A 72,089-nucleotide genomic window follows, 5' to 3' on the forward strand; every position below is an offset into this window, starting at 1 on the left:
AAAAAAGACAAAAGTCAAGATACCTGTTATTATTGTAAAGAAAAAGGACATTGGTCTCCAGATTGCCCAAAAAAGAAACAAGAGGAATCAGAAGAAAAGAGGGATTCTTCAGAAGAAGAGAGGGGTTCTTCAGAGGAAGAGAGGGATTCTTCAGAGGAAGAAAGCAGACAGGTGAAGAAAAAGAAACAGGAGAAGAAAAGAAGAAGGGAAGAAAGTGAGGAGGAAGAAGAGGAAAAGAGTGTGACAGTGAAGAAATTCAAAAAACAGAGAGACTAAACAAGGAGACAGAAGAAGTCAATGAACTTTTAATTAAAGTGTTGTGTTGAGATTTGTGAATTGGATTGTAAAAATGGATAAAAGAATAAATGAATGATATAAGGTAAGTGTCTTTGAGTTTTGATTTTAAAATAAGAAGCTACACTCACGCACTCATAGACAAATACGTACTATAGGGGTAAAATGGGTGGGGTTTTTTTTTTTTTTTTTTTTTGAGTTATTGGCAAATTGAAATTGTATTTCTTTTCGAGAAATGTGGGTGGCCCTGAAAAGGGCCTTTTTTCTTCATGGTGAAAGGGTGAGTTTAACCAATCAACTTTAACTGCCTTATGCCTTTGCCACGGCCAAGGCCTACTTCTGAACTGCGTAATGCTGATGATGATTGGGTTGAAATCACTAAGGGTGGTACGGTAGGCTTAGTCACAGGGTTGACGTGTTTAGCTCGGGAAGGTCGTATTCTCTTCGGTCGTGATAATGAAGTCTGATACATTTGTTTCAGACTTCTTAACTCCGCTAAAATGTCCAACAGTACCGTGACCGTTTGATTTTCACCCTCTTGTTTCTTTGCTGCTACTACTTCTTCTTGCTGTTGCTGCTGTTGTTTTTTTCTTACCTCTTCTTCTTGTTGCTGTTGCTGTAGGAGAAAAGCCTGTTCCGCTTCCTTTTGTCGTTGTATAAATTTCTCCAATTCTTCTTTTTGTCTCTGTCTAAAATTTTCCACTTGCGGTAATGAAGAAGGTAACGCAGGTTCCGGAACAAATTCTTGCGAGGAGAGAAAATCCACAAAATCCCAATTCACTTCTTCTGAAAGTAAGTCCGAGTTCCCTTGGGCAGTCTCTCCTGCTGGTGCACCCCAATGGATCGTTTTCTGAGTTTCCGTCATGGTGAATGACTGTCGCATAGATTGACTGCACACAAGCGCTAGCGAATCTATATAGACTAAGTGACGTCACATACTGCACTCTTACGATTGGATGCGGGCTGACTGAATTCTGTAACGCGTGTTTGGATTGGTGAATGAACTCAATCCGTTTCAATCCTTCCTGTCCCTATAAATAAGCGCAGTTCACTGCATTGATTCACCTATTCTCGGAGCCTCAACATGTGGACAGACGTTGAATCTTCAACCCTTGTGTCAACAATGATGTTCAGGACGGACATGCTCATGTATGTCCGAGCCAAGTGGACCGTTGTCCACAGGACCAACAGCAGCCTGTGGATAAGAAGAGTCTATATAGAGAGACAAGGTTGCCTCAAGAGGACTCTGATGTATGGCCCTGCTGTAAGACGAAGTTTGAGGACAAGAAGATGTCGCAAATGCCCTTTATGTTAAGGGCATATTAACATAAACCCAAAGGCCCTTTTCAGGGCCAGCCATATTTCTCGAAAAGAGATAGTCTTTTGAATTGCCTACCCCTTTTTTAAAATTTTTTTTAAAAAAAATCCCATGTTAAATTCCCCTTGTCCCTAAACAAGCCCAAACTCTATTCCCATGTTAAATTCCCCTTGTACGTAAAGTGCCCCACGATTTATCGCCATGTTAAATTCCCATTGTACGTAAAGTGCCCCACGATTTTTCTCCATGTTAAATTTCCATTGTACGTATAGTGCCCCAAGGGTGTTTTTAATGCTAATTCCCATTGTACGTATAGTGCCCCCCTTCACTACTATTATTATATACATATTAAATGGTGTTAAGTCACATTGGTGGAGATGGCAGTTTTACCATTTAAAACCTTTAATCAGTCTTTGAATAATGGTCTCATAAATATTTGTTTTTATTTTTGTGTAAGTGATAATATTCACCATACCACCAACACCCAAACACTTTTCTGCATTGTACCAAACTGAAGTTACGGGCTCCGAAACGTGCGATTTTCGCGATATTTTTTTTTTTTTGTACAAGTGCTTGCACATGTGAAAACCGGTGAAAAGAGTTATGGTGCATCCCTTCTTGAATTACAGAATAGGGGTGGATGCAAAATAAGTTTTTACTTACCATTAACTCGATTCAAGTTTAGGAATCCTGTTCCATGCAAGAATTAGACACATTGTCTTCTTCACTGCACATACATTATACACATGCGACTTTATTTTCAAAATAGGTAAACTATGCAGCACAAACGTCAACGCCGAAATATGGATGGCTCAAAAGGTTATACTTAACACATGAGCTCGGACTTGTCTCAAAGTAAAAATTCGCGAAAATCGCATGTTTCGGAGCCCGTAATTTCAGTTTGATACATCGCAGAAAAGTCAATAATGGCTTGATTAACAGAAAAATATCTCAGGAGTAAAACAAGTTATATAGTAGGGACGCGTGCCTTTAAAAACGGAAATAGCATAAGGAAAGCGAGGGTCATGGGTGGAACGAAGTATTTGGAAGTTCCGTACCTTCTCTCTTATATATTATGATAAAGAGGGTCCTATGTCAGAACGGGTCATGGGTGTAGTCTAAGGTATTTTTGTAAATCTGTGTATCTTTTTCCTTTAGATTATTGTTTTTTTTTCTTTTCTCAACACCAGGCTCGTGTCGAGCAACTGAGGCCATTTCTTCGCGACTATATAGCAGACGAATGCCAAAATGTAAACTATGCATTTTAATCAAAGAATATTTGAGAAAGTACAAAAGGACTATAATTTATACTTTATGTTGAATAAAAAAATATAAAAAGAAACAGTCGTTTCACAATGATGTGTCTGCAATGCTTATTTATATTGCGAACAGTACAAAAACCAAAAGAAGTACAAGTGTAAAAAATGACAGATCAATATCACGTGACCGTTTATAGCTAATCGTATTGTAGAAAACCCGTTTCATTTATAAAAATTGGAATTATATATATGTGTGTGTGTGTGTGTGTGTGTGGACCTGAGCAATACTATAGGTCCCTTTAATGGGATATGTGATAATTGATGTATATAATGTATGAATGTGTATACTGACCTGGATAACGCAATATTTCTAGTTCACGGGATGGCATGATTACATTTAAATTAGGCAATTCAGTTAGTCCCTGGGCGAATTTAATTGTGGAACAATTAGGAAATGATCACTTAAGTTTATACGTATCAATGGAAGACAGTTAATCAAATAACGTCAAGCCGATCCACAACTGTCTATCCAAAGAGGAAGTGGACGAATAAAATATTACAGTGATCCTTTAGTCAGTTCTGATTCTAATGAAATGGACATACTCAGTACAGTTCAAAAATATATAGTAATCCAAAAAACCTATGCTACCTATATATGATAGAAATAAGCAAAACAAATATGTACAATCTCTGACTGGTTTGACTTTTTTGTCTTCAAACTCATATATGTGCATTATAATATATTCACTTTGACTGGAAAAGTGTTCATCATTATACTGGATGCCATAGCAAATCAGTTTATATAAGAATTTATGTATACATTTTGTGAAGGCAACTTGAAACAGGCAATAAACATCCCATCATTTTCAAATTGGGATTTCCATATTGTTAATTCATATTCAAATAATCACATAATTTAAATAAACAAAGAACTGTTGGAACTCATAGGGCTAAGTTGTCTTGGGAGATTATTGACCAGGAGCCCTCAATGACTACAATCCTTGGTCAGGATATGTAGTATTAACTAAACCCACTGTCCAAAAGCCATTATTTTCTTATCAGACTTGCCATGACTTTAACTTTCGAGCTTCAAGTTCCTGAATCAAGGGGGATTTTTATTACTTTATTTTGAAGTCATTCACAGATTCCCAATATTATTCTGCAAAATCCAGAGACTTTTCCCTTTGCTCCTTTCACCTAATAGACCTCTCCCACATCTTAGGAGCAAGCCATCTACAAACTTTAGTTATGAAACGTGCCCAATAACTAAAGTTATACAGCAAAACAAATTTCCATCAGCCTTGGTAATAAGACCTCTGGTCATTTGGCAACTCAAAACTCAATAAGGTCCTTTCTTACATGACATAAACGTCATTCACAAACTTTTTTGAAAGTGCATGGTGGAGAAGAGAACTGAAATGTTTGTACTGAACCATTTTCTTCTTTGATTCACAATTCCCAAAGTGTGAGCATAAAATCAACAAGATCTTATCGTACCTCAAATGCAAGCTATTCAAAACGTTTTGGTATGCGTTTTTGAATATTAGCATGATGAAACAATTTTTTTCATTTCAGCTGCAACGATCTTGACACTGGAACTCAAAATCAATAGTTTATTCATCACCTCATTGCATGACAACCACAACGTTTTGTTCTGAAATAAGATGCAAAAATAGTTATTGTGCAGGAACAATCTTTCAGTCACAGTGACCCAAGTATTTTAACTTTAAACCCTAATTCGATTCATTGTGGTCACCATCAAGTTTTACCTTTACTTCATCCTAATCCAGTGTGTGCAAGATGTCTGCAAAAGTTTGACAGAGGTATGAGATGTGGAATTTTGTTGTTGTGTGGAATGGGAAAGGTAATAGACAGTATCTTCTGCCCAAAATCTGGTGCATACAGCCCTGGCTTAAAGACAACTTAAATTATCAATCAACTAACTGTCAGAAGAATACATTCTGCTAAATATGGTTCAAACCCTGCATTCATTCATGTTCAAAATCAACAAGAAATGATGACAATATCATGGAAGCCTGCAATATCATTAATGTAACATTAAACAATAATGCAGGGTAAGATGTCAAGTTAACAGTGGAAAGTTTCCATTTACCAGTGTCAACCCTGCATTGTTAAGTCTGCTTACTACACTCTATCAGTGTTTGTTTTGTTGCTGTTATTGAATAAAACTATAAAAACCAAAGCAAAAATACAATACTCTTCCATATGGACATATATAAACTTTTACATATTACTAGAATGTACCATATCTGAGTGTACTGAAATATAATCTTGTACAGATTACTACTGATTATCACACTTGCATACTTACAGATGCAAATTTCCAGATTACTAGAATGTACCACAATTTTGCCTATTGTTGTAAACTTGTACAGATTACTAGAATGTACCATACTCTTGCATATTGACAGATGCCAACTTTCACAGAACACTATAATGTACTTTACGTTTGCCTACTGACAAGCAACTTTTAACTAATTGCATGATTGTACCATTACTGAGAAATGCACACTTTTGCTGATTACAAGAATGCACAATACTCTTGCATACTGACAGATGCAACCTTGTACAGATTACTGGAATGAATCACACTCATGCATAGTGACAGATGCAAACCTTTGCAGAATAATATAATGTACCCTGCTTTTACCTACTGACATATATACATTTTTACAGGTTACTATACTGTAGCATAATATTGCCTACTGACAAATACATACTTTTGCAGATTACTAGAATGAACACTAATATTGAAAACTGGTAGATGTAAACATTTACAGAATACTTAAATCTACCATACCTGTGCCTATCAATATGTAAACTTTTACAGATTACTAGAATGTACTATATATTGCTTATTGATATGTATTAATTCAGATACTAGAATGTACTTTAATATTGCGTACTGATAGATGGAAACTATTACAGATTACTAGACTGTATTATACTCTTCCATAATGTGAGATGCAAACAGCTTACTAGAATGTACCATACTCTAGCATGCTGACAGATGCATACTTTTACAGATTACAAGAAAGAACCAAACTTTCGCACTGACAGATACAAATTTTACGGATTAATAGAAATTACCACATTCTTGCATATTCACAGATGTAAACTTTTCCAGATTACTACAAATGTTCTCTCATCCCTAACATCATCATCCACTGGAACTCTATACCTGCTAACATTGTTAACTTGTTATTATTTCATCACTAGCTAGGTTATCTACTGGAACTCTATACCTGATGACTGTGTAAACTTGGTATTATTGCATCCCCAACAACACCGTCCACTAGAATTCTATACCTGTTGATGGTGCCAAATTGCTATATTTCATCCCTAACTAGGTTATCCACTGGAACTCAATACCAGCTGACATTGTCAACTTTCTATTATTTCATCTAGAATTCTATACCCGATGACAGTGTCAATTTTCTATTATTTCATCCCTAACAACATTATCACTGGAACTCCATACCTTCTGTCACTGTTAACTTGTTAGCTGTTAGTAAAATGTGGCAGTTAGTCTCATATATCATACGTTGCCAGAATTCCAATCAAAATGTAGTTACTTATTGTTCCAGACAACTCCAGTGGCCTAGTAGCTAGAGCATCTGCCTCGGAAGCGGAAGGTCGTGTGTTCGATCCCCAACCGAGTCATACCAAGGACTTAGGGGGCGCTCACCAGTTAATATATACTTTTGAGAGAGTGACGTATGGAAGGTAAAGTTGTTCGCATTTAAAACATGCACAATGGAGAGAATGTTGGCATACCTCTATGCTACATTAATGTAATGTGGATGATATTTCTTTGGATATTGTACTTTTGGAAATTGTACATTGAATTATACCTAAGATATACAAGGTCTTTTTTAAATAACCAGTATAACCAGTGAGGAAAGCTGGGGAAATGCTTCTTCTTTACAATTCTAACCCTATGCAAAATACAAAACTGTAGAGCGCCACTTTTTTTATTTAATTTTCCTTTAATTATTATGATGTTCTGAATAACATGGTACATTCATACTGATGTTAAGCATGAAAATAAGCTAAATATGCTGATTTTGCTCTTGCTTACATAATTTGCCATGAGGCATTTTTGTGCGAGTAGTGACCTTAATTATGGGGAAATTATAAGTCTTAAAATATAGGAATAGAGTCAACTTTAATTTAAAACTGTGCAATAAGTAAACTAAATATATAGTGAAAATGTTTTTTTCTTCTTTCATTTATTTGCAATGAAATAAAAAAATCATGAGAAAGCAAATTCGCTTCTTCCATATTAAACAATAGGCAAATATTTTACACTTTGTCCTTTATGAACCTCATCTGTTTCATCCCTTTTTCAAACTCTAAAATTCATTGTTGATATCTTAGAAATAATTCTAGCTAGTTTCATGTTCCTGTCATTCAGCATTGGTTACTATGTTTACAAAATGTAATGTGCATTCTTAAAATAGCTCACTTTTTATCATAAGGGGGGCTGGACTTGTTAGAGCCTCTGACACTCATGAATACTGTTCTGTGGGCGGGGGGAATGCAGGAGAATTATTCAAAAGGACTGTTTAGATGCTTGTGACTTAAATGTTTCAGCCATAAAATGAAAATTAAATCATACAATAATAATACCTATGTTCTCTTTATGGGGGCGCTCAACAGTTAATATGTACTTTTGAGAGTGATGTATGTAAGGTGAAGTTGTTCGCATTTAAAACATGCACAATGGAGAGAATGTTGGCATACCTCTATGCTACATTAATGTAATGTGGACGATATTTCTTTGGATATTGTACTTTTAGAAATTGTACACGACTTAAGCACACTGCTAACTAAAATGACTGCTCCCTTGTTCAAACAAATCAGTCTGAATTAGTCTAAAGCACACTATCCATAGCAGCTATTTAAATAGGGAAAATTAATTTTGCAACACTAGACAATACCAGCTTCTTAAAGTGCAATGAATGAATTACCAAATATAGAAAATATAAAAAAAGTTATTGGCTCTATTTTATACAATTTACCTCTGAAGTTCAGGAAGTGGAAATCACCAAGTAGAACTAGCACTTTTTTGAAAGGTGCACATCTGAAGTAAGGCCAAGCTGTATACTCTTTAACTCATAGTACACCCATCAATCATACATGAAAATAAAGGGAATTAAAGGTTCTTTGAATTATACCTAAGATATACAAAGTCTTTTTAAAACAGCCAGTATAACCAGTGAGGAAAGCCAGGGAAATTCTTTTTCTTTAAAATTTTAACCCTATGCAAAATATGAAACTGTAGAGTGCCACCTTACAAAAATGGTGCAAACAGCTGCCTCACTTTGTGCTCAGCATTAAGAGGTTAGAGGACTGGTCGGCCTGGTGTCAGGATAATGTGACTGGGTGGGATATCATGCTACATGTCTGCGGCATGATGCCTCAGTACTAGACATCACTATAAACTCCCCCACTACAGACATCGTAGCAAAATGACTGAAAAATTGTTAAAGCTACATTAAAAATCCAAATCACACACACACACACACTTATTTTTTCACCATATATAAAATAACTCTGTTTATGTTTGTATCTCTGACCACACCATTTTGATTGAACAATCCTTTATTCATCTTATTGGCTACAGATGGATTTGTTTTTCACATTTAATAAAGTTCTGCATGTCATGAATGTTAAATGAAGCAGATGGTGCACATATCAGTAAAAAATCAAAGTGTTTAGGACCATGCATTGTGTACAAACCCACTAACATTATAATCAAAAGTCTATGGAGCACACCTGAGGAAAAAACAACAGTGCATTGAAATAAATTTTCAATTTGCAATGACAAATATACTATATATCTACAACATAATATACAGATGATAATGTTACATGAAATAAACTTTTCTTTCCACAGTAATTTATACATACAGTAATCTTACAGGATATAAGCTTTTTGCTATATGATAAGATATACATATGGTAATGTTACATGAATTAAACTTGTCTTTCCACAGTAATATATACATACAGTAATCTTACTGGATATAAGCTTTTCGCTACATGATAAGATATACATATGGTAATGTTACATGAAATAAACTTGTCTTTCCACAGTAATATATACATACAGTAATCTTACTGGATATAAGCTTTTTGCTACATGATAAGATATACATATGGTAATGTTACATGAAATAAACTTGTCTTTCCACAGTAATTTATACATACAGTAATCTTACAGGATATAAGCTTTTCACTACATGAAAAAGATATACATATGGTAATGTTACATGAAATAAACTTGTCTTTCCACAGTAATTTATACATACAATAAAATCTTACAGGATATAAGCTTTTCGCTACATGATAAGATATACATATGGTAATGTTACATGAAATAAACTTGTCTTTCCACAGTAATATATACATACGGTAATGTTACTGGTTATAAGCTTGTCGATACACAATAAGATACTGCACATATGGTAATGTTACATGAATTAAACTTGCATTTACACAATAAGATATATATACAGTAATGTTACAGGAAAAAACTTAACTCAGTGTCATCTAAGATATCTCATTGGTAGATCAAATGCATGGCATATCAATACTGTCCTGTGTTCTAGGGGAGGTAACTCAATGCACCATTATTATCATTTTCTGTGCAATCAATGATGGTTCACTCTTAAGATATATTGTATATAGTACAATATTAACAGAATATCCTCGTTAACCAACATAAAACACCAATCAAACAAAATACATTGCATCATCAAAAGTTGGATAAATAAACATAATAGACTGACACAGTTCTTTTATCATATAAATGAATATTTGAATATTTCACACAAGTTCTTTCCATGTCCATATTTCATGTTATACAGATAAAATAAACACTGGAGCAAAGAAGTCTGAATTCATTGTTCCTGTTAGCTTATATTTCGCTAAGCTGTACAGAAGTTTATGTCGTTTAATAAAGTTTAAAAATGAAGCATACATGTGATAAAAATGGCATGTCAGATTGTAACATATCAGGAGATTTGCAAACTTTGGTCAGGAGTTTTGACCTCATAGATAGGGGATTTCCACTGACCATATATTTAGCTTGCAAATGAGGCAACAAATACTATCATTCAACATTTCTTTTTTAAAAAATTAGAATATGTGTTTTATGTTTTTCACATTAGATTATTGTCCTCTACACACTCTGTACATGCAGCACAAACATTTGAAACATTTTCCTATAAAATCAATGCCTGGATTGTATTGCTGGCAGTTGTCATCATTGTCTATAAGATCAATGCCTGGATTATATTGCTGGCAGTTGTCATCACTGTCATCACTGTCTATAAGATCAATGCCTGGATTGTATTGCTGGCAGTTGTCATCACTGTCTATAAGATCAATGCCTGGATTGTATTGCTAGCAGTTGTCATCATTGTCTATAAGATCAATGCCTGGATTGTATTGCTGGCAGTTGTCATCATTGTCTATAAGATCAATGCCTGGATTGTATTGCTGGCAGTTGTCATCATTGTGTATAAGATCAATGCCTGGATTGTATTGCTGGCAGTTGTTATCATTGTCTATAAGATCAATGCCTGGATTGTATTGCTGGCAGTTGTCATCATTGTCTATAAGATCAATGCCTGGATTGTATTGCTGGCAGTTGTCATCATTGTCTATAAGATCAATGCCTGGATTGTATTGCTGGCAGTTGTCATCATTGTGTATAAGATCAATGCCTGGATTGTATTGCTGGCAGTTGTTATCATTGTCTATAAGATCATTGCCTGGATTGTATTGCTGGCAGTTGTCATCACTGTCATCACTGTCTATAAGATCAATGCCTGGATTGTATTGCTGGCAGTTGTCATCACTGTCTATAAGATCAATGCCTGGATTGTATTGCTGGCAGTTGTCATCACTGTCTATAAGATCAATGCCTGGATTGTATTGCTAGCAGTTGTCATCATTGTCTATAAGATCAATGCCTGGATTGTATTGCTGGCAGTTGTCATCATTGTGTATAAGATCAATGCCTGGATTGTATTGCTGCAGTTGTTATCATTGTCTATAAGATCAATGCCTGGATTGTATTGCTGGCAGTTGTCATCATTGTCTATAAGATCAATGCCTGGATTGTATTGCTGGCAGTTGTCATCACTGTCTATAAGATCAATGCCTGGATTGTATTGCTGGCAGTTGTCATCACTGTCTATAAGATCAATGCCTGGATTGTATTGCTAGCAGTTGTCATCATTGTCTATAAGATCAATGCCTGGATTGTATTGCTGGCAGTTGTCATCATTGTCTATAAGATCAATGCCTGGATTGTATTGCTGGCAGTTGTCATCATTGTCTATAAGATCAATGCCTGGATTGTATTGCTGGCAGTTGTCATCACTGTCTATAAGATCAATGCCTGGATTGTATTGCTGGCAGTTGTTATCATTGTCTATAAGATCAATGCCTGGATTGTATTGCTGCCAGTTGTCATCATTGTCTAGCTTAACACTTTAAAGAGTATATATTGTCACTGTATCCAGGTTCCCTTTAGAATAGGACTGAATTTTTCTCAGAATGCAAAAATGTCCTTTCAGTGTCTGTATTGTAATGTGGCAATGCCAATACAACTCTACCGAATGTACAAAGAAGTTTAAATCATTTAATGTTTGCCATTAATTTCAGAATGCTCACTTGGCCAAAACTCTTAATACTGAAACTGTTTGGGACAAATTCTGGAAATTGCTGTTTAGGATTCAGAATATAATCCTACATTGTATATTCCAGCACAGTTATCTCTCCCCCTCTCTCTCTCTCTCATTAATGCCATGAACCTCTCAGTCAGCTTCACCACTGCAATATAAAATGCAAAATAATAGAATTATGAAATTCATTTGCCATGGATATGCTAATGGTAAAATTAAATATTATAATTTAAAGCATCTCTAGGTATATCTAAGAAAATTTAGTTTTTATGATATAGTTAAGAAAGATTATATGTTGATGCGTTCATAATGTTAGAAAAACTTATTTTCAATTTTCACAATATACAAATGATGACTGAACTCACCTATTGGAGTTGAGACCATTTCCTTCACAATGGGTTTAGGTACCCATCACGGCTGTTAATTTCCAATCATCAGTACAAAGTGATAATACTGTTTCATAGTTTACCTATCAATAGATGATAATTATCTATGATAGTGATCATATGAAATAAGACACAAAACCAAATCTAATTAGCTAGTATCTATTGCACCCACCTAGCACCTAATATGTCCCCTGTCTGTGCAGTCTTGCTCCGCTCTGATGAGAAAGGTGGACAATATAATAAAATAAATTTAGTTATTATAATACACACACAAATGCACATACCTGACACATAAATGTACACATATCATACATATACAACCTGAATTGAATACCAGTACACAGGACACTATGGCTAAAATATGGATGTGTCTAGACTACCAAAATATAACATTCCTGCCTGACTCCCATATACCCAAGATGACACATTCTGGATTACCAAATGTTCACATCAACAAAAGATGGTCTTTAATCAAAATTCACACCTTATTTAGGCTATGACATGGTATTTGGGGCTAAAAAATGAATTTCTTTACAACTAATTAGTCCATTTCATGATGGGGGAGGTGGGCTAACATCACCCGGAGTTCTAACACTATTTAGCTATATGTCTAATAAAGTCTCGCACTATGTACTATGCTGCCCACGTATACTTTACCTGTCACTGTTTTGATCGTGAGCAGCATAATTTAGTGAGACATCAATGCAGGATGGGAAGAGGGTGTTTGATAATAGCAACAGATAATTATTACATCCTTACTATTAGTTTTATCCTCCAACCATAATATCAGTAATACCATACTTGTTGCTTTGCATAGCTGAAATGTGTCAGTTTGGTGACAATATGAGGCTAGCACAACTGACAAACAAAAATAAAGAATACTCACCATCATTGCATATTAAGAGACTACTGAGGGATGGAATCTGCTCTGACAACTTTCTAAGCAACAAATATTGGTCTCAAAAAAAATTACATTTGCTTTGATAAGGCAATAAGCAAAAGCAAAATAAGGAATATGTCGTGTGCGAGCACTAAAATGTGGCTTTCATCAAATTCTCCAAAGACAAACAAGTTAGATAGGTAACTTAGGAAGAAATAGCTCAAACTTCATGGGCTTTATTATTCATGGAAGCCTGGACTCAGTATGGGACTCGTAAGGTTTCAATTGTTACTGCAATCCACCTAGAAATATTGGATGCTGAAATATTAGTTAACCATTAATGGGGGGAAGTTATCATTCCTACCTTTTCTTCTCCTTTTAGAGGCTGCCGAACAAAATTTAAAGCCCTGATTGGATACTAAAGTCTATTTTGATCGTCCAAAGCAAATATATGGCTGCGATTGGGGATACTGTTCAGAAGTGAGCAACTGGTTAATGCAATACAATCTAGCTGGCAAATAAGACACTGATTCCCACTTAAACTGATAGTCTCAAAAGATATTGCATATGTCTCTTTGTATGTCTCACAGACACTAAGGCAAACAGGAACACTGTCTTGAGATTAAGGGTCTTGAAGAAAACATCACCCAAAGATTGATAGAGGGGTTTATAAAGCGATCACACGATAAAAGAAAGACTCCACTTAAACATTAGTAAGCAGGACACTGGTGTTTGCAACTCAAACAGCTGATCTTGTCTGCTAAATGAGAGTCTGTCTCACTGGTCAGGTCTTTGCGAATTGACTGTTGGTAAGGGCTGTTCAATAGCCTTTAACAGTAGACACCTGTTTCTCTTTGAAAAGGAATCACAGAAAATCAAACACTGTGCTCATAGAGGTAGAACTAAGACTGCTCTGATCATAACAGATTATCTGTTTGGCATCATGACCCTTAGACATCGATCTTTTCCTGGATAAAATGATGCACTTGGCAACTTTGATCAACACCCTTTTTCATTTGCTGAGAGATCATTTGTGATACATATAGGTGGAACTTATGTGGGTTAATGTGTACGAGTGAGACTGCATTGCAACAAGTGGTTCCTCTTCTTCAGCAGTTAGAAATAAATTGTTAAAACATGATCATTCTGGCCACAGAGGAATAATAAAATTGAACTAAGCAGTGGAGTGCCTTACTTTGTGAATGACCTGTTGGTTTATCATGAATGATGGAAAGGCATAAAAGAACGGATGACCTCACTTCAGTCAGGAAATATTCACTGTCCATGCCCTCTGGTCTGGAATTTGGGAAACGTAAAAAGGGAGCTTGTTGTTAAGCTTGGTGTCAAACAAGCCCCTCAAAGTAGTCTCTCAAAGCTGGAACATGGATTTTGCTGTGGATTGGCTGTTTCACGATGGTGTGAGATATATCTCCTCTTTTCTTGACAGACTGACCATCAACATATTTTGATTTTACAAACTCGGAGGGTAGTCCTATCTGAAATTGCCTATAAAAGGAATCTCAAAATCTCAAAGTTGCATGAGTGGCTCCTTGTCTCCTGAGGAACACCACTAATGGTGTCAGGAGACCATCAAGCAGCATCCTTTAGTTTAGTGCATAAACCACTAAAGAGTTAAGAACACTGCTCTCATTTATAAATTGTTGATGTGGAGTGTGTCATGAACCCTAAGTAACAAGTCCCTCCAGCTGTAGATGAGTGTTCAACCCATACTGTTGTTTTTGGGGGTCTAATGCTGCATTTCTTTACAGGGCATACATGACTCAGTGTAACTATTGGAGGAAAAACTCAGGAAAACCATGGTAAAAACCAATGACTCATGGGAATCTGCTGGCAAGCTATCTCACACACCCACACTAGCTGAATCCAAATTCAGATTCACACAGAGATAAGTGAGAATCTGAATCTGATGTATCTGTGGACAGGCCCGAGTGGGGTCAGGCAGGAGGAGCATGAGGACTCCTTATAAAATCCTGATGTATCTGTGGACAGGCAGGAGTGGGGTCAGGTAGGAGTACCATGAGGACTCCTCATTGCCTATCCCAACACCTGCCTGTCCACATATGTATCAGATAAATCAGGTTTTTATAAGGAGTCTTCATGCTCCTCTTGCCTGACCCCACTCCTGCCTGTACACAGATGCATCAAATAAATTAGGTTTTTATAAGGAGTCCTCATGCCTGACCACACTCCTGCCTGTCCACAGATGCATCAGGTTTTAATAAGGAGTCCTCATGCTCCTCATGCCTGACCCCACAAGGCTAGCCAACTTTTATAATTTTGTATTCAATGGGACTAAATGTAGCACAAGGTAATGCACCAAATAAGTCCACGGTAATATCACAATTCCACTTCACTTGGTTGTTTTTACAATGTTTACATACACAAAGGAAGCAATGCTTGGATAAGCAGATAAAAATTCAAGATAATAAAGTGAAAAGGCTAAACGAAAAGCTGTGGACTGCTAGATTGGCAATAAAACAGTAGGGCAAATTGTTAATAAAGTTAGTAAAATGAAGGAAAGTTATCCAAAACTAATATTAAAAATAAGCCTATGGCTGATATCCAAAGATGTGATGTAAAATCAAACAGGAAGTGTGAGGACTGCTAGGCCAAGTATAAATATAGCACAATTCTCAACACAGATAATGTGAATTAGAATGATTCGTAATAAATAATAATGGCAATCAATGTGCAGCCAGAGACTGAGATTGATGCAAGGATGGGGAAACTTTAACAAAATACCTACCTTAGCTAGAAAAATACAAACCAAATTAGAATCACTAATGCCCATTGAAGGCAAAAACAGAAAAATAAAATGCAAAGCCGTACACAACATGCATGGAACAAATGCTAATAACTCTCAAGGGAGTTTAAAGTATCAGATGAATAAACTCAATCAGGGGTATAAACCAAATCATTAGGAACAATATGCATTATAGTAAACAGTTAATTCACTTGATGAAAGAGATAAAGTAAACTCACTTGTCAACCCATGAAGTGACATCAAATCTGTCAACCCATGAAGTCATAGCAAATCTGTTAACACATGAAGTGATATCAAATCTGTCAAGCCATGAAGTGACATCAAATCTGTCAGCCTATGAAGTGACAGCAAATCTTCCACCCATGAAGTGGCAGCAGATATGTCAACCCATGAAGTTACATCAAATCTGCTAACCCATGAAGTGACAGCAAAGCTGTCAACCCAGGAAGTGACAGCAAAGCTGTCAACCCATTAAATCACAGCAAAGCTGTCAATGAATGAAGTGACAGCAAAGCTGTCAACCCATGAAGTAACATCAACTGTCAACCCATGAAGAGTCAGCAAATATTCAATCCATGAAGTGACAGCAAATATGTCAGCCCATGAAGTGACAGCAAATCTTTAACCCATGAAGTGACAGCAAATCTGTCAACCCATGAAGCAACATCAAATCTGTCAACCCACAAAGTAACAGCAAAGCTGTCAACCCATGAAATGACAGCAAATCTGTTAACTGATTAAGTGACAGTAAATCTGCAACCCATGAAGTGACAGCAAAGCTGTCAAACCAATATGTGACAGCAAAGCTATCAACCCATGAAATGACAGCAAATCTGTCAACCCATGAAGTGACTGCAAATCTGTCAACCTATGAAGCAACAGCAAATCTGTCAACCCATGAAGCGACATCAAATCTGTCAACCAATGAAGTGACAGCAAAGCTGTCAACCCAAGAAGTGACAGCAAAGCTGTCAGCCCATTCAATGACAGCAAATATGTCAACCAATGAAGTGACAGCAAATCTGCAACCCATGAAGTGACATCAAAGCTGTCAACCCATGAAATAACAGCAAATCTGTCAACCCATGAAGTGACAGCAAATTTTCAAACCATGAAGTGACATCAAAGCTGTCAAACCCTGAAGTGACATCAACTGTCAACCCATGAACTGACAGCCAATATTTAACAACATAAGCATGACATACATTACAGTATTTATGACCAAGAAAATGACGAAGGGCAAAGTGTGCATGGGCAGCGTGTCTGTAGTGTCTCAGTGATGACCCTGGACTCTGGAATTTCTGGTTCACCCTAATGGAATGATTAATTCTCAAGTCTTCTGATATATAAGATTGTTAAGCTAAGTCATTTTTCAAGAATAATGAAACAAAGTGAACTGTGTTAAAAGTCATACTAATATATATATATATATATATATATATATATATATATATATATATATATATATATATATATATGCATATGCCAAATATTGACTAAAGATCTGTAATACACTTGCCCTAATTTGACAAAGTTATTTAAACAGATCCCATCACCTTATCATGAATTATGCTGTATGACATGTATGCATGAGGTCAGTCTTTACTGCTCTTTAACATGGATGCCGAGGTCGGTCTTTACTGCTGTATAACATGTATGCATGAGGTATTTTTTTGTTGTTGTTTTATAACATTAATGCATGGGGCCAGTCTTTACTGTTGTATAACATGTAGGCATGTGGTTGTACCTTTTTACAGTTGTATTAACAGTTGCATGAAAGCAAAATGACAACAGCTCACACCATCTTCTCTGGACACACTCACAGAACTAAACATGCACATAACATATCTACCTACTTTCAATGTGCACCTAACTGCAAACTTAATGTAATCGGATCAAATGTCACACAGAGTGCTTACCTGTAGCACTTTAGTCTATGCTATTTTTCACATCTATGATTTTAGGCAAACAGCATAGACTTTGAACACCCTTTACAAAGTGTGTCAGTAGATCTTGATCTACACTGTGGTGAATGAACATCATAGACCATGATCACCCAGTGTAAAGTGTGATGTCAAATCAAGGTCTACACTGCTACATGCAATACATGAACAACATAGACCATAATCACCCAGTGTAAAGTGCGATATCAAATCAAGGTCTACACTGCTACATGCAATACATGAACAACATAGACCATAATCACCCAGTGTAAAGTGCGATATCAAATCAAGGTCTACACTACAACATGCAATACATGAACAACATAGACCATGATCACCCAGTGTAAAGTGTGATATCAAATCAAGGTCTACACTACAACATGCAATACACGAACAACAAAGACCATGATCATCCAGTGTAAAGTGTAATGTTTAATCAAGGTCTACACTGCAACATGCAATACATGAACAACATATACATGATCTGCCAGAATGAAATGTGACCACAGATCAAGGTCGACACTGCAACATGCAATACATGAACAACATATACCATGATGACCCAGTGTAAAGTGTGATGTCAAATCAAGGTCTACACTGCAACATGGAATACATGAACAACATAGACCTTGATCACCCAGTGTAAAGTGTGATATCAAATCAAGGTCTACACTGCAACATGCAATACATGAACAACACAGACCATGATCTGCCAGAATGAAATGTGAACACAGATCAAGGTCTACACTGTGGAAGTGAACAGCATAGGCCTTGATCTGTTAGTAGAAATTGTGACTACAGAGCAAGGTCAACAATGCAGTAAGTGAACATCCTAAACCTTGATAAACCTTTGTAAAATGTGATATCAGATACAAGTCTATACTGTGGCATGCAAAGCTCATAGGTTTCCAAAGCTGTATTTGACAGTAGATACTGCAGTAAGGGAACAACAAATACATTGATCTGCCATTGCAGCATCTGACAGCAAATCTAGGCATAAACTGCACTAAGTAAAGAAAACAGACCTTGATATGTTTATTGAACATGGCTTGTTTGCAGTTGGGTGCACATTACACAATGAATTTTACTACCTGTACTAGGATGAACTGGGATGGAAGCTCTCCTGGCTTCAAGTGTGAACATTCAGACTGGGTATTTCACCCTACTCATGACTAGGATGGACACTGTCCTACTTTCAAGTGTGAACATTAAGATTTCGAATTCATTCTACTCTCGACATAATAGGTGCTGTCCTTCTTTCAAGTGTGAGTAATCAGACAGAAGGCTTAATCCACTCTTGACTAGGATAGGTGCCCTCCTGATATCAAGTGTGGAAATTTCTACTGGGCATTTTACACTTCTCTCTACTAGGCTGTTCTGATTTCAAGTGTGAACATTCAGGCATGGCATTTCTCACTACTCTTTACTATAATGAATGCTGTCCTGGTTTCAAGTGTGACAATTCAGAAATGGCAATTCACTCTAGTCATGACTGGAATGGATTCAATCCAGGTTTCATGTGTGAGTTATCAGACTGGTGATTTCTTTATACTCTTGATGAGGATGAATTCTGTTCTTGGGTTCAACTGTGAGTATTCTGCCTTGGCATTTCATGCTACTAATCTTGTCCAGGATAGGCTCTCTTCTGGTTTCAACTGTGAGTATTCAGGCTTGGCATTTCATACTACTCTGGACCAAATGGGTTCTGTTCTGGTTTCAAGTTTGAGGATTCAGACTTGGCATTTCATGCTACTCTTGACCAAGATGGATTCTGTTCTGGTTTCAAGTGTTTCTGGTTTCCTAGTCTCAATTGCAAACATTCAGACTTGACATTTCATGCTACTCTTAACTAGGATTTGTACTGTCCTAGTCTCGATTTCAAACATTCAGACTTGGCATTTCATGCTACCCTTAACTAAGATTTGTGCTGTCCTAGTCTCGATTTCAAACATTCAGACTTGGCATTTCATGCTACTCTTAACTAGGATTTGTGCTGTTCTATTCTCAATTTCAAACATTCAGACTTGGCATTTCATTATCCTCTTGACTGGAATGGGTGTTCTCCTGGTTTCAAGTGTGAATGTTCATACTTGGCATGTCACAATATTCTTGACTAGGATGGTTTCTGTCCTGGTTCCAAGTGTGAGTAAACTATTCAGACTGTGCATTTCACTCTACTCTTGACAGGCTGGGTGCTGTCATGTTTCCAGTGTGATTGTTCAGACTGGTCGTTTCATTATCCTCTTGATTGGGATGGATACTCTCCTGGCTTCAAGTGTGAAGAACATTCATAATTGGTACATCACATTAATCTTGTCTGAGATAGTTTCTGTCCTGGTTTCAAGTGCGAGTATTTCCGACTGGTCATTTCATTATCCTACTGGCTAGGATGGATTCTCATGGTTTGAAATGGTTTATTAAGACTATGTGTTTCACTTTAATTTTGTCTAAAATGGAAGCCGTCATGATTTTGAGTGCAAACATTTAGAGATGGCATTTAACTCTACTTTTCACTAGGATGGGTCCTCTCCTGATTTCAAGTGTGAGTATTCAGACAGGGAATTTCATTCTTTGTTTGGCTAGATCAGATGCTGACATCGTTTCAAGAACACACGAGTCTTGGCATGTCCCTTTGCTCTTGACTAGGATGGATGTTCTCTTGATATCACATGAGTATTCATCCTGGGTATTTCACTCTACTCTCGACTAGGATGGATGCTGTCACGATATCAAGTGAGTATTCATCCTGGGTATTTCACTAATCCTGACTAGGATAGATACTGTCATGATATCAAGTGTGAGTATTTATACTGGGCTTTTCACTCTACTCCTGACTAGGATGGATGCTGTCATGATATCAAGTGTGAGTATTTATACTGGGCTTTTCACTCTACTCCTGACTAGGATGGATGTTGTCACGATATCAAGTGTGAGTATTCATCCTGGGTATTTCACTACTCCTGACTAGGATGGATGCTGTCACGATATCAAGTGTGAGTATTTATACTGGGCTTTTCACTCCACTATTCACTAGGATGGATGCTGTCATGATATCAAGTGTGAGTATTTATACTGGGCTTTTCACTGTACTATTCACTAGAATGGATGCTTTCATGGTTTCAAGAGCATTTATTTAGACATGGCATTTCACTCTAATCTTGACTTGAATGGATGCTGTTCAGGTTTCAAGTGCAAACATTCAGAATAGGCATTTTGCTCTACTTTAGTCTGGGATGGGTGCTTTCCTGGTTTCAAGTGTGAACCTTCAGACTGGTCTTGTCACTCTACTCTTGGCAGGTATGGATTCTATCCTGGCTTCAAGTATGAGAATTCAGGCTCATTCTACACTTGACTGGAATGGATGCTGTCTTAGTTAAAAGTGCAAACATTTAGACTTGGCATTCCTCCATAATACTGACTAGCCTAAGGATGGATGATGTCCTGGTTTCAAATGTGAACATTAAGACTGGACATGTCACTCTACTTTGGACTATGAATGCTGTTTTCCATGATCTTTTTGATATCACTGTATGTCTTATGGATTTCATCTATCCCTATTCCAACACCAGCGCATGTCATTATCTCTATCAAGACATCATAGTTTCCTACACTAATTATCCCTTTGTTTTCAAGAGCAGAAAACAAGTCTTCCATGCTTTCAACATTTTCCAAAGGTTTTGGGTCAAGATATGTTCTCGCCATTCGCTTTATGCTCTTTATTGAGTCTCTGGTTATGAGTCCATCTAAATTAACACTCAGCTGATTGTGTTTTGCCTTTGCCTTGATCTGAAAGCAAAATTTAATACATAATGTTGTAATACCATGCATAATTGGAGTGAAGGAAAGAAAAATGAAAATACTTTTATAAAACATTATTGCAATTGTTATTGGCTTTTGTCTAATCTTGACTCCTAAGTTTACTTTTCATTATTATATTGCACAAGCACTTTCTTTTTGCATAGGGAAAATATAGGGACATACATTTACATAATTGTGAGTATTATGCTTCAATTTATTGCAGATATTCACCAATGATTTTCAAAATTCCAAGCTTTCTGTCAGTATCAAATCATACGGTTCAGCAAAGATCAGTTTTCTAATGTTTCTTGTTGGAGACTATAGGCCTGTTCAATAAAGGTTGTTTTGTCCATTGGCTTATGAACGCCCTTAGTTTAGCCAAGATACAATGTTCTTTTGGTGTGAAATCAGTATAGTAATGTTGTCAAACCAAGCTCTGAATGAACCTTTACAGGACTAATTGTGTATGTATCACTGTAAATGTGGACACTATGATTTGAAGGTATTTTTAACAATAAGAAAAAGCAAAATAAACACTGGAATAAATGATTTTTATATAAACTAATTACTTTCTTCCTTTTAAAATACAACTAATGTAATGACGTAACTCTGGTGTACTTGAAAGGTCTGATAATGGTAGTAAAATATACACAGAATGATGATTTTACAGCTGATTGTAATTGACTTAATCCAGAATTGCAATCACAGTGATCAACTTAATCCACTCCATGATGTAATTACCTTGAATGAGATACTCATTAAAGTGTATGGATGTGGATGCGAGTGACTTGTATAAATGACCATATGGGTCAAGAGAGCATGGATGACTGTGATTTTATAAAAAAAAGAGTAAGTTGTAAGCCACAAAGTTTATTCTGTTGTGTCAAGGAATCAATGAGCGTCAAACTGGTTCAGTTGGATTGTACTATAACTGTCTCCATAAGATGTCAACATTATTAAAAAACAGGACTATTATCTCTTGATTTATTTCATCATTTAAAAGTATATAAAAATTTTTATTCATTCACAGGTCAAACAGTCTTAACATTCATAATCTAATTCAAACATGCATTTGATATTTATTAAAAATGACCTCCTTATTATATATCAGACAGAACTGATAATTTACTTTTCTTCTAATGTCACTTGTCATTTCCAGACAAAACTAATTCATATATCTCTGTTTTCTAAGCATAAGAATTTTCACAAAACAAAGCTGATTATTTACAAACCTAGGCTTACCTAGGAAACAATGAAGAATAATAATAATAATAATAATAATAATAATAATTAAAATAGGAGAATTTCGGTTTGATGGGTTGAATTTTAATAATATATATTCAATCTCAAAAAGACACAAACAAACATGCACACACTTTATGTCAATTGAAACACTCACTTTGATGCATTCATAGTGGGATATTGCTCACCAGAAATAGGGACTGTAAATTTATGTGCAAGGTTTCTGATTTCAATTCACCAAAGAGCTCATTAAGGGAGCTTATTATCAGGGTGGTAACAGCAGTTACTGAACAGGCCTACAATAAAAAGTTCATTGCATGCTTTCTCCATCTTGCATCCATTATAATTGTAGGTATACTACTTACTTTCCAGACTGTAAGTATCCAACATCAACTATCACATGCTTTCCAGTCTGTAAGTATTCTAAATCCACTATAACATGCTTCCAGTCTGTAAGTATCCTACATCTACTATAACATGCTATCCAGTCTGTAAGTATCCTACATCCACTATTGCATGCTTTCCAGTCTGTAAGTATCCAACATCCACTATTGCATGCTTTACAGTCTGTAAGTATCCAACATCCACTATTGCATGCTTTCCAGTCTGTAAGTATCCAACATCCACTATTGCATGCTTTCCAGTCTGTATGTATTCTAAATCCAATATAACACACTTTCCAGTCAATAAGTATCCTACATCCACTATAACATGCTTTCCAGTCCGTACATATTCTACATCCACTACAACATGCTTTCCAGTCTGTACATATTCTACATCCACTATAACATGCTTTCCATTCTGTACATATTCTACGTCCACTATAACATGCTTTCCATTCTGTACATATTCTACATCCACTATAACATGCTATCCAGTCCGTACATATTCTACATCCACTATAACATGCTTTCCATTCTGTACATATTCTATATCCACTATAACATGCTTTCCATTCTGTACATATTCTACATCCACTATAACATACTTTCCATTCTGTACATATTCTACATCCACTATAACATGCTTTCCATTCTGTACATATTCTATATACACTATAATATGCTTTCCATTCTGTACATATTCTATATCCACTATAACATGCTTTCCAGTCTGTACATATTCTACATCCACTATAACATGCTATCCATTCTGTACATATTCTACATCCACTATAACATGCTATCCATTCTGTACATATTCTACATCCACTATAACATGCTTTCCATTCTGTACATATACACTATAATATGCTTTCCAGTCTGTAAGTATCCTATATCCAATATAACATGCTTTCCAGTCTGTACATATTCTACATCCAATATAACATGCTTCCAATCTGTAAGTATCCAACATCCACTATAACATGCTTTCCAATCTGTAAGTATTCTACATCCAGTATATCATACTTTCCAGTCTGTAAGTATCCTATATCCAGTATAACATGCTTTCCAATCTGTACATATTCTACATCCACTATAACATGATTTCTAGTCTGTATCATACATCCACTATAACATGCTTTCCAGTCTGTAAGTATCATACATCCAGTATAACATGCTTTCCAGTCTGTAAGTATCCTATATCCACTATAACATGATTACCAAACTGTAAGTATCCTACATCCACTATAACAAGCTTTCCAGTCTGTAAGTATCCTACATCCACTATAACAAGCTTTCCAGTCTGTAAGTATCATACATCCAGTATAACATGCTTTCCAGTCAGTAAGTATTCTGCATCCACTATAACATGATTTCCAATCTGTATCATACACCAACTGTAACAAGCTTTCCAGTCTGTAAGTATCCTATATCCACTATAACATGATTTCCAAACTGTAAGTATCATGCATCCACTATAACATGCTTTCTAGTCTGTAAGTATTCTACATCCACTATAACATGATTTCTAGTCTGTAAGTATCCAACATCCACTATAACATGATTTCCAATCTGTAAGTATCCTACATCCACTATAACATGATTTCCAATCTGTAAGTATCATACATTCACTATAACAAGCTTTCCAGTCTGTAAGTATTCTGCATCCACTATAACATGATTTCCAATCTGTATCATACACCCACTACATGTATAACAAGCTTTCCAGTCTGTAAGTATCCTATATCCACTATAACATGATTTCCAAACTGTAAGTATCATACATCCAATATAACATGCTTTCTAGTCTGTAAGTATTCTACATCCACTATAACATGATTTCTAGTCTGTAAGTATCCAACATCCACTATAACATGATTTCCAATCTGTAAGTATCCAACATCCACTATAACATGATTTCCAATCTGTAAGTATCCAACATCCACTATAACATGATTTCCAATCTGTAAGTATTCTACATCCACTATAACATGCTTATAGTCTGTAAGTATCCTACATCCACTATAACATGCTATCCAGTCTGTAAGTATCCTACATCCACTATAACATGCTTTCCAGTCTGTAAGTATCCTACATAAACTATGACTTGCTTTCCAGTATGTACATATTCTATATCTACTTTAACATGGTATCCAGTCTGTAAGTATCCTACATCCACTAGAACATGCTTTCCAGTCTCAACATATTCTACATCCACTAGAACATGCTATCCAGTCCATACATATTATAAATCAACTATAACATGCTCTCCAGTCTGTACATATTCTATATACATAATAATATGCTTTCCAATCTAAGTATCCAATATCCACTATGACACACTTTCCAGTCTGTACATATTCTACATCCACTATAACATGCTTTCCAGTCTGTAAGTATTCTACATCCACTATAACATGCTTTCCAGTCTGTAAGTATCCTACATCCACTATAACATGCTTTCCAGTCTGTAAGTATCCTACATCCACTATAACATGCTTCCAGTCTGTACATATTCTACATCCACTATAACATGCTTTCCAGTCTGTAAGTATCCTACATCCACTATAACATGCTTTCCAGTCTGTAAGTATCCTACATCCACTATAACATGCTTCCAGTCTGTAAGTATCCTACATCCACTATAACATGCTTTCCAGTCTGTAAGTATTCTACATCCACTATAACATACTTTCCAGTCTGTAAGTATCCTATATCCACTATAAGATACTTTCCATTCTGTACATATTCTACATCCACTATAACATACTTTCCAGTCTGTACATATTCTACATCCACTATAACATACTTTCCATTCTGTACATATTCTACATCCACTATAACATGCTTTCCATTCTGTACATATTCTACATCTACTATAAGATACTTTTCAGTCTGTACATATTCTATATTCACTATAACATGCTTCCAGTCTGTACGTATCCTACATCCAATATAATATGCTTTTCAGTCTGTAAGTAACCAACATCCACTATAACACACTTTCCAGTCTGTAAGTATCCAACATCCAATATAACATGCTTTTCAGTCCCTGATTATTCTACATCCACTATAGCGAGATTTTAGTCTGTAAGTATCATACCTCCACTATAACATGCTTTATAATGGGCATGAAAAATAACTTATAAAAATCCATCTTGGAAACATTTTTGATGTATTGAACATTTTATGAGATATGAGAGCTTACATCTGGCCAGAATGCAATATATGTTCCCCATAGTCTCCTGTAAACTTCATATCCCCCCATGCACCTTCTTAAAATCCCTGTTTCTTTCCAGCTGAAACAACACCTTAATTTCACCATCACACCTACTACACAACATGACTTAACATGAAAAGACTAATTTGTCAACATTTGAAGAGCACTCTACATTAGCAGCATGTAGCAAATTTAGCACCATTTGTATTGAGTAAATTTAACATGATTTAAATCTTGGGATTGCCAAATTAAGAGGTTTTAGCAATTTTTAGATCAAAATGCCACACGGTAGTGGCTAACACGTCTGAAGTAATGTCTCTTCAAATTAACACACCGTTACAAGTATTTCTGCAGGAATAATTGTCACAACCTAACTGCGTGTATTGTACCAGTACTTTAAAATGATTACTGTAGAAGTGGACTATCACCTGACTGACTTTTTGTTACCGATACCTTTGCAAGAATTACTGGAGAACTGGACTATCTAATTTATACAACCTAACTGCTTGGGAGAATTCTGAGAGTTAATAACGTTTTTCGCTCAGTTCAAAATACATCTTATAATGCTATTAATACAACTTTAGTGAATTTATAAGATATGATACATACACAAATTTGGTTATTTAAAATTAAATTTATGAAATTTTGTTTGAGGAATGTATATAATTGGCAAGTAGATGATATAAATCATTCAAGGTTCAAACATTTTATTTGAATTAATGAAGCACAGATAGAAGATCATATCTGCCATATGAAAAAGCTGATTTAGGTAATGAAATCATAAAATAGGCTTCATAATTGAAATGACTTTGAAATACATTTTGATGTCTTGGACCATCCCTGGACTCTAAATGACTTTGAAATACATTTTGATGTCCTGGACCCCGATGCTCTAGACTCTAAATGACTTTGAGATACATTTTGATGTCCTGGACTACGATGCCCTGGACTATAAATGACTTTGAGATATATTTGGATATCCTGGCCCCGATGCCCTGGACCATAAATGACTTTGAGATACATTTTGATGTCCTGGACCCCAATGCCCTGGACTATAAATGAATATGAAATATATACATTTGTCTTGAATTCTCAATTACTTTGAAGTACAGTTAGATGCCTTGGACACTAAATGACTTCAATGCATATATTTGCAGGACTCTAAATGACTTTGAAGTATATCTGAAGTCTTTGATTCTAAATGACAATGAAGTATAATAATAATAGTAATAATAATAATGAGGACTTTGTATAGCACCTAATCTTAAGAAGCTCTAAGCGCTTTACAACATTAGACAAAACCGATAAGATAACAAACACATAATGATATGATTACAAAAACAAACACCATGAAATTAGAAAACATAAAAAACATGCTGAGAATATTTAAAGTAGGAAACATTTTTAGGTCTTTACGTTTGTTCTTGCAGTTGAAATAAGTGAGTTTTGAGAGCACTCTTGAATGGGATCACTGTGTCTTTGTGTCTAAGTTCAGTGGACAATTCATTCCACGTTGATGGGCCCTGGTATGCAAAAGAACGCTGTCCATATGACTTTGTTTTCATAGTGGGAATAATGAGTAGTGATGATTGTCAGAAGTGGAGTGTAAGTATCTTGCTGGGGTGTACACATGGGTGAGGTCTGATAGGTATGTTGGACTAGAATCCGACAGTGAAACATAGCAGAGAGAATAAATTTTGTGTTTGATTCTGGATCAAATGGATAGCCAGTGTAGGGTAAAGAGCAGCAGGGAGATGTGCTCTGATCATGGTACTCTAAGTATGATCCGAGCAGCTCTGTTTTGAACTTTTTGAAGTTTCCGGAGCAGATATTGAGATGAACCAGACAGAATTGAGTTACACTAGTCCAGTCTTGAAAGTAGTAATGAACACACAAGTGTTTTAGTGGCATCAACTGAAACATATTTGCGAATTGAGCTGATGCGTCTCAGCTCAAGATATACAGCCTTGCATATGTTCATGACATGTTGGTGCAATGTGAGAGAATACTGTCCAGGTTAACACCTAGGTTTCGTACTGATTGTGTGAATTTAATGTTGGTGTTGGTAAAGGATTTGAATGAGAGAGTCTTTGTGTTGTGATCAGAATGGTCTCAGTTTTATCATCATTCATCTGCAGCTTGTTACATGTCATCCATGATTTCACATCAGAAATACACCTCTCTACACCTTGGATGGTAGCATCAAATTCAGATGGGTGGCGAGATTTATATATTTGGCTGTCATCAGCGTACAATTGGTAAGACAATGGATGATGATCTATGACACTTGAGAGCAACTGAGTGTAAAGAATGAAGAGAACAGATCCAAGCGGCTTCATAGATTTGCTTATGAATAGTAAGTCTGGTGTAAAGCCAAAGCCTCGCTGCTTTACGGCGGTTTCTTTTAGCAGCTCGAAGCTGGTCCCTAACACTGCTATACCATGGAGAACACTTTTGAATTGATACTCTGCACTTGGTAGCTGGGGCATGTCTGTTGAGCAATGAACACAGGCAGTTTTCGAGTTGTCCTGCTGTAGGAGGTAAGCAAGTTGTTAGGTTTGCTTGGATGTTGTGCATTAGTTTGGTTCTATTTAACATATGGAGGTTTCTCTTAGTAGCAGATAAAGGTCTAGGGTTAGGGACTGATAAATCAAGATGGCATATAATGCAGAAGCGATCAAATGCAAGGTCATAGGATACCAGGGAGTACTGTAATAAGAATCCAGTCTAAACAGTGACCATGTTTATGGGTGGGTTGGTTAAGTTAAACTGACTGTTTGAGGTTGAAAACATTAACGGAATCTATGAGTTTCGATGTGTTTGGGTTTCCGGGACAGTCAAAGTGAAAGTTGAAATCTCCAGGAATGATCATGTTGCCACCTATCGAATTTCCATACTCCAGGAGATTTGGAAACTGCTCCAAAAAGAGAGATTAAGCCAGTTTTTTTATTTCTACTAGGCGGAGGGTGGTATAGGCAGAAAAAAATGGACTGACCTTTGCTCCAGTGTGAGTGTAGTTTGGACTAGTTCAAATGATGTGTGGTTGAAACTGAATGTTGTGGTGTGGTTAAGATGTTTGATCATGGAGTTCTTTGTGATGACAGCAATTCCACCTCTGCAAGAGCTACAGGGGAATGAGTAACCAGTGGGTGTTAGATCTGCACACTTGGGCTCATCGTCTGATGTTTTTAGCCATGTTTCTGTCAAGAAAAAAACGTCAATATTCTGGTCGTTGATAAAATTTAACTATTTCTGTGCACTTTTCCGGTGGTCCTTCTGACTGGGAATCATATAATGCAATACAAAGAGGTATCTCTTCGATAGTTGACACAAAGGTTGACGAATTAATAGGGATTTGAATTAGTTATCTAAATTATTGGTCACGTTTTTTTTTTAAATTGTTGAGCCGAAATAAGGGAGATAACTGGAATTCTTATTCCTGTTCTACGCCGACCAACTTTGAAACAACATTTCTTTTTTCGCTTCTGTTTACATTTAGGTAATGATGTATGTAGTCCCAGTTCGTTTAGTCTAGAGCACAATGTAGTGTGGAGAGCCAAGGAGTGATCATTTAAAGCAATTAATGAGGGTCCATCATAGCATAAACGGGTTGACTGGCGAGTATCACGTGATGGCGGTTTGTTCAAAAACAGTGGACCAAGACGGCTGAGAAAAAGTCTGAATGTTCTCATTTCCAAAACAAGGAGATGAAGAAACATATGAATTGAACAGCAGCCAATACATAATGAACACAATAACGTAGATGAAAACAGGCAACAATCACAGATATCATGAAAACAACACTAAAAAATGGAACAGCTGCTTCAAGCCGATTAAGCGATAGTGGCCATCTTGTTTCTAATAAGATGCCATGGACTCTGAACGGGTTTGAAGTTTTTTTTGAGTCATGGACTCTAAATGACTGAAGTATATTTGGATGACCTAGACATTACAAATTGCTTTAAAATAAATATGGAGTATTAAACTATAAAAGACTCTGAAGGATCTTTGAAGTATTTGGAGTCTTGGACTCTAGATGACTAAAGTTCTTTTGGATGCCGTGGACTCTCCATGACTGTTAAGTACATTTGGATGCCTTGAACCCTAAATGACTCTGAGGCACATTTGGAAGCCAAGGACTCTAAATGACTATTAAGTACATTTGGATGCCTTTGATACTAAATGGCTTTGATGTATATTTGGATGCAATGGACTCTAAATGAATTAGGCAGAATTTTGGGATGCTGTGGACTTGAATTGACTTTGATGTACATTTGGAGTCCTGAACTCTAAACAACTTTGAGGTATATTTGGAACCTTGTACTCTCAATGATATGGCCTGGACTATAATTGACTTTTAAGTATATTCGGATGCCCTTGACCCTAAAACTTCTCAACAATAAAGGTCAAGAGATGTTATGAAATGTATAAATTTAAATAATATTATATAGGTTTACCACAGTAGTTTATGGAAAATAAAATTCCACAATATCAATACTCTATCTACGAAACATTTCTTCAGTCAGCGAATAATTGTGTTATAGACTCTGTTGTTGATGTTGTTTTTATTATTATTATTATTATTATTCTTTTAGCACTGTTGCACTGTACAACAATAGCAAGAAAACATTTTATATTTTACATTAATGAAATGGAACAACAACCTGACCATAGTCTGCTTTTTGAGGCCAAATCAAGCCAAACTCTACATCAGAAGACTGTGGAATAAAATGATATTGAAATAAAAGCAAAGAAAATTCTTGAAAATTGAGGATGTGGATCTATATTCATACAGATACATTCATGGAAGTCAAAGTGATTGCTGCTGTGGTCCTGTCTGACCTTGCATTTCAAAACTGTAAGCATGCTATAACAGAAATATAATGTATGTAATAAATAATCTTCAAAATGATCTTTCTGGACATCTGGATTTTCACAGAAATTCAGATTTTGCATCAACACATGTTTAAGACCTCATTATATAATACAAATTAAATTCTGCAATACTTGTTTCATATCATTAGGTGAATACCATTTTTTTCCTAAATCAATATATGTTGTTTAACTGTTACCTGAATCAATTTGCTGCTTTTATTGCTTTCAAAAAGAAAAACAAAAACACTTTAGGTAATACAGATAATGCAACAAGATTTGGGTGTGGAGTTTTCAATGCAGGAAATAAAGAACAATTATATTATATACATCAAACAGAAATCATGAAATTCATGATAACTACATGCTTAAATAAATTTCAAGACATAACATTTCACCACTACTCTGAGGAATAGTGACAGTCTTGGGTAAATTATTGCACCACTGTAAGCATATGGAGGACCCCACTTTAACAAATATCTCTTTATAAAAAAAACAAGAATCTAAGCTCATTTATTAAAATGAAGTATGTGACTGGAATCTTAGGTCACTTGTCGTAAAACAGAATGCAACTGAAATCTAAATGTACTGGTTATAGCAAGGTTATGACTGGAATCTTAGCTCACTTGTCGTAACAAGAATGCAACTGAAATCTAAATTTACTGGTTATAACAAAATTATGACTGGAATCTTAGCTCACTTGTCGTAACATGAATGCAACTGAAATCTAAATTTACTGGTTATAACAAGGTTATGACTGGAATTTTAGCTCACTTTTGTAACAGAATGTAACTGAAATCTAAATTTACTGGTTATAACAAGGTTATGACTGGAATCGTAGCTCACTTTCAAATTACAAGATACGTAACTCGAATCTAACTTCACTTATCAACAAATGGATGCAAATGAGATCATAGTTCACATATCATAATTTGGAAGAAAACTTGAATCTAAGGTCACTTGTTGTTGTGTTCTTAACACCATTTGTCAGCACATGATAAGCTATGCATGCCATACAGTATAAATGGTGGAGGAAGAACCTAGGGTAATCCCTGGAAGAACCACCAACCCACAGGAAACTACTAGCAGGCTTTCTCACATACTAACATAGAAAGAGCCAAAGACTTGAACACATACACACACACATATATACACACATACAGGTGAAACAGCAGTGATCTGTAACATGATCGCTTTCGACCACTCGGCCACACTGGATCCCAAGGTCACCGTCATAACATGGGATGTAACTGGGATCCAAGTTCTCTTGTCATACCAAGGGATGTAACTAGAATCTACATTCATTTTCCATAACAACTGACATAACTGGAATATAAGCTCACTTGTCATTAAAAGGTATTCTTTTAAACTGCTGAGGTTATCTTTAGATCATATAATTTCAGAATATACTTACAGACTTGTCTGCCATGATACTACCAGTGCCTGTACTTCCAAGTGTCCCTAAAAGATCATTAAGTGATACAGTTAAGAAAATCAATGCACACTGCCAAGCAAAATTGAAATTACCAGGATTAAAAGATTCTCTACAGCAAGTTATGGTAAAGGTTTAAGACATTTGAAAATTATGAAATGATTGTCAAGAACTAAATCAGTTTTGTTTAATCACATATCCCATCTGACTGTAGGATAACTTGATACTGTTAAACTGCAACAAGATCCAACAACATTAAAACAATATTATAAGGAAAGTTATATATATTCATAAAGGCAACTTTTGTTCTAAGAATGATAGCTCAAAGACAGTGATTAAAATGATCAAAGTGAAGTAACACATGTTTTGTTTCTTATGCAACTGCTAAATATGTGTACTCTTGTAAAAAAAAATACACTTTGCTATGAAATATCCACCTTGGTCCTCAAGTTCGGGGTACTATTGCTCTGCATCCTCAATGATGATACAATTTATGCTATTACCCGTAATGAGGTACCCTCAGTTTGCACACTAAATTATGCTAAACTTTGTTCACATGATATAGCAAGAATAATTGAATGAGGACAATTTCAAATAATGTAAGGCACATGAAAACCTGCTCAGCATGTGCATGAAAGTTGGCTGAAATATATTTAATAGTCTGCAAGTTATAGTACAGAGATGAAAATATTTCTAGACATAAAAATAGTAGCTAACAAGAGGACCAAGTGGGTCTAACAGTACTCACTCAGGCAACTGATATGTTATATTGTGAAAACAAGTTCATACATGCATTTATACTATATTGTGGGAAAACTATTTGTAGCACGCATAGTATTTATATCCTTCTCAGTATGCTTGTAACTGATTTTTATAACACAAAAGAACCAAAGATACAAGTCCTGCACAGAAGTTAGTCTAAAATGGTTATCATCCCTGACTTAACAAACAGAAGTTTTCAGTGTAAACGACGACCTTGCTCAAGGTCATTTTCCTGTTCCTGGACAAGTCCAGTTTTAGTGAAGGGGTGGATATATGGCTATACATACATGTACATATAAGCTAAACACTCCATCATCTGCATACAATACTTAAAATGTCTGATTCTAATATTTCCCGAATAGTATTTTTTAACAATGGGAAAAATTGTGCCCTAAGCATGAGATCCTGCGCACTAAGTTGTATAATGATTTGCAACTTATCATACAAACTGACAAGAAATTTACAAACATACTGAAAAAATATCTCTATTATTTATGGAGGTGGTGTTAATACAAACTACACCAGCTTGTATTGAAATATTTTCCTACACAATGTATTATAAAACTTTACAATGATGATGTTAATAATTCTGATTATATTTAGTATTATTTATCCTTGTCCATTCATCTGCACCACAATATAGGCATCTTATGTACTTCTCATATTTTATTGAAATTAAAAAGGTATGCATTATATATTAATAATAATATTAATAATAATAATAATAATGATTATTATTATTATTATTTTAAAATTATTTCCTTCAATATTAATAGAAGTAATAAATATTCTATAATCCTAAACATCCATACTGGAACATTTTTTCACATTCTTTCAAACAAGAATAATAAGGAAAAATGTGTTTACATCATAATAAAAACTAATGAACACATAACACTGATCTATCCATGCAGCCAGACTAGTGCATGACATAGATGAGGTGGTGTGTTGCTTAGAAGCTTCCAAGCAATGCCAAAGCACTACATACATTAGATTTACATTATTTTTCCTTCCCAGTCATGCCCAATGCTTGCCAAAAGGAAACATAGGCATGACATATACCATGAAAAACATTAGGAAACCATTACAGACATAGATCCACATATTTGATCATGCTATGATGAAAAGGGCCTACATCATCAATGGGGCTGTAATTATGCCAGGCTGTAACCTGGTAACTGAGTCTAACACCAACAGTGATTATTATCATGCTGTAATGAAAAGGGCCTACATAATCAATGGGGCTGTAACCTGGTAACTGAGTCAAACACCAACAGCAGTGATTATTATCATGCTGTAATGAAAAGGGCCTACATAATCAATGAGGCTGTAACCTGGTAAATGAGTCTAACACCAACAACAGTGATTATCATCATGCTGTAATGAAAAGGGCCGACATAATCAATGGGGCTGTAACCTGGTAACTGAGTCTAACACCAACAACCGTGATTATTATCATGCTATAATGAAAAGGGCCAACATAATCAATGGGGCTGTAACCTGGTAACTGAGTCTAACACCAACAACAGTGATTATTATCATGCTATAATGAAAAGGGCCTACATAATCAATGGGACTGTAACCTGGTAATTGAGTCTAACACCAACAACAGTGATTATCATCATGAGACAAATGCAGAGTGTTTTGCAAACTAGTTCTGGGACAAAGTCTTCCATATATTAGTTCCGTTGACAAAGCAAGCTAAAATTCCCAATTTGATCCTCAGTCAAAGGCAGTGCATGAAAATAGCAGTTGTCCTATGTCCAGGACCTGCAATTTGCCCAGTCTGACCCAATAGATAAACTTCTTAGAAGTCTGTCAGACCTCCCACTTTTCCCAACAGATGGAAATAAATAGTATTGTGCTGCAGTCTCAGAATTTTTTCTTAAGTGCAAAATATCAACAAATATATATGCAAAATTATGTACAAGCAATGCTACTCAAGCCTAGTAAAACCTTTGCAGTGTAAATGATTGTCCAACTGTAATGTGGGTAGAAAAGTGTGTACACTGCTGTTATTTTATCTCTAAATTTGAGTACCCTTCCACATAAGTATTTAAGTCCCATGATCTAAAGTCTAATTTCATTTGAAAGGGCTTCACTTTATTACTTGGAAAGAGGCAATTCAAAAGTCATCCCATTGAAACCTCATTCAACAAGACTTGATAATTATGATATGATGGCTTGCCAAAAGATGTGTTGACAACCCATACGAAATAATTAGGCAGATTCCACCTGGAACTTAAGCAGACTCCAGGCAGAATCTGCCTAAAATGTTAAAAATCTGGTTGCTACAAAGGCGGACATGGAAAATTTGAAAAGTCAAAGATGAATCCATCTAAGAGTCCGTCTAACTCTAAGATGAACTTTTGTCAAATTCCTGTTATAAATACATCTTTAGGCGTAATTTTGGACTTGGCTGATTTTCCACCCACCATCTAGGTGGAATTAGGAACTTAGTCACTGGCATCTATTATATGAAAGGAGGAATCAGGACTTAGTTTATTTTCTAACCAACATCTAGGCGGAATGAAGAACTTAGTCATTTACATCAGTTAAAGAAGGCATAATTAGGACTTGGCTTTTGTGTGTCTGTAAAGTTAAATGACTGAAAATATAGTGATATTTTGTGATTGTAATATCGCTGACAGTTCAATAAAAATATCAATAAGATATAATAAAATTTATTGTTTCTGGTACAATTTGAATGATTTTCAGCAGCATTTAAAATTATTTCCTGTTTCTGATAGCTGTAACTTTTTATTGTTTATTTTGGACACAATTTTTTTAATAACTTCTTTCCACAGCTTTCCTTGTTAAATTTCTTTTTCAAATTTGTTGTTGTTGTTGTTGTATTTTTATTTAACTTCAATTGGATTTAACTGCCCTCGAACAAGTTTTCATCTTGTTTTCCGTTTTAAAACATAATTTCGCTTTTCTCCTGACATGAATTTCCTTGATATGGACCCATTTTTTAATATCATCTCCGAAACTCTTTTTTTAAATAATGCTCTATCCGGTCCCATTCCACAACGAGCTTTCAAATAAGTATTTGTTCCGTTTATTGATTAACAGAGGATAGTAGTATAAAGCTTTCTGATTGGTCAATATTTTGTAATTGCCCAATGAATCATCGCGTAACAGAAATTGAATGGAAAGAGCATGTTTACTAAGCATGGTGATTCGAATTTTCGAGTGGGATGAGAGATTGAATAACCATTTGAAAAATGTGCGGCAATGAGAATACCCTAAACGCAAATTTGATGGGAACATAACTGGTCAATCTGTATGAAAACTGAACGCCAGGACAAGCATTTTGCTTTTTGTGCCATAAAGAGCTTTACAGTAGCGGCTAACGTGCTAAATAGCACAGGGGCTCGTTACAAAGAAAATCAAGGGATGAGGGTTCTAACCTGTTATATTATTACAGGTTAGAACCCCCATCCCTTGATTTTCTTTGTAACGAGCCCCCTGTGCTAAATAGGACAAGGAATTGAATCGGGACGATTTCGAAGTAATATACAACTCCAAACTGATTAACTTCAGAATTTAAGGAGGGACAACGTGTAGATCACTGGTGGGAATTGTTGCCAGATATCCATGTCTATCAAAGATAGTCATATCTTTGCGGAGTTTTCTTGGCCGAAAAGTAGAATCTACTTTCAATCTCGTGAGGCATTATTGTTTATATTATCAAAATATTCTTGGTGTGTTGGAATTCAGTGTAAAATAAGAGTTATTATATCGTGATAAACGTTTTTCACGGCTGCTTTTGGAACAAGGACTATTTCGAGAGACCACAACAGCATCATAGTTTGTGCAATCAAAAATCCAGTCTACAGTACAAATGACATAAGGCAGGCTCCTAGCTTTTCTTCTTCTCATAATCAAATTGTCTCAGATGGATGCTTTTCTGTAATTTTGCATTATTTTCACGGCAGAATTTTTCAATGCAGATTAATATATAATATTTTATAGATGTTTATGTGTTCACAGATGCCTTTGCATTTGTTCCAGACTTGATACTTTGATTATTAAAACCACTTAATTATTTAGTGTCAGATACTTCATATCATGTTGTATATACTGTATATGTTGTACATCACAGATAGAAGGCCTCAAGGTAGATTAGTTATGTAACTAATTGAAATTACCTTCTCTAAATAAAGTCATTATTATTATTATTGTTTTTATTAGTATTAACTCCCATTTCTCTTTCCTTGGATGTCATATAATTACAACATCAGTATAATTGTTTTCATGCAGTCTTAACTATCACCTTGGTTAATAAAGTCCTGTTTAATTCATCTCCATTATTTCTTTGAAATGTCTGAAACACTAACAAAAACTTCAGTAAAATACTATATAATGATCAAAATTTTAGTGAAATCTTAGAAAAGTTGTAGTCATTTTTTTTGTGAAACCTCACAAATATTTCAAAGAAATTTGAGTGAGACCTCAACATAATTTCAATGGAAGTTTTGGTCAAAATATGTGTGAAATCAAACCAAACTTTAAAGTGAAATGAATATTACTAAGTGATGCCATGTTGGATTAAATTTTGTACGCAAGAAAAAAAATGGCATTGCCCCTTAGGACAAGTAAAACCTAAATCTTATTTGATAATGTCTGTCAAAATAAAATTTAGGATCCATTTTAAATATTACCGTGAATATTTATCATTGATTCCCAATAATATCTAAAAAAATCACTAGGCAGTTTAATACATAATAGAAATCTGAAGTATATTTTTTATGGTTTAGGCAGAAAATGCTTTAAGAAACCCATATGAAATCTGCCTTGACATTTTCATTATTGGATGGGATTTCTGCAGGTATTTCCATGTAATTAGGCAGAAATAAAGATTCTGCCTAGTAACAGCAATTTCAAGCAATATTCCACCCTGAATCTAATAAAAGTGATAATAACGGGAATCTAGGCTAAATAAGTGGAATAAACAGATTCTGCCTGGTAGACGGAATAAACAAATTCCACCAAGTAGGCGGAATAAACCAATTCCGCCTAGTAGGCGGAATAAACAAATTCCGCTTAGTAATAGACGGACTAATTTGCATATTTCGGGCTGTATTCTGCCCTGAATACGCCCGGAACCCACCTAAAATTTATAATAAGTGGAATCTAGGCTTTAAGGGAAATCCGCTTTAAAATTCCACCTGGAATCTGGTTAAAGTTAGGGCGGAAGTTTTCGTACAGGAAATACTTCATGACTGGTCCTATACTGTAAGGCTGAATTTGCCACTAACTACAACACTACAACAAATCGGAGCTTAAAAAAAAATGAATAATTTTCTTGATCAAAAGTTCTGTTAGATCTCAGTTTAACAACTTTCCCCAAGGAGTCCATCTAAAAATGAACTGCGCATTATATTCCGGAATTCTGGAAAGAAATATGAAATCCGCATATGGTTGTCACTCCATTTATTCTGAGTAAAAGGCAAATACAAATTTGTTAATTTATTAATTTATTTTTATTAATTTATTTGGCAGAGCCTGGCTATGTTCAGCTACAATAGTATTTACCATAGATTCCGTGCAACATCAATAACAGAACCAGTCTAACTAAATGTCAGTGGAGGAAGCAGCCAAGCCAAAACAGTGTTCTCTCATTAGTTATAACCCACTGATATTTCATTTCATAAAGGGTCTCAGTGTGAGAACAAATATTCTGGCATTATAGTGACTTTTCTCTTGAATGCATGTTTTAAATATTTGTTTTCAATTATATACGATTATGACTCTATAGTCTTAAAATTAAGAATAGAAAAGAGTAAAAATTAACACACTTTGTATGATTCAACAAATACATTATTTCCCTAAAATATAAAGTGAACATGTAAAATGAACTTATGGTATTGTGAATTAATCCCAAATAAATCTAGAAATTTTTAACACAAATCCTAATGAATAAAGGTCCTAGACACTCTTTAGTTGTATTCCAAAAATAAATCCAGTACTGGCAGTGCTGATGTGCCTGTACCTGTGTCTTGGTAATGCACCAAAAGTATTTTACTGAAACACAGTAATATAATTCAAGGTTCCCTTGCATGAATCCAGTATAATCTTAAGTTAATTTATCTTTCAAGTATATCATAAAGTGCTTTGTATTTCCAGAGTAGAATAACTTGAATTAAATAATTTGAATAATTGATAAACAAATTCCAACCCAAGCGAAATACTGGACACAACAATAATACAAATGATTCTGCTAAGATATACAGCATAAATATATAATGTCTAGAAAGGAAAATTATATAGTCCTCTACTTGACATCAGGTCGCACTTTGCATTTTCTAAAAGAAAATTATTACCTAATGGTAAATCTGGAAGGTTTCAAATGCTTACAAAGATAAAATCTCAGTTTAAATCAGATTGTCAGTTACTAAAATTATAATATAGAATTTGGTAAGCCATCATATAGGCCAAGAATATTGTTAAGGGAATTCCAATAACCGAGACTCAGACCCAAATAAATGTTACTTCTATTAATAATGATCCTAATATTAAAGCTACTCTTATAGTAAAAATATTAGCCATTAGTTGTTTACAGAATAAATAAAAAAATCAATGATTTCGGTCAAGTAGATAATAACATGATTTTGAACAAGGTCAGGTACATGATCCAACTTTACAAAACCCACATCATATAATGAATAAAAAAGCTATAAAAAAAGACTGACTAATAAACAATGCAGACAAAATATACATAACAATACATCTTTTTAAATTGGCTTTGGGACGATTCCTCTACAAATTATAAGGCTTTCATTTCAGATTGTTATTTTATAACACAACAAACCAGTATCTTCTTTAGTACTAAGGTAGTTGGAGTTATGTGCCTTGCCCAGGGACACAACACAGCAAATGACACAGGTTGATGAAATTTTAAACCTGCACCCTTTCAGTCCTTAGACTGACCCAAGCTGATCTGATGTTAGGATATTACACCATTTCAGTCAAGAGTCTGACCCCAGGCTGATCTCATAGTAAGATAATACACTCCTTCTGTCTTGAGTCAGACACAGGCTGATGTAATGGTAGGATTTTATACCTTTTCAATCAAAGCAGAGTCACCACATAGCTGCAAGCAATGGTTTTGCTTCCACAGTAACCACACAAAAAGATTTTTGCTTTTTCAAGAATAGATACTGACTGAACATTCTACATGTTATAAGAGTGATCTGTTATGACATCCTCAATCTATGAAAATGTCACTTAGCATTATAAACAGTTGAGTTAAAACTTGAACTGTGCAATGTATAATTTTTTCAACAATAAAATAAAATAGAAACTGGTGTAGGTTAGAAATGTATTCCATCTATATTCTCACTGTTCCTTAAGTAAATAAGAGATAACCTCTTTTTCTACTGTCTTTAACATCAGTGATTTCTGCTTTATCAGGAACGTCATGTTAAGTAAGATACATCTATCCTTAACAGGAGTTATGTCTGTTTAATCTGGAACATCATTTTAAGTACGTAACAGTCTCCTGCCTTTTTACAATCCTTAACATTAGCAATTTTTGTTTTATCTGGTACGTCATGTTAGGAAACATATACATGCCCTATTACTGCTTCTAACATCAGTGATTTCCACTTTATCCAGTATGTCATCTTATTTAAGTAAGATATACCCATCTTTTTATGTGCTTAAAGTCAGTGATTTCTATTTTATCAGGTACATCATATAAAGTAAGAGAAACCTCTCTTTTCATTGTTCCTAACAACTCTTATTTCTACTTTATCTGGTACATCATGTTAAGCAAGAAAGAAATACCTGTCTTTTTACTGTTTGTAGCATAGGTGGTTTCTGCTTTATCTGGTACATCTGACTGACTGTTGAATGTTTTTTTCTTGGCCACTGGACACTTCATTACACTGTTCCTTTTTCTCTTTGTTTTAATGGTGGATGGCTTTTCTGATAGCTGGTGTTTTGCTTTCTTTCTGATGTTATTTACCTTTGCTGAAACACATTTTATATGTATAAACAAATTCATAACGACACCTTTGTAAAAAAATCTTCAGTCGAGATATAGATATACTCACAGAAAAAAGTTTTAATTTTGTTTAAGATGGATCAAATGTCAATCTTCAATCAGATACAGAATCACATGAATGCTAAAGCTGTTTTTGCAAAACTTATACCATTTACACCTTGTCTAATATTACATCATTGCCTAGAATTAAATGAATACCCTCATCAAGTAGAAAGAAGTCACTGCTCTGACAGTGATAGGTTCTGATACCAAGTCTGATGCCAAATGGACACAAATGATAGGAACATTAACAAATCTCTCCACTATATTCCCTGAATGAGAACACTTTCACTAGAAGAAGACTTCTCACCCAAAGGCAAAATATCCCATAACAAAAGATTCTGAGACGTGTCTGTGTACCTAAATATTTTGCTGGCCTGTATGGAGAAGGCAAAACTATCTACTAACTGACCAAGCAATTATTTTCAAAGATGGGGAGGGGGAGGAGGACACATCAGATTTATTTTCACACCAGAAAGATTTATTCATTATTACTTTAAGATTGTAAATTGATTATGGTACAACTAATTTAACTGGATATAATATGAAATTTTCCACCAGTCAGTTTGAGATTTTCTTGAAAGGAATCTGAAGGCTGGACATTTGTGGTTTGGGGTTTAAGATATTCTATCACTCCACCTAAAAAGTAAATAGGCAGTCCTTCAATTTAATACAACCACGAGAACAAAATCTCTGAACTAAGTTTAACCTGCACAATTTATATTTTTTAAATATTATTTCAATATAAACCCAGCGAGCTATACCTTCTTCTTTTAAATACGTCTTGTTTACCCCTTGATAATTCCTTTCATTTTTGTTGGAAAGAAAAGTTATGACATTATCAACAAATACATGTAGGATGAACTTTGTTTATCTACTGTGGGTCCATCTGTTCTACTTGTGTGTGTGTTTATATGTATATTTTAAAAGAAGCTATTTAATGGCCTATTTTAGCAACAATAATAAAATGATGCATCTGCATTATTTTAAAATATTGAATTACCTTCATGACAGATGCTATCTGTCAAACTGAACAAAATTTTAATGTAGTTTTTAGAAGTGGTTTCTAACATTTGGCCAATATTGCTTGTAGTAGTTTTAAGAAATAAAGGATTATAACAATTTTCTTTGTTTCATAATGACAGCACTAACTGAGGACAGAAGAGCTTGATGGCTCATTCTACCTCTGAAAGTAGGATTAAATTGGTGAAGTAGTTTTTTAGATGAAGTTTAGAAAAGGCAAATGCTTATGGATGATAGTTGATTCATGAATTGAAGATGGCACCATGATCACTACATAGGCTTTCTTGGCTTGATGACCAGATGAGCTAACCAAAAGGAAAAGAGAAAAATGTTGTTTAAATGAAAGTGTTATGCAAAAGAAAGAGATATAATTCTGAACGGGAGTCTGGTAATTTATATGCTTGGATAAAACATATACAATATACTTACATCCATCATTAGATTGTTCCTGAAAAATAAGAAAAATAACATTTTAAAGTGTATTACTAATTAGTATTGTGTATTGTCATCAAGTGTACAGCTGTGTACTGTCATCATGTGTACAATTGTGTATTGTCATCATGTGTACAATTGTGTATTGTAATGTGCACAACTGTGTATTATCATGTGTACAACTGTGAAGCCCATTTATGTTGGAACAGAAATTAACAACCCTTGATGTCGGTGTGGAGGTGACGCAATCCTTGCAGAATGAATTTCCTAATCTAGAGATTACTGTGTAATTAATCTGCCATATCATAGAGTAGTTGAGGATTACACTGCCAAATCACAGAGTAGTTGAGGATTACACTGCCATATCACAGAGTAGATGAGGATTACATTGGCATTGGATAAAAAATCAACAGCAAGCCTTCTCGTATTATACACAGCATCACTATAAAGTCAAGGCCATTGGTTCATTGTCGCGTTTATAATGCATATTTTCTAACTTATTCACCACAATATTTCCATTCTTGCTATGACAATATTCAATCTTCCCAAAGTCAAGCACGTGAATGCATAAAGCCTTACATAAAGGACAAGATATCTACTAGTGTCTAATGCATTATACAGTATATATATATATATATATATATACTGCCTGGTGTAGGTACAATATATCTTCTATTATTTATGAAATCACACATTATACAGTATGTGACATACCTGATGTATGAACAAGAAGTATATACTGACAACTAATACATAACACATTATAAAGTATATATAATACCTGATGTGGGGACAAAGTATACACTAGTGTGTAATAGATAATTAATTAATATGTACCATGTCTGATATAAAAACATAATATCTGCCATATTGTAAGAAGTCTAATATATTCACACTCACCTCATCCTTATACCAGAACTTTAACAGCTCTCGTGATGCAAGTGTATGACTCCTGTCATGGGAATGGCAAGGTACTTTTTCATACGTTTGGAGCAGTGACACAGCAATCAGGCCTTCCAGACTGTCTACCTCAGAATCAGGGCACCGTATATGTGGCTCAAACTGGCAGCTCTGACCCAGACTTCCAATTATCTTTGACAGATTCTCAAAGATGAAATGTCTGGCTTCAGAGCAAAGATTTGAAGACAATCTCGTATCTGCAATTTTCATTCTTGTAACTTGAACAAAAATTGCATAGTCCTTGAAGTACAGGGTTAATCTATGAAGTGGGTCAAGGTTAAAAACGCAACAGCCACAGTAGATCAGATTCTTAGACTTTTGTTTGGCGATGGGCCATTGAGCCAAACAAGCACCAATAAGCCTATGGAACACAGGTGGCGGTAGAAACTTTCCTGTACTCACAAAGCAAATGACGGATGTATTTTCCATTTGAGGATTTGATATTGGGGAGATAATTTCTGTTGGTGCTGCCTGATGGAGCATGCAGGGGGCTAGGTAGTAATCCTCTTCCTAAAATACAAAAAGAGAGAAAAAGGTACAGTACTTTGAAACTCAAGTAAATTCGGTATGGTGACTCAGCTGTATTAAAATCACATAGCAACCATATAGCATGGATTGTCTCAATTTGATGCAAACTCTTGCATTACACAGATGTTAATGAGATGCAAATATTTGGCTACATAGTTGTCCATGGGATACAAACAGCTGCATTACACAGCTGGCAACAGGATGCAAACAACTAGTTTATACGGGTCGACATGATATGCAAATAACTGGCTTAGACAGCTGGTATTTTAACTTGAAATCTACTGGGTAGCCAACATAACCTGGATGAGGTGATGTTGGCCAAATATGTTATGTACCCTTTCTTATGAAACTAAATCTGTATGAAAATGTATCTATGAATCTTAATCTTCAAGGTACAGTCCAATCCACAGCAACATAAACAAAACAATGTATTATGGAGATAGACACAGTACCAGCTATGAAGTCTATGTGTTAAACTGACTTATTTCTGACTATGCAGGGTAGGCTTGTACTAGTTTGCTCAACATTTTAACCATGTAGTATCTTTTGGGTGTAAATTATTTAACATTATCCCCAAATCCTGGAATTTGGTATTAACTTAGACATCTAATCAAATCCAAGATTAATAAAAATATACAGAATGGCTCCTATCCAATATGACGACACAATTCATATACCAGGCTGACAGACCCTGAATGGCAAACACCCAATAAGACATCAGAACAACCCATTTAGCTTATACCTATTGGTATATGAGATCTAGACTACATACACATTACTGAATTTAATAGTGAACTTTATCAGAGACAACTGAGGTGTGCTTGTAATCAAAGACAATTAAGGTGTAGTTGTTGTCAGAGACAACATATGTGGTTGTAATCACAGACAAACAAGGTGTGGCTGTAATCAGAGACATCAGAGGTGAGGTTGTAATCACAGACACTAAAGGCAGACTTTGCAGTCAGAGATAACTGATGTATGGTTGTAATCGTCCAACTGAAGTATTGTTGTAACAATCTTCAAACATTTCACACACAATCAGTACAGTACAGTTCATGCAATATACTGCTTCACTAGGCAATTTTTTTGAAGGTGAAGATAACATACACAGGATCAAAGGTGGAGTACTGTCACGATGCCACCATGCAAACTGGCAGAGGTGCTGCATTCAAAGGTGCAGTACTGTCTCATTCACCACATATAATTCACAAGCTATGCTGATGAGCTGTGGTATAGACAGTGAGGGCAACTGCTGACAATGAGTATACATGCTCTAAAAAGACCATATTATTATATTCATTGTACCAAGGTTTTTTTTGCAAATGGACATTTAATCTATTTAACATTGACCCCAAGATCAACAGGTATCCTTCTCATTTCAAATGCATGTCATTCACAAAGCTTGGTTACAGACTGTGTCATAGGGCATTAGTTGCTGGAAATTGTTTTCATTCATGGAGTCACCCTAATTTTGACCTGTGACCTTTTAATCCCAAAATCAAGAAGTGTCATCCACGTATTGAATAGAATGTTTCATTAAGGCATGTGATACAAACCTTTCAAGTAGTTTTCTAGAAATTGTCAATACAATGTCACCTTGAAATTCTCACAATAAATACATATATTTCTTGTAACTTGCTCACCATGCAACTAAGCAAAGTTACATGCCCTACTATGGTTTCTGAGTAATTTGCCCCAAGTCTGAGATTGACTAGTGCAATTTATTTACATGCAATCACAAATGAATATAAGGACAACAAAAAATTAGATCCAACTTTGCCTGATATTGCTCATCTGGATTATATAATTTAACAGCTGACAATGTTACTCAGCATGACTATTGTCAGAACACACATGTAGAATACGTACCCATATTTATACCATATACTTTTACATATCTAACTATATCCTGATAAAAGTTATTTCTGAAGTAAAAAGCAAAATATCTTGATTATAACAAATCATCCAAGAACCTAGTAGTTTAAATGTAGTTTTAATTGTATTTATTTTTCTTTCAGGATGATTATCATCTATAAATGTTTTTATGGCAGCCATGTTGGACATCTGATTGACCCCAGTCTCTTTTAGGACCAACCAGACATCTTACAAAATGTTTTAGTGAAAACCCAATAGCAGTATTGCATTTCATTTAGTATAAGTAGTGTCAACATTTAAAAATGACCAATGTGTTGGTCATATTGGATATTAGATGAGCCACATTTTCGTTTATGACCAACTAGACATCATACAAAGTCTTCTAGTGAAAACCTTATGTTAATATGACATTCATATCAGGAGTAGCGATAACAAAATTTATACTGGACACCAGATCAGGTACATTTCCATTAAGAAGGAACAGAGTAATAGGATTTTCATGATGTCTACTTTGTCACCCAGGACCAACAAATTATCATAAGAAGTCGTCTGGTGACAACCTCATGCAAATATGACTTTCTATTTCAGGAGTCATCACAATAACACTTATATTGAACACCAGATCAGCTGCATTTTCATTTCAGACCAACTAGATGCTTTCAGTATTCTTTTTGTTTGAAAAATTCATGTTGACATATATATATACCCCCCACATCCACATGCCTTCCAGTTCAGGAGTAGTAGTTCACAAGTAATTTAGGAGTAGCAGTAACAAACCTGTGCTAATTGAAGGATGTATGCTGGAAAAAAGACCATTTCAGAACTCCTCTGGTCTATGACCAATATAGCTAATATGAAGTAAGCTGTAATAGGAATTTTGTCTTCAGAGCTTGGCCAAAAAGATGTTTCAAGGTATCTCATTAATGTGTGCCAGTCTCACTTATTGTTAACAAAGTTGACCTATGACAATAATGTAGGTTTAAGTTAGAGCAATCATCCATCTGGAAGTCAGTCTCCAGAGTTGTAACAAGCCCAGCCAATCAGCTACAAGGTTACTACAAGTATATGCCTTGAGATTGTTCATAATGAAACAACCAATATCTACCAAATATGAGACTATTCAGTAAGTTTAAAGAAGCACTACTAAGAAATACGGCTGCAGGATTGCATTTAAACCCAGAGAATCGGTTGAATCATTAATATTAATCAAATGTACCCACGATCAAACTCGACCAAGGTATTTAAATTACGGCATAGGCATGTGATGCAAGCTTTATCAAAATCATATTAAAAATAAAGTCTTGAGATTGGCAAAAATGCTAGATGCAATATCAAGCCATATCTTGGCCATAAACAAAATCACGTAACATCTTGATGATACTGACCTATGTAGCAAGTCCGTTTAAAATTTGGTCAGAAATAAAACATCTCAACTGATAAGAAACTCCGCCAACAATAAAGAAAAATCATCTAAGCAATATGTGTGAATTCAATATTAAAAAGACGTCAATGATATAAAACAAATTCTGATAAACCTATGATCAAAACAGGAGTTGGTACGAGTTACTCAACCAAGTAAAACCTCCTTGAATAATATGCGTAGATCTTGCTTAGCCTCAATCAGATGCATGACCAGCTCATTAGCACAGGGACCAAGTTTATTATCAAACTCACCCAGATGCATGACCAGCTCATTACCACAGGGACCAAGTTTATTATCAAACTCCTCCAGATGCATGACCAGCTCATTAGCACATGGACCAAGTTTATTATCAAACTAATCCAGATGCATGACCAGCTCATTACCACAGGGACCAGGTTTAGTATCAAACTCATTCAGATGCATGACCAGCTCATTACCACAGGGACCAAGTTTAGTATCAAACTCATTCAGATGCATGACCAGCTCATTAGCACATGGACCAAATTTAGTATCAAACTCATTCAGATGCATGACCAGCTCATTAGCACAGGGACCACATTTAGTATCAAACTCATCCAGATGCATGACCAGCTCATTAGCATGCATGGACCAAGTTTAGTATCAACCTCATCCAGATGCATGACCAGCTCATTAGCACAGGGACCAAATTTAGTAACAAACTCATCCAGATGCATGACCAGCTCAATAGTACACATGGACCAAGTTTAGTAACAAACTCATCCAGATGCATGACCAGCTCATTACCACAGGGACCAAGTTCAGTATCAAACTCATCCAGATGCATGACCAGCTCATTACCACAGGGACCAAGTTTAGTATCAAACTCAGATGCATGACCAGCTCATTAGCACAGGGACCAAGTTCAGTATCAAGCTCATTCAGATGCATGACCAGCTCATTTGCACATGTGGACCAAGTTTAGTATCAAACCCATTCAGATGCATGACCAGCTCTCATTTGCACATGTGGACCAAGTTTAGTATCAAACCCATTCAGATGCATGACTAGTTCATTAGCACATGTGGACCAAGTTTAGTAATAAACTCATCCAGATGCATGACCAGTTCATTAGCACATGTGGACCAAGTTTAGTATCAAACCCATTCAGATGCATGACCAGCTCTCATTTGCACATGTGGACCAAGTTTAGTATCAAACCCATTCAGATGCATGACCAGTTCATTAGCACATGTGGACCAAGTTTAGTAATAAACTCATCCAGATGCATGACCAGTTCATTAGCACATGTGGACCAAGTTTAGTATCAAACCCATTCAGATGCATGACCAGCTCTCATTTGCACATGTGGACCAAGTTTAGGATCAAACCCATTCAGATGCATGACCAGTTCATTAGCACATGTGGACCAAGTTTAGTAATAAACTCATCCAGATGCAAGACCAGTTCATTAGCACATGTGGACCAAGTTTAGTATCAAACTCATTCAGATGCATGACCAGTTCATTAGCACAGGGACCAAGTTTAGTATCAATCCCATTTAGATGCATGACCAGTTCATAAGCACATGTGGACCAAGTTTAGTATCAATCCCATTTAAATGCATGATCAGTTCATAAGCACATGTGGACCAAGTTTAGTATCAAACTCATCCAGATGCATGACCAGCTCATTAGCACAGGGACCAAGTTTAGTATCAAACTCATCAAGATGCATGACCAGCTCATTAGGTGGCACTCTACAGTTTCGTAATTTGCGTAGGGTTAGGATTTTAAAGAAAAAGAATTTCCCCGGCTGTCCTCACTGGTTATACTGGCTATTTAAAAAAGACCTTGTGTCTCGTAGTTGTAATATGAGTTACAGAGTATATAGCTTGGCCTTATTCGAGATGTGTACCTTTCAAAAAAGTGCTAGCTCTACTTGGTCATTTTCACTTCCTGAACTTTAGAGGTAAAGTGTATAAAAAAGAGCAGTTAACATTTTTACATTTTATATATTTGGTAATTCATTCATTGCATTTTCAGAAGCTGGTATTGTCTGGTCTGGCAAAGTTAATTTTCCCTATTTGAATAGCTGCTATGGATAGTGTACTTTAGACTAATTCAGGCTTACTTTTTTAGCACAAGGGAGCAGTCATTTTAGTTAGCAGTGTGCTTAAATCATGTACAATTTCCAAAAGTACAATATGCAAAGAAATATCATCCATATTACATTAATGTAGCATAGAGGTATGCCACCATTCTCTACATTCTGCATGATTTAAAAGCAAACAGCTTCACCTTACATACGTCACTCTCTCAAAAGTACATAATAACTGGTGAGCACCCTCTTAGCACAGGGACCAAGTTTAGTATCAAACTCCTCCAGATGCATGACAAGCTCATTAGCACAGGGACCAAGTTTAGTATCAAACTCATTCAGATGCATGACCAGCTCATTAGCACAGGGACCAAGTTTAGTATCAAATTCATTCAGATGCATGACCAGCTCATTAGCACATGTGGACCAAATTTAGTATCAAACTCATCCAGATGCATGACCAGCTCATTAGCACATGTGGATAAAGTGTAGTATCAAACTCATCCAGATGCATGACAAGCTCATTAGCATGCATGGACTAAGTTTAGTATAAAACTTGTCCAAGACATTGATAATATGACATATATTCCAAGTTGGATCATAACATCTAGCCATAGCAACGAAGTCGGACAAGCATGTGCTAGATGACCTTGTTAATAAGAGTGGATTACACATTAATAAACCCTCTAAACTGTGATGACAGATGCAGATTGCTAACTTGGATCATAAATATTGCTAATTATGGGTAACAAGCTGAGCCAGGAACATATGATATCACTTGTTAATATGCACGGATCTTGCTAATCATGATGTGCATCAGACCGTCTAATGATACTATTATATAGTTCAAGTTTGATAAACATCAGATCAAAAATATTGCCTCCAGAGTAGTAACAAGCTAAGCTATTTAGACACAAGATCCATTCAATAATATGTGCAGATGTCATTTATTATCAAATTTGCAGATATTTGAATGATATTAGCATATAACTCCCTGCTTATTATGCAAATTATCTGAAATTTTAATGATATAACCATATACCCCAAAGTTTCATGATAAATCAGATTATAAAAATGGCCCCCAGAGTGGTAACATGATTAGTCAATCTCATTGATATGCACTCATTATTGAATTTATCAATGATTTTTATGACATAATCCAACATGTCAAGTTTGATTGAAGTATGAACTTGAGAGTGATTAGAGTGGTAACAAGCAAGTGCTGATGGACTGCTCACAAATGATGCACGACACACAAAGGGCAATATCAGGTGAAGTAACAAACTTGTAGGTTTTGCTTTATAACTCCAATGAAGCGTAATATTATTAAACCCAAAGAAAAACTAAGAAACGAGGCTTTTTTAAATTTAACACTGTTTCATGCTTTTTATTCTAGTAATTGCATCTGAATTGGATCTTCCAAAGTTGACCTACCAATCCATTAAATTGGTCAGAATTGCACATTGAGATGGACTGATTTCCACTGACTAAACATTCAATTAAAGAACTATTACTAACTGCAACAATCACTTTAAAAAACAGTGCCAGTAGTTTTGAGATACAAGGTGTAGGAAATATAGTCTTAGACATAAATTATCAAACACACACAGAACCACTCATGATGGATAAGAGTAAATAACTACAAATCACAGCTATTACTTGGCAGGCATGTGTCGTGTTTCTCCACTGCACAGGAGTCTAGTCAACATTACTGAGTGAGTTGCAATCACATAACATCTGAGAAATCAATCATCTGTATATTATGTATTAGACAATACAAGATCAGTTCAAAAAGGAGTACGTCTTACAAATTCAATACATGCATAAATGCAACAATGTAGGTAACTGAATGTCCCACCAAGCTCTCTTTCTTCCACCCACCCATCATTCTTTATCTCTCCCTGAAACTGATTTTTGTGCATGATTGCAGTGGTCGCAAAATATAAATCATGTTTCCTTTATTAACATAACATTCAGTCTGTCAAAGACAATCCAACAGGGCACAAGGAAAGGAAAGAGAAAATGAAGCAGACAGAAGAGATGGGATAATAACATCAAAGAGTTGATAGGCATAGACTTTGCAAAGTTCCAAAGAGCATTGGAGAATTGCGAAGAGGAGATAGATTGTCACAAAGTCATCAGTGGCACCTCAATGACCTGAAATATTACAGGAGAAATGAAAGAAATGAAAAATGGCATCATTTGTATGAATATGAAATACCTTTAAACTTGGATGATTCATCAAATTTGATCAGATCATGTTAAGGGGTCTGTTATTTGACAATAGGTTATTTAAAAACTTTTCTATTTTTATTATTATTACTATTAATCTACAGCCATGTCTGACTGCATATCATTTGATATCATTTGTAGAAAGTTAAGAGCCCCTTATGCCAAGAATCTATTTTCAAATTCGTTAATTACTGCCTGGTGTTTTATAAGTTGTTTCAAGTTTTTCGATTTTAGTAATGGCAGCCATAATTGATAGCAGAGAGGCATCATTTGCACAAATCTGACATCATTTATATACACAGACCTTGACAGCCTTTCCATCCTCGGTGAATGCCCTTGGCTTTGCGATGATATTTAACTTCTCCATTAGGAGCAGGATATGGTCCTTGTTCTCACTGAATAGCTGGTTATTTTTCTCTTTCCAGATGGCATCTATAAAAGACAGCATGAAATCAAATAATAAAGTCATTATTGTAAAGGGCAGTAAAATAAAGTCATGTATGCATTCTATTGTTTAACTTTACCATTCACCCAAATTGTTTATGTACATTTTTGTATATATATATATATATATATATATATATATATATATATATATATATATATATATATCTGATTGTACATGAAATATAAACCAAGCTCTTAGACAGTAATTACAGTTTTTCAAGTTGCACTATATATTCATCTTGGTGTCTGACTGATGTAGGACTGAGCTCGCCTGTTACAGTATACAGTTTCCCGTCTGACCAGTTACAATATACAGCTTTCCGTCTGTCCTGTTACCTTATACAGCTTTTCATCTGTCCTGTTACAATATACAGCATTCTGTCTGTCCTGTTACAATATACAGCTTTCTGCCTGTCCTGTTACAATATACAGCTTTCCATGTCCTGTTACAATATAATGCTTTCCATCTGTCCTGTTACAATATACAGTTTTCCATCTGTCCAGTTACAATATACAGCTTTCCATCTGTCAGGTTACAATATACAGCTTTCCGTCTGTCCTGTTACAATATACAGCTTTCTGTCTGTCCTGTTACAATATGCAGCTTTCCGTCTGTCCTGTTGCAATATACAGCTTTCTGTCTGTCCTGTTACAATATACAGCATTCCATGTCCTGTTACAATATAATGCTTTCCATCTGTCCTGTTACAATATACAGCTTTCCGTTTGTCCTGTTACAATATACAGCTTTCCATCTGTCATGTTTTTATGTAATTTAATTTTACTTGTATAGTGAAATTTCTCAAGCCCCAAAAATCTCAATATACCAGAATATGAATGAGACTAGAGCTGGGTACCAAGAAAAAGTCCGTATGACAACATAATATAGCCATATATAATTTGAAGACAGCATGTATGAAATAAAGGAAAATAAAGCATTATTTCTGAACATACTTCAATATGTACCACAGTACACTGTGGTATTTCTGAATATACTTCAATATAAACCAGAGTATGATGCAGTATTTCTGAACATACTTCAATATGTACCACATATACTGCATTATTTCTGAACATCCTTCAATATGTACCACAGTATACTACAGCAATTCTGAACATACTTCAATATGTACCACAGCATACTGCAATATTTCTGAACATACTTCAATATGTACCACAGTATACTACAGCAATTCTGAACATACTTCAATATGTACCACAGTCTACTGTAGTATTTCTGAACATACTGTAGTACTTCTGAACATATTTCAACATATACCACAGTAATTCTGAACATGCTTCAAAATCTACCACAGTATACTGTACTATTTCCGAACATACTTCAATGTGTACCACAGTATACTGCAGTATTTCTGAACATACTTCAATATGTACCACAGTATACTGTAGTATTTCTGACATACTTCAATATGCGCCACAGTATACTACAGCAATTCTGAACATACTTCAATATGTACCACAGTGTACTGTAGTATTTCTGAACATACTTCAATATGTACCATAGTATACTATAGCAATTCTGAACATACTTCAATATGTACCACAGTATACTGTAATATTTCTGGATATACTTCAATATGTTCCACATTATACTGTATTATTTCTGAACATACTTCAATATGTACCACAGTATACTGCAGTATTTCTGAACATACTTCAATATGTACCACAGCATACTGCAGTATTTCTGAACATACTTCAATATGTACCACAGTATACTACAGCAATTCTGAACATACTTCAATATGTACCACAGTATACTGTAATATTTCTGAACATACTGTAGTATTTCTGAACATATTTCAATATGTACCACAGTATACTACAGCAATTCTGAAAATACTTCAATATGTACCACAGTATACTGTAGTATTTCTGAACATACTTCAATATGTACCACAGTATACTGTAGTATTTCTGAACATACTTCAATGTGTACCACAGTATACTGCAGTATTTCTGAACATACTTCAATATGTACCACAGTATACTGTATTATTTCTGAACATATTTAAATATGTACCATAGAATACTGTAGTATTTCTGGAGATACTTCAATATGTTCCACAATATACTACAGCAATTCTGAACATACTTCAATATGTACAACAGCATACTGCAGTATTTCTGAACATACATCAATATGTACCAAAGTATACTGTAGTTGTTCTTGAACATACTTCAATATGCACCACAGTATACTACAGCAATTCTGAACATACTTCCATATGTATCACAGTATACGAACCGCTCCGGTGGCCTAGTGGTTAGAGCGTCCGCCTCGGATGTGGGAGGTCGTGGGTTCGATCCCCGGCCAAGTCATACCAAAGACTTACAAAAATGGTACTAACAGCTCCCTCGCTTGGCGCTCAGCATTAAGAGGTTAGTGTTAGGACTGGTCGGCACAGTGTCAGGATAATGTGACTGGGTGGGACATCATGCTACATGTCTGCGGCATGATGCCCCAGTGCCAGACATCACTAAAAACTGCCACATTGCAGACATTGTAGCGATATGACTGAAAAATTGTTAAAGCTACGTTAAAAAATCAAAATCACATCACATCACACCACAGTATACTACAGCAATTATGAACATACTTCAATATGTACCACAGTATACTGTAGTATTTCTGGATATACTTAAATATGTACCACAGTATACTGTATTATTTCTGAACATACTTCAATATGTACCACAGTATACTGTAGTATTTCTGAACATACTTCAATATGTACCACAGTATACTGTAGTATTTCTTAACATATTTCAATATATACCACAGAATACTGTAGTATTTCTCAACATACTTCAATATGTACCACAGTATACTGTGGTATCTGAACATACTTCAATATGTACTGCAGTATACTACAGCAATTCTGAACATACTTCAACATGTACCACAGTATACTGTAGTTTTTCTAAACATACTTCTATATGCACCACAGTATACTACAGCAATTCTGAACATACTTCAATATATACCACAGTATACTGTAGTATTTCTGGATATACTTCAATATGTACCACAGTATACTGTATTATTTCTGAACATATTTCAATATGTACCAGAGTACAATGCAGTATTTTTGAACATACTTCAATATGTACCACAGTATACTGCAATATGTCTGTATATACTTCAATCTGTACCACAGTATACTGCAGTATTTCTGAACATACTTCAATATGTACCACAGTATACTGTAGTATTTCTGAACATACTTCATTCTGTACCACAGTATACTGTAGTATTTTTGAACATACTTCAATATGTACCACAGAATACTGTAGTATTTCTTAACATATTTCAATATATACCACAGAATACTGTAGTATTTCTGAACATACTTCAATATGTACCACAGTATACTGTAGTATCTGAACATACTTCAACATGTACTGCAGTATACTACAGCAATTCTGAACATACTTCAACATGTACCACAGTATACTGTAGTTTTTCTAAACATACTTCAATATGCACCACAGTATACTACAGCAATTCTTAACATACTTCAATATATACCACAGTATACTGTAGTATTTCTGGATATACTTCAATATGTACCACAGTATACTGTATTATTTCTGAACATATTTCAATATGTACCAGAGTACAATGCAGTATTTTTGAACATACTTCAATATGTACCACAGTATACTGCAATATGTCTGTATATACTTCAATCTGTACCACAGTATACTGCAGTATTTCTGAACATACTTCAATATGTACCACAGTATACTGTAGTATTTCTGAACATACTCCATTCTGTACCACAGTATACTGTAGTATTTTTGAACATACTTCAATATGTACCACAGAATACTGTAGTATTTCTGGACATACTTCAATCTGTACCACAGTATACTGCAGTATTTCTGAACATACTTCAATATGTACCACAGTATACTGTAGTATTTCTGAACATACTTCATTCTGTACCACAGTATACTGTAGTATTTTTGAACATACTTCAATATGTACCACAGAATACTGTAGTATTTCTGAACATACTTCAATGTGCACCACAGTATGTTGTAGTATTTCTGAACATACTTCAATATGTACCACAGTATACTGCAGTATTTTTAAACATATTTCAATATGTACCACAGTATACTACAGTATTTCTGAACATACTTCAATATGTACCACATTATACTGTAATTATGTTTATAGACCAACAATTTAATAATGTGGAGCCAGGACCTGACACTTTTACTTCAAAAATATCTCCATGTCAGTTGCTGGAAAAATATCTTGCTCTAATGTATAATAAAACAAAACCATAAATATAGTCCTATATAATTTAAATGTACATGTATAGTAAAACAACACCATAATACAGTCATATATAATTTGAATGTACATGTATAGTAAAACAACACCATAATATAGTCCTATATAATTTGAATGTACATGTATAGTAAAACAACACCATAATATAGTCATATATAATTTGAATGTACATGTGTGGTAAAACAAAACCATAAGATATTCATATATAATTTGAATGTGTATGTATAGTAAAAGAACACAATATTATAGTCATATATAATTTGAAGACCTAAATAAAAGAACACCATATATAGTCATATATATTTTGAAGACCTAAATAAAACACCACCATAATATAGTCATATATAATTTGAAGACATAAATAAAAGAACACCATAATATAGTCATATATAATGTATGCAACAAACTAGAAATATATTGTGTTAACTACACAAATTACATAAAATTCAAACAGAACACAACTGCCATCCTGAAAATCTTTGGATGATTCACAATCTTTCAAAGGAACAGTTAATGCATAAGCATATGCTAATAAATAATTAAAACCTGATATGTTTAGTCCAAAATATTTCCAAACGTTGGATTTGGCTTAAATACCTTTAATTGTATCCTATATTTTGCCATCACATTAGTATAAGTGACAAGTGTCAAACATTATTAAAAGATCAAAAACATAATGAAATCATAACAACATTGCTTGGAAGTTTCTGTACATTGTTCCTTCTGGTGGAAACAACTGAATTACCACTACAGCAAAATAGTATCTTCGTATGTACCACTGTAGATAAATACCATAGTAAACCAGAAATAATGCACACCTCTAAATGTAACCAACATTTTTTGGGTAGTCATCCACAGTTTTCTTTCTTTAGTATCATCACAGTAAACATAAACCTCTCAAGAATGAATACCAGAAAACATTCTAGCCCAATTTTAAGTTTTAACTGAACCTCACTTCCAAAATGGAAATGTAGTACAAATGCTACATTCCTGAGATCATCTCAAACAGATTAATTATGATTAGCAAGTATTGTAGCAGGCTTATCTGGGAGACAAAGTTGCAGAAAATAACCCAATAATTGACATTTGTGCCAACATTAAATTAGGTCTGACAATCATTTTATATGAAGTCACCATAAAAAAGAGACTGGTTTTACAACGCATTATTCATAACTAAATCCATGCATGTGTAATGACTATGGCTAGCCACAATGACTTGGACACTATTTTCAGTCTTTGATTATATTAAGTTTGCTTTTATAAATATAGTGAATATGAATATGAATTAGAATGTTCACTTACAAAGCATAGCAATTATATTTATCTCTAATGTCTATGGACTATTAAACTAACAGCCAATCCTGGCAACCGATCTTAACATGTGTAACCTATTTTCGACGTAGAGATTCTTTATGTAAAACATCTTTGAAGGACTCACGGTACTAATTCCACTCCAATGGTAAACATATGGAAACACTATCATATTCAAAATTCAATAACTTAAAATTTCTGGGTGCTGATAATGACACCTATAATTCTTCATGCACATCTAACCTTGGTGCAAGCTTATGTATGGATAACACCACATGACCTGCGGCACTTTGTTTACATACATGTGCATGAAACATGTGTTATTGATTCTGCACCAAATGAATCAGGTGCTACTTTCAGTACTGAGTACTCCCGAGTCAAGCCTGGGAAAATGCTAAAATTGCATCAGTAGAAATTTGTCAATATTTTTATTACATTACATATAGGATAAGCTCTCAAAAGATATTTTTCCTAAAATTTTAATTTTCATTATTAACCAATTATGGACCACCAAACCTGTAAATACTCTATTATTTCTACACCCATTTCTAGGCTGGTTCACAGTTCTTCCGTATAATTAGTACCGTGTGTCCTGAAAGTCTGTCATGAAGTTTTCAGAGTGTACTGTTTAGCTTATCTGCTACAAATAGTATGCTCTTATTCTATTACTATTTGTAATCTATGTAAAATACCACAGGAGTCTGACGTTTTATCAATAAAGTATGGCGAAATCTCTGACAATATGAAATCCCCTTATCGGTAATATAAATAAACATAAGGAGTGCAAGCGTGACCACAACCCTTCGCTCGATTCGACTTTTTCTCACGCATCTTTTATCGCTTCAGAATGGCAAGAAGACTGAAAAACATCACATACACATTCAAAAGACAGTAACGTACCAACGCATATCTCTTTAATGACCATGTTCTGAATCCAATCCGGCGAATTAACCTTTATTTTCACCACTACGGTCAACATCCTTTTCTAGCTTAATCGGCTAGACGGAAGTAACACATTCTACCAGTTTCTACCCTGCAGTAAATATGTTGAATAACATGATGAAAGTAATTTCACAAGATAAAATGTTTATCTTGCTTTGTTTTTCAGATTGAATTATTTTATAATTTTATTTAAATTTCCAGAACAGAAATATGTAGTCAAAGTTTTGATAGTAGAAATAACGTTTGATGACGTCATCACACTTCAACTATTTATGACTGATGCAGGACCCGGTAAATTTAAAAATGTGTTTGATAGACTTAATGGAGGTTGCCACGTGCTAAGATCATATGTTGTTTGTACTGATGTTTTTGTCATAACAAAAAATAATAGTGAAGAAGAAAATATGATACTTGTATGAGAGACGTAGTATTTACTTTGATGATGATTATGATGATAATGATAGAGACAATAAGACAGTAAGAAAGGAGAAACGCCGATACTTTACACCACTGATTAACCTTTGTTGATGATGGTGATGTGTATGTTTGTGTGTGTTTGTGTGTGTGTGTGTGTGAGAGAGAGAGAGAGAGAGGATAAATAGTTGTGACGCGGAAAATCAATAAGTAATACGATACATTACAATTAATGACGATGCGAGAGAGAACAAAATGGTTCTTGTATGATTTACCGATGATGATGATGAGAAAGCAAAGGCAGATGATGAAGAAAAAAATATATATAGCATGTATGCCAATACTGACGTTAGAGAGGTGCAAATGATACTTTACCTGATAATTATACAATTGATGATGATGAGGTGAAAAACATGGTGGTGATGAAGGATAAAAAAGGACCGTGAATGATACATTTATAACGTATAACGATGAGAAAGAAGAAACATTTGTGAATACAGTATTGTTTATTAGAGATTGACCATTGTTAATAATGACGACGACAGTGAAGAAGGCGAGAGAAGAGAAACGTTACACTGTTTAATACTTTGCTCGTGCCAATGATATAAAGCTTTGAACCGAAATTATTATAGTTTATATAGTTTATCTAATACCTGGAGAATTTCTTTCCAAGGTCTGGGAATGTAACTACCCCCCCCCCCATCTCTCTCTCTCTCTCATACACACATGTATGTATGTATGTATGTATGAGTCATGTGATAATCGACGTGTCTTGACATCGATGGGATCGGTCAATATTTAATTTGTCTACTTGTGGCATCATTTATTAAGAAACATGCGCGCAAATATAACACATGTACATTATTTTAGTCTAATTATCGTCAGCAAAATAATCACATGTCCTTAAGAAACATTACAGTGATGTATGCTAAATATATTAATTGTCTTTAGTATCCAACACATATTCAGTACAAAAAATGTCTTGACTCTAGTTCCCTATTTTTTATTAACTGTACAAAATAGAATGTTTGGAACCATTCTTGTCTGACCCAGGAATACATTTAAAGTCACTACTTACATTTTGCACTTTATTTGCACTTGCATTAAGCGCAAGACCTGTTTCTATATATCAACTAAAGAATTCTAAAGAAATTTCGAATGTATTAGTTTTTCAATTAACAATTCCACAGTCAACATTATTTCACTAATTTCAAGGTCAAAGGTCTTGAAAACTAGTGTCTACTATTTATACGATCACAAACTTTATAAACACAATTTTCATAAAACAAAGTTTTAAGAAATATATGCATATCACTATACACTGAACGAATGTTTTATATATATATATATATATATATATATATATATATACACACACACACACACACACACACACACCAGGTGTGCCGATTTCAATAGCCTTCTCTCCATAAAATAAGGTTCAAGTGCAATGGTTTTCACCAACTTCTTGCACTGCATATTTATTATGAGCATGGCCGAGTCCAATTTATCAGAAAAATAATGTTATTTCATAATAATAATAATAATGAGGACCTTATATAGCGTCTAATATTTAGAAGCTCTAAGCGCTTTACAACATTAGATTACACCTATAACATAATAATATAATGACAAACAAACAAAATGAAATTTGGAAACATAAAAACATACTGAGAAATACTTAAGGTAAGAAAACATAATTAGGTTATTAAGTTTGTTCTTGAAGTCGAAATATGTGAGTTTTAAGAGTACCCTTGAATGGAACCACTGTGTCTTTGTGTCAAAGTTTAGCAGGCAATTCGTTCCACATTGATGGACCCTGGTATCCAAAAGAACGTTGTCCATATGACTTCGTTTTCATAATGGGAATAATGAGTCTACGATTGTCAGAAGAGGAGTGTGAGTATCTTGCTGGTGTGTACACATGGGTAAGATCAGATAAGTATGTTGAACTGGAGTCCGTTAGTGAAACGTAGCATAGAGAACAGATTTTGAATTTGGTTCTGGATTGAATGGGTATCCAGTGTAGGGTACAGAGCAGCGGGAAGGTGTGCTCTGGTACTCTAAGGATGATCCGAGCTGCAGTGTTTTGAACTTTTTGAAGTTTCTGAAGTAGATAGAATTGAGTTACAATTGTCCAGTCGTGAAGCTACTAATGAACACACTAGTGTTTTAGTGGCGTCAACTGAAAGATATTTGCGAATGGAGTTGATGCGTATCAGCTCAAGATATGCAGCCTTGCATATGTTCAGGACATGTTGGTGCAATGTGAGAGTACTGTCCAGAGTAACACCTAGGTTTCGTACTCATTGTGTGCATTTAATGTTGGTGTTGCTGATATTCTTTGTTTGAGGTAAAGGATTTGAATGAGAAAGTCTTTGTGCTGTGATCAGAATGGCATCAGTTTTATCATTATTTATCTGCAGCTGGTTACATGTCATCCATGATTTCACATCAGAAATGCATCTCTCTACAACAAGTTGGGATAGAACAACTTTTTCTAAGATTGTTTATATCAATGGGAGATTAGAAACTGGGCGGTAGTTCTTTAAATCGTTATGGTCGACAGTGTTGGTTTCTTCAGCAGAGGTATTACAATGGCAGTTTTGAAAAAAGATGGGAATTCCTCAGATAAGAAAGATATTAATAACATCAGTTAGTGAAGGCAATACTGGATCTAAGCATTCACGCATCAGTGATGTTGGAATTGGATCTAGTTCACATGACTTTGGTGCACTCTTCATCACGATTGTACTTATTAAATCCATAGAGACAGGTTCAAATGCTGCTAATGGTTGCTGCTGAAATTCTGTATCGCATTTAGTCCGTTGCGTACCCCTGCACGACGTGTCATGCCTGTCCTCAAACTAATACGACGTAAAGACAATCAGTGGCGACGCGTTCCAGTATAAAAAAGGCCTGTGACCAAGTCGGGTATCAGTGTTTTTTTGGTGCTCCTGAAGAATCAAAGATGTCACCCTCCAGAAAACCCCAAAGAAAGAAAAGGAAAGGACTGCCACCACGTTTAGCCAAACATGGGGACATTTTATCTGTCCTGTCCAAAGCTTCTCCACCCCTACGAAAAAAACTCATTCAAACAGCCTCCAAAGAGGTCATCGATACCGTGTGCGAATGTTGTTTGAACGTTTTGAAAGGCACGATCCCTTTGTCCAAACACCAGAAACAATGCTTAGGCAAACATCGTCACATTCTTCGCCAAATGGTTCAAAAGAAAATTCCCATTCGTCAAAAAAAGAAGATGTTAGTGCAACGTGGAGGTATTTTACCTCTCTTGTTAGGCCCCATACTGAAAGGAGTCTTGGGAAACATGTTGGGAGGACTGGTGGGAGCAAGATAAAAAGGCCTCGGAAGTTCCAAGATCTCAGAATCGACCGCTGACAACCCCATGGAAGGACGAAAACTAGCTTTAGTGCCTTACAAACGATGGATGGAATACCATCGGTGGCAAGAACAACGCACCCCGCATTTACCTCCCAATCCCAATTTGAGCGAGATGTCCCAGTTACAACACGAATTGCAGTCCTTGATGGATCGCCAAGATTTGTCCGAAACAGAAAAATCGCAAAAGTACGGTCAACTCTTGCAACGACTGCAACTCTTTCACCAGAAAGCTTTAGACGAAACAGCTCTACCCACTCTGAAAGATTTTAAGACCTTGATGAAAAGTCCAGCACCATCACCAGTACCAGTACCAGTACCAGTACCACCAGTACCAGTGACCAAGACAGAAAAAGGAGAAGAAGAAGAAGGGTTTCAAACTCTACCAGAAAAAGTACGCAAGTTAACAACACCACCTACCTCCAGAATTGGATGGATTAAAAAGATGATGGCCACCCCTTCTTCATCACAAGAGAAAAAGTAAGTGAAGACAGAAGTGAAACAAGAACCGATATCCCCCGCTCAGACATCCTCCTCCTCTTCAACACCTATTGCCAGTCGCACACGCAAAGCATTGCAATCCAAGAAAGTACCCCAAGAGAAAAAGAGTAACATCCTCCAAGAGTGGGTGTCTTATTAACACACCAACCAACACAAAAAAAATGGAAAAAGTCTTAGCCAGCATTTACTACGATCCCTCCCATCCTGCAGGTTACGCAGGAGTTCAAAAATTGTATCGTGCTGCCAAAACGCGACTGAAAAGTCTCCGTTTACCTCAAGTGCAACGATGGTTACAAGAACAAGCTACCTACACTTTACACAAACCCATTCGACGCAAGTTTGCCAGAAGTCGCACCCGAGTGGAAGGCATCGATCATCAATGGCAAGCCGATTTAGCCGATGTCTCTCATTTGGCCAGCTACAATCGTGGCTACAAATATTTGTTTTGTGTCATCGACGTCTTTTCCAAATTTGCCTAGGTCGTGCCCTTGACTTACAAATCGAGCAGCGAGTTAGTGCCAGCCCTGCAACGAGTGTTGAAACAAAGTGGTCGTCACCCTCTTCGATGGCAAACGGACAAAGGCACCGAATTTCTGAACCAAGCTTTCCAAAAAGAATTAAAGAAACGTGACATTCATTTTTTTACCACCGAGAATCCCGAAACCAAAGCCAGCATCGTGGAATGTTTTCAACGCACTTTGAAAGAACGCATGTGGAAATATTTTACGCATCACCACACTCTGAAGTACATCGACATCTTATCGCACCTGGTGCAAGCGTACAACCAATCTTACCATCGAAGCATTGGACGTGCCCCGCAAGACGTGACTCCCGACAACGAAGTGTTGGTGTTTGAGCGCCTGTTTGGTACGTCCCCGACGAGGGCTGTCCCCAAGAGAAGTGGAGAGTTGGCCGTAGGAGATTGGGTGCGCATTGGCAAAACCAAACGCACTTTCGACAAAGGTTACTTACCTAACTGGACGACCGAATTGTTTCGCGTCAGTGGACGAGTGCATGGCCGTCATCCTGCCGTCTATAAATTGGAAGACATGAACGGAGAAGTGCTCAAAGGAACGTTTTATTTGCCCGAGTTACAACGTGTCACCAAAAAAGAAGACGACTTGTACGACATCGAAAGCATTCTCGAACGCAGAACCCGTAAAGTGGGCAAACGACGTGTCAAAGAAGTCAAAGTACGTTGGAAAGGATATCCGCCCAGTTTTGATTCTTGGATCGACGCTTCGCAAGTCATCGACTATAAAAAGAAGTGACCATCATGCCTTTTCACACAGCAGACGCAGCTACGTCGACCACTCCTCCTTCCCCTAGTTCTTCTGTGCAAGATTTACAAAAACAACCCTTGTGGGTGTGGTGTGGAGAACGTGTGCCTAAAACGCAAATCGTTTTTTTCTGCCAAATCTTCGTGGTGTATTGTGTCATCGGGGCAGCCATCGCCAATTTGAGTTTGCAACAAGGAGACAAACAATTGTGGACCATTTTATTGAGCAGTTGCATCGGTTACCTGCTTCCTAATCCCTCCCTGAAATTCACCTCGAACGGGAACCCCGGGAACCTTGTGTCCAGTGCCAGTGCCAGTCACCACTTCAATCACAACCAGAACCCCATTTTAGACGGAGACAGGCCTCTGACGTCCAGTAACCCCTCGGACAGCCACAGAACTCTGGAATTATGAGTCACCAAAACCAATTTTACTTAACTTTACCCAGTGACAGTTCCATGGAGGTGTTTCCCAAGAACACGTTGTGCTGTTACACGGCCAAATTACCTCAGGCCATCCAGTTAGATCACGAAGCCCATTGGGAAGTGGCTTTAGTAGAAATGATTCACCCGACCCATGTCCTCAATGTCCTTCCCAATCAAAATTTTTTTGATGTGGAAGTTCATGACGAGCAAATGCAACAGTGGATGGATAGCAATGTCAAATATGACAAGAAAACCCGTACACAAAAGTACACCACCTATCACTTGTTCATTCCCCAGGCTATTATTTTAGTGGTCAACATTTGGTCAGCACCATAACCTCCAGGTTTAATGTCGTGTTTCTTAAAGCTTTGGAGCATGTCAACAAAAATGTCCCCATGGAGTACCACAAAGCAGCTCGTCGCTTCTTGATGAAATTTGAACGAAGTAAAATTCTGTCCATTTTATTTTGTCCTGAATTGTTTGACATGTTGGGCGGAGACATGGACATGAGAAAGACCATGATGAAGAAAAACGAATTACCCATCGTTTACGACAACGAGTCTTTTAGCAAGTTACTTCGTGCCCCGGTAGAACTGAACCAAGGACTGAATCTGATGTTCGTGTATTCCGATGTGGTGGAGTACAACGTGGTGGGACACACCTCCGTACCGTTACTGCGTGTCATTCCTTTCAAAGTAGATTCTGCCACGGACGCTGACGAGGAAGGTGGAAATACTTACCACGTCCACCGCGAATTTGTACATCCTCACTATTTGCCGGTCAGCAAGTCGTATTAGGACACGGTCAACATTACTATAAAAGGAGATTTGGGACAAAATATTCCATTCACCAAAGGAAAAGTCACGGTGAAACTCCATTTTCGAAAACGGTTCTCTCACGACTCGTAAGTCATGTATCTAGTGTACCGAGGGGTTGCACGACAGCGAGGACACGGTTTAGGAGACATGTTAAAATCGGCCTTTCGTTCAGTGGCCTCGGTGTTGAAACCGATGGTGACACGCGGATTGCACGCCTTGAAAGATGCGGCACTGACGCAAGGCAAAGAATTTCTCCAAAATGTCATCATCGACAAACAAAACCCTAAAGAAGCCTTCATGAGGGCAGGCAAAAATGTCTTGCTGCAAACGGGCAAAGACATTTTAGGCCAACGAGAAACACCTATAAATGCCCTGCACGCTACCGAGTCGGGCATTCAGCAAGGACAAGGCAGAAAGAGACGACGAAGAAAACACCCTTTCACCAGACTTCAAGCGAGAAAGGCCAAGAAAAGAAGAACCGTTCGAGACTTAGACGTTTTCGATTATTGAGAAAAGAGACAAAAAAAAAATGATGCACCGAGAATCTTGCGCTTGTTCCAAGACGGAACTGGATCTGTTTGCCATGCCCCCTACCATGATGACCATGCAAGAATCCCAGTGGGTGGAATTTCACCCCGTCTCCTCACTGACCGATTCCGCTCCCATCGAGTTTGAAATCAAAGGACAGCCCGAAGATTACATCGATCTGAATAGCAGTTACTTGTACCTGAAAGTCAAAATTCTAGATAAGACTGGAGGTGCTATAGACGATGAAGCAGTAGCTCCCGTCAACAATTTCATGCATTCCTTGTTCAGTGGAGTGGACTTGTACTTGAATGACAAACTGGTCAGTAGCAGCATAGGTAGTTACCCTTATCGTGCCTACCTGGAAAATCTCTTGACGTACGGAATAGATGCCAAGAACACTCATCTCAATGCCTGTGTGGTATGGGAAGCTGACGAACCTACCAAGTTTGAAATATTGGAAACTGATGAAAAGAAAGACAACAATGATGGATTTGTAGAACGAAGAAAGAGAATCACGGGAGCCGACACAAGTTTAGAACTGATGGATCGTTTGCATTTGGACATGTGGTTGCAAGAAAAGTATTTGCTGAACGGGGTGGATGTCCGCCTGAGACTGAATCGTAGCAGTGCCGCTTTCCATTTGATGGCTGATAGTGACGGTTACAAAACCAAAATCCTAGAAGCCAGACTCTACGTACACCGTGTGGAAGTGTTACCTAAAGTGGGAAACGACATCAGTCAGACGTTGAGCAGAACGACCGCCAAGTATCCCATACGACGCGTGGAAGTGAAAACCTTCACCATTCCCAAGGGACAGCGATCCATGATCGAAGATCATCTGTTCCAAGGACAGTTACCCAAACGTTTGATCGTTGGTATCGTCGAGAATACAGCCTTCAACGGAGCTGCCGAAAAAAATCCTTTCTACTTTCAACACTTTGGCGTGTCCAAAATCGAAGTCAGTCGCGATGGCAAGACCTTGTGTACCCGACCTTTCGAACCTGACTTTACCAAGAAGAATTACTTGAGATCGTACTTGTCCCTGTACGAAGCCACCGGACAGTTAGGAACCAATACCAGACACGGTATTACGTACGAGGATTATGCAGGAGGCTACGCTTTGTGGGCTTTCGATTTCACTCCAGACCAAGGCAGCGACGAGGGACATTTCCACCCTATAAAATCCGGCCAGATTCGTGTGGAAATTCAGTTTAAAGACCGAGACCCTGATGAAACGGTGAACGTCATCCTGTATGCAGAATTCGATAATACCATAGAAATCAACAGTTTGAGAGAAGTCATCCTAGATTACTAGAAACCATGGAAGACTGTTATCCCTCTTTACCTAGTGGAGAAACTTTAAAGATGGAATGTGATGAGACTGTGGAAAAAATGTTGTGTTTTGAAAAAAAATTGTTTGATGTTATGATGTTGGATTATTGTTAAAAATGTTAGAGTTGTTGTTTAGTGTTAAGTGATTTTTGAATAAAAAATGTTGTGTTTTGAAAAAAATTGTTTGATGTTATCATGTTGGATTATTGTTAAAAATGTTAGAGTTGTTGTTTAGTGTTAAGTGATTTTTGAATAAAAAATGTTGTGTTTTGAAAAAAATGCCTTTGTCTTTTGTTTAGCTATAAGAATGTTGGATTGATGCTCTTTCATTTCTTACTATCCCTCTCATGACACTCACTAAACGTTGCGACTCAAAAACCGTGTGGGGGATGTTTTCCTTCACGTCCGCGCTTTGACTTTAAGAACCGGGTTGTTTCCAGTCTAACCATCCATTGTCGACTCATCCTCCTACGAAGATGTGCTCCAAACTAGCTAAACTCAACGAAGCCTACGTGAATTTGCATAGGGTCAGACACAGTCTGATACCGAAGCCAGAAGAAATAGAGAATGTGAGAATGTTAAAAATCACTGAAGACCTGATAGAAGAGCTCTTCAGAGAAGAAATGAACAGGGAAAAAGAAGAATGGACAGAGAAGTACAGACTTCAGAGACAGCAGCAACAACAACAACAACAAGAGCAGCAGCAGCAACCTGAAGCTGACAGAGGCTTTGTCGATTGTCGTATCGACACCAAAGAGTTCTTCTTCTCTTTTCGAAGAAGCAGACCTATCGCCAGAAAGTCTATCCTCAGCGGACATCGCATTCTTAGAAACTAAAAAGAATGCCATAGCAAACAAAAAAACAGCCCTTTTCAGGGCTACCCAATACTCAAGAAAAGAAACAACGATCGATTTGCCAATGTGTGTAGGTAGAGTAGTGTGAAAATAAACACTAACTCTTTTTTAAAAAGATGTGAGGGTATGTGTTTGTGTGTTTGTGTTTGTAAGTGGTTAAGTAAGTTGGTATGGATAGTAGATTAAAATGATGTCTTTTTTGGTGTTTGAGGTGTATATTTGGGGTTAGATTGGATTGCTTTGCGTATATGGATAGTCTATTGAAGTGATTTATAAAAAATTTTTAAAATAGTGATGGGTAGCATAAAAAAGTGAGTGAGTGTTTCTTTTAGGTCCGAGCGTTGTTGTTTTTTGGTCATGATCTAGGTAAGATCAATTTTATGTTTTTAGGGGGATGTTTTCCTTCACGTCCGCGCTTTCACTATAAATTGAAACTCGTTCGGCAGTCCAACTACCCTTGTTGATTGATCAACACCAAAAATGAACACGAGACTGGAGAAACTGTTGGAACTTCATGTGCATCTGGAATATGCCAGGCGCATATTAAATGAACTGGCCGCGGAAGCCATTGTGGAGGTGGGAAGGATAAGAGAGGAGGAGGAAAGAAGAAACAAAGAAGAGGAGGAGAGAAGATATAAAGAAGAAGAGGAAAGAAGATACAAAGAGGAGGAGAGAAGATACAAAGAAGAGGAGGAGGAGGAGGAGGAGGAAAAGGAGAGAAGAAGAAGAAATTTCAGAATCCCAGAGAGCGAAAATTGGGATTCTGAAGCGACATATCCTGCCTCTGCTCTCTCCCCCCAAAAGGTAAAAAGTAACTGGGGGATAAGATGTGTATGCGGCGCCAGGCCTGGAAGGTGCCACCATTAACCAGGTGTCCATGAAGTTCGAAACAAAAAACAGCCCTTTTCAGGGCTACCCAATACTCTAGAAAAGAAATAACCATCAATTTGCCAATGTGTAGGTAGAGTAGTGTGAATATAAACACTAACTCTTTTTTAAGATAGTGTGAGGGTATGTGTTTGTGTGTTGGTGCTTGTAAGAGCTAAGGTATGTTTGTGTGAATAGTAGATTATGGGTTTCTTTATTGTTTCTTAGCGTAGGTGAAGAGTATAGTTAGGGTTTTGTAAGCGCTCACGTACGATTGTGTGGATAGTAGATTATGGATTTTGTTTATTGTTTCTTAGCGTATGTGGAGAGTATAGTTTGGGTTTTGTAAGCGCTCACGTAAGATTGTGTGGATAGCAGATTATGGATTTTGTTTATTGTTTTTTAGCGTAGGTGGAGAGTATAGTTAGGGTTTTGTAAGCGCTCACGTACGATTGTGTGGATAGTAGATTATGGATTTTGTTTATTGTTTCTTAGCGTAGGTGGAGAGTATAGTTAGGGTTTTGTAAGCGCTCACGTACGATTGTGTGGATAGTAGATTATGGATTTTGTTTATTGTTTCTTAGCGTATGTGGAGAGTATAGTTTGGGTTTTATTATATGAAATGAAAAAGTAGGGGATGTTTTCCTTCACGTCCGCGCTTTTAGTATAAGAATCCACAGTATTCGTCGTTCAAACCATTCTACAAAGAATAATCTAGACAAGATGACGCAAGTGACTGATTTATTTAATCAATTGAGGCATATCTATTTCTGGATAATAGATGCAGAATATGCTATAGAAAGGATACAAAAGGAATGGGAGTATGAAGATAAAGAACACCTGGTAACCAGTCAAGTCGAACGTATAAAGGCCGCCAGACATATAATAGAAGGAATGATAGAAGATGAAGTCAACAAATCAAGAGGATTTATTGACCCACCTTATGTAAGAGTGGGGAGTTTGAAGGAAGCACTGGATTATGTCATCCAAGTCCGGTGCTTCCTAGAACATATAGTGTATTGGACGGAGTTGTCATATATGAAGAGGGGACTGAACAGGTTGAAAAAAGGAGAAGAAATAATGAAACAAGTGATGACCCAAGAAGTAGAAAACATAAAGGAAAGGTGGACTAAAGAAAGAAAGGAAGAACAGAATAAGAAGAAGAAATTAGAATTCGACCAACTGAATAACAACTGGATGAAAATACAGGCCAAGTTCCGAGCCATGGGTCACCCGGACTGGATACCAGAAACAGAAAAGAAAAAGAAGAAAGGAATGATGGACAAAATAAGAGGATGGTGGAAAAAGTTAAGAAGTTAAAAGAAGAAGAAGAAAAAACCCAAAGGCCTTTTTCAGGGCCAGTCATATTTCTCGAAAAGAGATAGCCTTTCCATTGCCTACCCATTTTTTAAATTTAAATTTAAATTTAAATTTAAAAAAAAATTGAAAAAAAAAATCTCAAAAGCCCAAACTCTATTCCCCATGTTAATTTCCCCTTGTCGCTAGACAGACCCACACTATAGTTCCATGTTAAATTCCCCTTGTCGCTAGAGTGACACATCGATTTTTCTCCATGTTAATTTCCCTTGTCGCTAATCTGACCCACGATTTTTCGCCATGTTAAATTTCCCTTGTCGCTAATCTGACCCAGGGGTCTCTGTAATGCTAATTCCCATTGTCGCTAATGTACCCCACCTTACTACTTATGTATGTATGACTGACTATTTCCTCTTTAACAGAGATTACATCAAATTAATCCAATTCAGGATAATACAAACTCATGAAATACAACAGAAAAGTGCAATAAAAAATACAACAGTAGTACTGTGTCAACTAGGGTATTTACAAAACGAAATATCTCAATACCTGCAATCATACACACACACACACACCCACACCCACCCACACACACATACATATATATATATATATATATATATATATATATATATATATATATATATATATATATATATATATATATTATTATTATTATTATTTAATAGGCGTTGTCTAATGTTGTAGATCGCTTAGAGCTTCTAAAGATTAGGAGCTATATAAAGTCCTCAGTATTATTATTATTACTTCTATTATTATTATTATTATTATTATTATATATACACATACACATACATACACATATAGATATAAACACCCGTATGAATGTATATATGTATGTACGTATGTATGTATGTATGTGCAGAGTGAGCGCATTTTATTTACAAATGTATGTATGTATGTACGTATGTATGTATGCATGTATGTATGTATGTATGTATGTGCAGAGTGAGAGCATTTTATTTACAACCTTTGAAAATAGTAGTAATATAATACTGTAAATAACACTTTAATGATGCATTCGTTGTTCTGAGCAAATAACTATTCTATTGATGCCGCATTATTAAATATCCCTAGTATTCAAAGATAACATAGATTCTGCGCCGTGTTCGGTACAATTATTAGACTCTAACGCATATTTACTGCAGGGCATAAACTGGTAAAATGTGCTACTTCCGTCTAGCCGATTTTGCTAGAAAGGGATTATGACCGTAGTGGTGAAAATAAAGGTTAATTTGCCGGGTTGGATTCAGGACATGGTCATTTAAGAGATATACGTTGGTACGTTACTGTCTTTTGAATGTGTAGTTTTTCAGTCTTCTTGCGATTCTAAAGCGATAAAAGACGCGTGAGAAAAAGTCGAATCGAGCGAACGGTTGTGGCCACGCTTGCACTCCATGTGTTTATTTATATTACCGATAAG

The 72,089-nt window shown here is 35.9% G+C and overlaps 1 protein-coding gene across 1 annotated transcript; it reads right to left on the bottom strand.

Annotated features, from left to right (window-relative positions):
* Positions 1–2,861: 2,861 nt before the first annotated feature.
* Positions 2,862–58,969, bottom strand: LOC149789589 (uncharacterized). The gene is made up of 8 exons (XM_089971610.1): positions 58,870–58,969; positions 52,186–52,313; positions 43,706–44,275; positions 42,803–42,821; positions 41,092–41,277; positions 32,518–32,564; positions 18,680–21,374; positions 2,862–11,742 (listed from the first exon to the last, which is right to left on the bottom strand). The coding sequence occupies exons 1-7, from the start codon at positions 58,946–58,948 to the stop codon at positions 21,069–21,071; spliced, it is 1,335 nt and encodes a 444-aa protein (XP_089827736.1). The 5' UTR covers positions 58,949–58,969; the 3' UTR covers positions 2,862–11,742; positions 18,680–21,068.
* Between the last annotated feature and the right edge of the window lie 13,120 nt (positions 58,970–72,089).

Source organism: Sinohyriopsis cumingii, chromosome 10, assembly GCF_028554795.1.
Source record: "Sinohyriopsis cumingii isolate HCF-2022 chromosome 10, ASM2855479v2, whole genome shotgun sequence".
In the NCBI taxonomy this organism is placed as follows: Eukaryota; Metazoa; Mollusca; class Bivalvia; order Unionida; family Unionidae; genus Sinohyriopsis; species Sinohyriopsis cumingii.

What these genes read in the sequence shown, in the direction of transcription:
- LOC149789589 (XM_089971610.1), bottom strand. Translation starts at nt 58,948, where the DNA reads ATGTTGACCGTAGTGGTGAAAATAAAGGTTAATTCGCCGGATTGGATT. An exon ending in CATTAAAGAGATATGCGTTG is followed by an intron (nt 52,314 to 58,869) that starts GTACGTTACTGT and finishes TGTCTTTTATAG; the next exon opens with ATGCCATCTGGAAAGAGAAA. An exon ending in GTATCATGGCAGACAAGTCT is followed by an intron (nt 21,375 to 32,517) that starts GTAAGTATATTC and finishes TTTTGCTTTCAG; the next exon opens with ATCAAGGCAAAGGCAAAACA.